The sequence below is a fragment of the Botryllus schlosseri genome, chromosome 8 (genome assembly GCF_051294905.1).
Source record: "Botryllus schlosseri isolate E-star chromosome 8, Bs_hap1, whole genome shotgun sequence".
In the NCBI taxonomy this organism is placed as follows: Eukaryota; Metazoa; Chordata; class Ascidiacea; order Stolidobranchia; family Styelidae; genus Botryllus; species Botryllus schlosseri.
In genome coordinates, this window is record NC_137243.1 from 19,670,249 (window position 1) to 19,742,337 (window position 72,089).

At 40.6% G+C, this 72,089-nt stretch overlaps 2 protein-coding genes and 1 long non-coding RNA gene across 7 annotated transcripts in view; all 3 read right to left on the bottom strand.

Annotated features, from left to right (window-relative positions):
* Positions 1-288: 288 nt before the first annotated feature.
* Positions 289-6,456, bottom strand: LOC145445406 (tRNA (adenine(58)-N(1))-methyltransferase catalytic subunit TRMT61A-like). Its single transcript, XM_080323599.1, has 6 exons — positions 5,869-6,456; positions 5,401-5,817; positions 4,645-4,786; positions 3,709-3,851; positions 1,663-1,783; positions 289-834 (listed from the first exon to the last, which is right to left on the bottom strand). Exons 2-6 carry the CDS (start codon positions 5,803-5,805, stop codon positions 305-307), a joined length of 1,341 nt encoding a protein of 446 aa, XP_080179725.1. The 5' UTR covers positions 5,806-5,817; positions 5,869-6,456; the 3' UTR covers positions 289-304.
* A 133-nt stretch (positions 6,457-6,589) lies between these two features.
* Positions 6,590-55,504, bottom strand: LOC145445405 (E3 ubiquitin-protein ligase HECTD1-like). 4 transcript variants are annotated; one of them, XM_080323595.1, is made up of 52 exons: positions 55,481-55,504; positions 54,597-54,878; positions 52,632-52,866; positions 51,906-52,010; positions 50,137-50,259; positions 49,269-49,390; positions 48,140-48,287; positions 46,641-46,699; positions 46,369-46,586; positions 45,372-45,448; positions 44,676-44,898; positions 43,694-43,823; positions 42,318-42,501; positions 40,969-41,464; positions 39,981-40,165; positions 39,066-39,224; positions 38,844-38,988; positions 36,453-36,586; positions 36,179-36,294; positions 35,214-35,463; positions 34,887-35,026; positions 33,906-34,075; positions 33,553-33,706; positions 32,676-32,883; positions 32,377-32,485; positions 30,422-30,645; positions 29,734-29,835; positions 27,512-27,690; positions 26,303-26,494; positions 24,935-25,036; positions 23,985-24,245; positions 23,211-23,322; positions 20,988-21,176; positions 20,825-20,914; positions 19,963-20,128; positions 19,624-19,779; positions 18,764-18,903; positions 17,992-18,214; positions 17,243-17,504; positions 16,465-16,559; positions 15,855-16,021; positions 15,356-15,483; positions 14,587-14,830; positions 13,652-13,789; positions 12,608-12,766; positions 11,938-12,060; positions 11,763-11,872; positions 10,644-10,793; positions 10,119-10,291; positions 9,713-9,863; positions 7,496-7,640; positions 6,590-7,173 (listed from the first exon to the last, which is right to left on the bottom strand). In XM_080323595.1, exons 2-52 carry the CDS (start codon positions 54,734-54,736, stop codon positions 7,036-7,038), a joined length of 8,349 nt encoding a protein of 2,782 aa, XP_080179721.1. In that variant the 5' UTR covers positions 54,737-54,878; positions 55,481-55,504; the 3' UTR covers positions 6,590-7,035. The 4 variants fall into 4 exon arrangements, with proteins under 4 accessions (XP_080179721.1, XP_080179722.1, XP_080179723.1 ...); XM_080323596.1 differs by having other exon boundaries at positions 24,935-25,030; positions 26,297-26,494; XM_080323597.1 differs by lacking the exon at positions 29,734-29,835.
* Positions 55,505-62,174: 6,670 nt separating this feature from the next.
* The window catches only part of LOC145445032 (uncharacterized), a 361,778-nt gene continuing 351,863 nt past the window's right edge, over positions 62,175-72,089 (bottom strand). Inside the window, exons 1-5 of one of the 2 annotated variants that reach the window (XR_013916859.1) lie at positions 67,963-68,586; positions 67,594-67,726; positions 65,287-65,386; positions 64,445-64,592; positions 62,175-62,509 (exon numbers count right to left, since the gene is read on the bottom strand). This is a non-coding gene — a long non-coding RNA (uncharacterized LOC145445032). Of the gene's footprint in view, positions 62,510-64,444; positions 64,593-65,286; positions 65,387-65,444; positions 65,563-67,593; positions 67,727-67,962; positions 68,587-72,089 lie in introns of those variants that run through there. The other variant, XR_013916860.1, reaches the window with a different exon arrangement.

Genomic DNA, 72,089 nt, shown 5'->3' on the forward strand with positions numbered 1-72,089 from the left:
GGACTCATTACCATCACACTATCTCGCTGGAATCGATAAGTTAGGGCAAATAACGATATATACTCCTTTTTCAGGAAATCGAAAATGTCCTCCTTCATAGCTTCGACACAGGCCACTAAACAGGCACACCCTAGAAACTCCATAAAATGCGAATTTTGTCATTTGTGAAGAGTGTCCTCTTTTTTTGATCCAAAAATATGCTAACCCTACAATGCAAGACCTTAACTATGTCACACCCGTAAACACCACCAATCCTACCCCATGAAGCAAGGCAGAAACACAAAAACAGGACGTACAACTTCGTTTATTGAATGTACGTTGCAAAAGTCAAGTAGCCCGTATGACCATAAATCTCTTTAGGAGCCATACAGCTTTTACTCGAAAACGCATTTTTAGTGAAACTGGGTGGCGTCAGAATAGGTACGCGTGAATTTGACTGTTCCACAGGACTCGCTGACTTGGCACTGTCCTCAGATATAACCTTTGCTTTTTCGTTGGTGTAGCTAGATTCTTTGGTATCAAGTTTACGCTTTTTGGCATGTTGCGTTATGGTGTCACCATTCACTTCAGAAGGGATAGCTACCACTCCTACAGGGAGAGTGTCGCCCAAATCATACGCGCAAGGTAATATCTGTCGGTCCTCACACAAAACTTTTCGCACATCAGGGTCCGATAAACCGATGTTTACGATTGGTAAATTTGTTCTGCGCACTTTGTAGGGTTTGTGTATCAATTCGATCGTTTCGATGTCTTCAAAACAACCGGACTCGTTCAAAACGACACAGGTACGCTGGACCTGCTCGATGCAGGGAGAGAAAGAACACAGCCGTCCGCCTGAAAAGACATAAAAAATCAGTTTCGGATAAAATAGCACGCATTTAGCATGTTTCCGAGCTACTTTCTAAGCAAGGGCAACGTGTAGAAACTCACAAAGTCATTGGTATTCGGTAAAAAAGGACAGCACACCCTCTTTACTTTGAAAGCATTGCGCGTCTCCTACACCCTTACAGTTGGTAAATCGAGTAATGCTACAAGAATAATATATTTGACAGGTTGCCTATAGTTGCCATACTGAATCCAGCAGTTTTCGATTTCAACCTGCATTTAGTTCAATTTTAACTAAGATTTTGCATGTCCTGTATTCAAGGGGTCTATTTATAATTGGTTTTAGCCAGGAGTCACATGGCATACTAGCTTATTCTGCAAACGCAGATATCACACGTTGGCTGCATGTGCACATCTGGCAGGTGCTGTTTGTCATTTTGTGGATAACCGGTCGATTAATGCTTGATGCTAAGTTAGAATTTACGATTTCGATGCTGGAAATTTATAGAGTGGTAAGAGTACTTTGTACCCCATGATTCGTATGCAGTGGTACAACCGATCGATGTTTCAAGTCTTCCAGAGTGGAAAATACTATCGAAACTATAACTGTCTTCGATAGAATAACTTTAAATGACATGTAGCGTATGATTTCAGTGCTCGAAATGAATCAGTCCCTTTACTCGACTCGAATGAGACTGTCAGGTTCTGCTGATAAGTAGCATCTTCAGCGATCACCCTGACACGATGAGCCAATATTCAACAGAAACGACATCAAGCTCAGGGCGCATTTCCAAAACTTGAGAGGATTCGTTTGAACACCAGTAATCACCGACTCACCATTTTTCAAAGCCTTTATGGCGTGCTTGATCGCATCGTAAGGTTTTGGGATGTCGAGAAACACACCGTCCGCTTTGTTTTCAATGGGAAAACCTTCTTCCACAACGTCTCGGTGATACACCTGCCGATATCAGCAATTACGAGCATTGCCAGGACTCTATTAACAACTGATATCGTCGATCCGTGTTTCGGGCGATAACTTCCAATCCAAATGAGGATATTCTCTAAGATTCTGATTTTCTCATATCACATTTTATCAATTCTTCATGTACATAAAGCCAAAAAAACGATGCTCGACAGTAGGGTTGTTCAAAAATACCTTTTCTGTTCAAATTTTACTGGCTGTTCGATAAAATCGTTGAGTTGGCTAAACAAATGCCGTACACTCAATTTGGCTCAATATCAACCTGTTGAAGCGAAGCTACTAGAGCAGTGGTACCCAACCTTTTTCAACTCATCGCCCCCTTGTCAATCTCGACACAAATTTTTGCCCATCCCCCCATATTTACGGAGCCGAAAAAAGAGGACACATAAACGGAAGATTTATGCACCCAACTCTGATCGATGGTGAATTTACTAAAAAAGGCCATTTTCCGAGGTCGTAGGTCCCAAATTTTTTGCTTATGGTACACTAGAAAAATAATAAAACAAACGCAGCACACTTGCAAAAAATGTGCTTTTCAGAAAAAATTTACGTGCTCATTTATAAGAACATATATGCGTCTGAAGCGAAGCTGCATTGGATTGTTGACGACATACCCGTATTTCGTCATCAATTTCAAGCAGTCTCTCTCGACCACAGCTTTTGATATCATCATACTGCTACTCAGATCGCTTTTGTGCCAATCATGATACGTTTTAAAAACGGGATGTTTGGTATATATCAATGAGCTGTTCTTCAATGAGATTGCTCGTTTCATTCCTTCCAAATGGACTGACTACCCATCTAAATTTGTGAGCAACAAATCGTTAGAAGTAAGATTGCAATAAAAGAAGTCTAGGCAGTGTGTTCAGGTTTTGCGGACTAATTTCATGTTGAGGAGAGGCTTTACAACGAGCATGAAACGAATTTTCAAAATTTAGCAGAGCAATTATATAACATGACGATTTACCTACTGAATGGCAATGTCATGATTGGTTCTATTATAATGTCCACATGTACTTATCAGATATGAAGCGGTGATAGTGCATTTTCCGCATGTGCTTGCCTGTGTGCCTTGATTTAAATAAATTACAGAAATATTCACGGCACACCGCGTCTACCTTCAGCTGAGTTAACCTCTTTTCAGGTTATATGCAGAGTAAGCCGTCTTCACGTGCATTTTTTGAACGCATTAATTAAATACATACAACTGGACGTTCTAACATTTTCGCCCCCTTGTTTCTCAAAATTTCCCACGTTAGGAACCACTGTACTGTAGTTAGGAAATTATATATTTATTATGAAAAAAATACCTGTGGCAACCCCATGAAATTGTCAAGTCGTCAACAAAAAAAAAACGACGCATAGAAAATCTGGTTCAATTAGAAGCGAAATTATTGATGATCAAAATCTTGGATATGAAACAATGGTATTTACAGCGACTTCCATAATAAATTATTGAAGAATTTCTCACCTTAAATACTACTTTTTTCAAATCCAAGATTTTGTTCTCCAATAACGGGTTAGAATCAAGCTAAGTATGTTCTTCCTTGTCTGAGAGTTGACAGTAGAATTTGAAAAAATATCATTTATTTTATATTAAATTTAAAATTTTCAAACTGCTACAAGTTGGAATTGAGCCAAATTTGGTGTGTAGCGTTTTATTAGCATACCTAACAATTGATTGATTTGCAAAAGTATACAAGAAAGCAGTTTTAAAAACTATATTTGAACGTAAGATTCCCGTACTCTTAACAGTAAATTGCAGATGCATGTCGGCGACACCGGAAAATGATGGATGACACAAAAAATGGAGCAAATTTGATAACATGCTTTGCTACCATCACACAGGCGTTATTTCGGCAAGTTAATATGATAGTTCAACTATAACATCTCTCTCTTACCGTGACTGAATCCCCAAATCCGTGATCTTTAAACTCTTTACGAGCCGCGTCCGCTCGCTTCTCGTGGAATTCGACGGTGTGCAAATGCCCGGTCGGTACGATGGTTCTTAGAATGGCGTGTGACAAAGACGCGCTGCCGGTACCTGAAGGGAAAAAGCAGTATGGCCGTTTATACGGGAATACTCTCATCATTATTCACGAAAAATTGATCAACTGTTTATGTGTGAATGTGAAATGTCCATTCCTACATCGCGCGTGGACGTTGTACGGCGGAAAATAGCTTCTTTCATGTAGAAATGATCAGCAACTAGGCTTCTCCAAAAAAAACCTCAATACACAAGTTGCAAATTACCCAAATAACGGACTTACAATTGTTTCCCTCGGAGTGAAATTGCAATAGTTCTTAGAAATACATACAGGGTTGCCATTGACAGGGATAAAAAACGAAGAACAGTCACAAACTCTGACTGGCTTAACTGAAAGACTTGTGACATGATGGCTGAAAAAGTAGGTAAACACTCTTGCCCAGCATGGTTACAAATAATTAAAAACAAGGTCATCACTTTTCCTCAGTTCGAATTGACGCCCTGGTTTGCATCGTCCGTGTAACTATTGTGACCTGTGATGACTGACGAGCACAATAAAGAAGACATACCAAGGACACAAATAAAATATAAGGTAAATGTAATTTTATAAGACACCGTCCTTTAAAATAGAGAGAAATCTTTTAAATAATCACGGAATAGCAACCATGAATATAGATCTAGCACCATGTAATATGGTCAAGGATGTCATTATACAAAATAACACTTTCTAGTACGGCTGTGAATCCAAACAAATGCTATCTGCAAACCCTCCAAAATTAACTGCGCAAGTGTGCAATCATCATTATAAGCTTACTGTAAACTGACAGAATAAATTTGTCCACTCACAGACCTGACTCACAAACAATGGACCCTGGCTTTAGGTCCAATTCCAGTGTTATCATCGAGATGTCGGTGGAGTAAAGAATCTGGGTACGATGTGGTAAGCTCATTGTCCACAACTCTGGTGTCGGATGAAGAATATAAACATAGCCCTATACGAAGAGATTCACGTTCAGCCAAAAAAATTGGCGATGGTAAATAATATACTACTGCGATAAAATAATGCACTTTTTGGAGTTTTAGTTCTTTGAACGTTGCAAATGTATTCTCTATATTATATATAACTCTCTACAAGTTCATTGTGACATAGATTGACGATTTGAAGCATTAGCTAGTATGCCACTTGCAAAAATGTATCAAATCGTATTCGATAACCAGACTTACGGGCATGACACATATAGTAAAGTAATCTCACAATAGGAATATATTGCTGTCATAGCAGCATCATAAGACAAAATCTCATGCTTGGAAACTGAAATGGGCAGCAAGAGTGCCTTATACTCTAGGATGGCAGTCTTCTGTGAGACACCGTTGTGCACATCAACTGAAGCAACTAGTTGCCGATGATACAATCCAACATACGCTGTATGCAGACTTGGACAACTAGAAAATTTTCAGCTTTTCCAAATTAGATTAGAATTAGATCACTGGCATTTCGCTCTAATTTAGTGAAATTAGACAACTAGAATTATCTAGTTGTCCAAGTCTACCTGTATGTGTGTAGCTCTGGTGTAATGTCTGTGACATAAACTATTACACCACTCACCTTTGAGCATTCAAACTTGGCACCATAATTACATCCGATGAGCCAATCGTGCTTCATCGCTCCATACTTGGTCTGTGTTATTTTGCTTCGCTCCACAACAACGGGGAATATGGAGTCGAACCCAATGTACACGATCACAGTATCGCCCACCTCAACCTTTGGCTTATAGCTCACAAAGCTCATTGTAATGTAATATGTAACACTGAAAAAGTCGTGTGTTATAATGAGTGTATAACTGTGAGGATAGCTAGAAACCTCTATACAATGCATCAGCCAATATACCACGGTTACTTTGAATAAAAAATAAATTGCATGACATATGTCTGTTGTATGTGAATAGGTAGCAGTGCAGTATATTCTCAAATGCTTGCAAGGTGTACTAGAAATGAAGGTTTTTGAGCCCATGTAAACTACTTTCTAAATTCAGCCAAGGAATCAAGTAGTTTAATAATATACGGGTTTAAAAACACCGATTCATGTCATTATCGATGCCGCATTAGGCACAGAGATGAGAATACTCTACAAGTAATACCATAGATGTTTGTGATACACTGTCACAATGAGTAAGTGATATCACTTCATTGTTAAGACATTGTTCCTTCCCCAATTTTCATCCCGACCATGACTATTGTCTGCTACCATGGGACCCATTTTTCATGACTATTTCACCGATAGAAGCGTATCGAAATCCATGTCAAAACGACTTTATAAAATCGATTATACTAAAGCTATCTTGGCCGACGTAAAGACATAACCAGGAAACAGTTGACTAGTTGGAATAAACCTACCAAATGCTTAGAAAAACTTAATTTTGATAAACCTTGTCAAAACCACAGGCTACTTGAAAGCAGTTTGATACTCACACTGTAATAATTTTATGGTGTTTCATGTGCTCCCATACTGCCAATGATTATTTTCAGTTACCTCAGACAATGTCACATCACCATTAAAGAGGCTAGTTTAAACTTTCACTTCCAGCAGTAGACTGCATGTCACAGCTCTGAAGTAAGGCCCCAGGGAATCGCAAAATAAAGCAGTAATCTCCTACCTAACTTTTAGCTGTCATATCGCTCCTTATCAAGGCGCTTCGCAATCACCGACCAGACTGCCAGCACTCTGACCGAGCTTAGAAACACACGCTGGTTACAGCGACACCCCGATCAAACCACACAACAATGACTCCAATCCATAATCTGCAACTCATTATTTATTGTGCGCATGCAATCTAAAGATAAGAGAGAAATACCACCCCAGGACAAGATAATGCACAAAACTGAATTACAATGATACCACGTATTTTCAGTAAAATGAGAGATAATTCACCAGAGAACGGAATAGAACGTGAACACATTGCGAAGCGAAACACAGTATACAAAAAAAATCAGCGGTCCACAACGCGTACGCCACAATTAGAACTCACCAGATACTAAAAAGATGGCTACCGACGTTAGACACAAGTGACGACTAATCACGGTAACATAACAATACAAACCAAACAGAAAATTACTTTCCATTTTCGCAAGCATGTTGATAATTTCGCCTACAAAGACTCTTTAGAATTCAATCGCTTAACGGGGCGGAATATATAGGTAGACACAGCGAATGCACGGTCGCTAGCGAAAATATCAAGACGCGTCAGTTCAAATGAAAGCCTTTCGCTTTTGTGGCCACGATAAGCCGCTCTCTCATGATATCTTCTGTCGAATAGTCCGGGAGTTTCAAGTAATGGACGCAAGTGTTCACTGACGGGTAGCTTGCGTCCGTAGCGTCGACCTGGAAAAAATGGCACACATTTGAAGAGTCGTAGATGGTAAAGGGAGCATTAAGACGAGCCGGTGCATTAACGGCAATGCGATGAACTGTGAATTGGCTTCATCATAGTACACAACATCAATACTGCAACAAACACATATGAATGTTGTTATTGCCGAATTTATCCCACTCTAAGCTTTTCTGACTGCCTCTCATCAGGAACATCAAGGAATGTTGTTAACCTAATTTGAAATACAATCGATGCAATAGTGACGAGAGACGCTGGGATGTACAGATCTTCCATCGCAGTCATTACGACAATGGTAAAGATAAAAGCGTGTACCTTTCGCACGATAGTCAGTCTCGGGTTAAGATTAGCAAGGCCACCGGGCGGCAGCGACGAGCAGCCTGTCGCAAATTGAAGAAATCCTTTCCTCTCGTCGCCAGTCATGGAGCAGATCACGTTCACAAACTTCTTGAATCCGGGGCTGTGAGATTATTATTACTATTAAATATTATATTATTGAGTAATTTTCGTTCGTTCTAATGCACATGTAAATGTAAGTGTAGCAATCAGAGGTGCTCCGTGATTGTGTCTCATTCTATAGATTATTGATAAAAAACAACAATTAGCCTGAAAGAAGCTTACAGAAATGCCGTTAAGATTTCGGTCAAAGCGTTTGAAAGTAGCTGCTCAAGAATGGGCGTGCCACCGACCATAGAGCAACGAGAAGACTAGTAATCAAATAACCACGGCTATTGATTGGCTAATCGGCTATGCTTCAATGATCACGGCAGCAGCAGCTTGCTGATTAGGTATTCAGGAAGTCTACTACCGGCGGGGATTCTGAGTGCGCATTGTTAGTATTTTGGTAGGTGATGATTTCAGTTTAATTCAGGACATGTTGAGTTACGAAATACATGATGAACAAACAACACCTGCTTCACAAAACCTTTTACAGCATGACTGCTTTATTGTGAAGGAGCGGCTATAGCCTACATGCCGTGTTTTTTACGAGGAAAATCAGAGGTGCTTATGCAAGTGGTGAACTAATTCCCCGTTTAAGAAAGGATCAGTGAATACAAATATAAAGCTTGACTAATTTGTGTGATCTTATTGGACCCAAGTTGTAGTATATAATTTAAGTTTTGAAGGTTCTAGGGATCGACTGAATCGGCCGGTTATGCTTGGCAGTTATACTTACAGCAAATTGAATTCACTTATAAGAGTTGTCAAAGTCCTTACTGATGCTCCAGAAAAGATGTGTAAGGTAAGCACAGGCTATGCTGGATATGATATCCAAACTATGCTGGAGACTATATGCAGCATAGTCTGTGCTTTTCTTCTCACCTCTTTTCAGCGGGATGAATAAGGACTTTGAGATACCATATCCAGCATAGCCTGTACGAGTGTGCGTACATTACCACCTCTTTTCTGCGTTTTCATTAATGACTTAAACAAGGCCTACAAGTGCATTCAATTTGCTGTAAGCATCTGATAAGTGCCAAGCATAACCGGCTGATTCCGCCAATCCCTAGAGCATTCAAAACGTCACCTATATACTACAGCTTCAGCCCAATAAGATCACACAAAGTATAGTGTCATTGTTAAGCTATATATATTTGTATTCACTGATGATGGATGCGTACTGAAACGATGAATTCGCTCAACACTTGCATAAGCGCCTTTGCTTTATCTCGATGAAAACACGGCATGTAGGCTTCAGCCGTTTCCTACACAATAAAGCAGTCATGCTGTAAAAGCTTCTGTGAAGCAGGTGTTGTTTGTTTATCATGTATTTCGTAACTCAACATGTCCTGAATTAATTTCAAATCACCACCTGCCAAAATACTAACAATGCGCACTCAGAATCCCCGCCGGTAGCAGACTTCTTGAACACCTAATCAGCAAGCTGCTGCTGCTGTGATCATTGAAGCATAGACGATTAGCCAATCAAGAGCCGTTGGATTTTGATTACTAGTCTTCTCGCCGTTCTATGGTCGGTGGCACGCCCATTCTTGAGCAGCTACTTTCAAACGCTTTGACCGAAATCTTAACGGCATATCTGTAAGCTTCTTTCAAGCTAATTGTTGTTTTTTATCATTAATCTATAGAATGAGACACAATCACAGAGACTTTTTAGGATTTTCCAAATTTTGGACTACCCTAGTGCTCAGTTACGAAGTAGTTCTAGTTTGTCAAAGTATTCAAGCAGATTTTGCATACTTGCATGACTTACCCAAGATTTCTGACTATTTCTAGGAAACAGTTTTCAGTTTATTTCTACTTGAGCAGCAATAGTGACTAGAATTGAACGAGAATGTCTATTGGAGGCTTAGAGGATTGTGAGTATTATGAGGATAAAATTCAAATGTAATTTTGAATTATGCCCAAAGCTAGTCTGGTTATTTGTTATTTGGAAATTCTATGGCAAATTCCAATCGATGTTCTGAATACAATAGTAGATCCGTATATTATCTAAATACTGATAAAATCTTCAAATCAGGATGTTTTAATTAAAAATTAATGCTCATGTCTACTGGGAATCCGTGTGCTGACCTGTCGCGGGTGAACCCGAGTTTAGGCTCTGTGAAGTCGATAACATCCTCCTTGCTCCATTCAGGTCGCTGATCCCCACATAGCAAGTTCCTCAGTTCAGCAGGGGTGAACACAGACAGAGTCTCCATGGGGAACACTTCGTTAAAGCCGCCTGAAACGGATGTCGAAAAGTTTGAGTAAAGCATACAGACGAAGCCGGAAAATCGCTGTTTGTATAAGAACTGACTATCTCGCTTGACTACCAAATTTGTCTCTGTTCCCATAAACCGTGCGTTTACTTGTCATTTCTGAAGTTGATTAACCGTAAGTAGTTGGCATAATTGATATTTGGTTAACGGCGATGTACACACGGACACAGCTATTCAAGGTAATACTTTCCTATTGACAAAACAAGACAAGCCCTCACCTCTGAAAGCGTCTAGTTGCATCCTGAGCCCAGCGTCGAGACAGAAATCCAAGGTCAGTTTGATGTATTTTCTGGCGTTGGCCAAGGTAAGGAGGACCTCTTCCCCTCCTTCGAATAATGGTTGGAACGAATATTTGTAAAGTTTTGACGATGGTAGATACTGGAACGTCAGCCTGAAATAAAGTCGCAAAATTAGAGGAAAAATCGCAACATGCATCCTCGAAACTAATTTAAAGAGTCAAGTGCATAGTGTCTATGTATTTCTTGCTGACTCCGACACGAGCGCTACAATTCGACTGCTTTTCATCCACAATTTCAAGATATTATAGGCTTCATCAATGGGATGTAAAAAAACACAAAGGACCATCCAAGGATACGAAAAATACATGGTGAACAGAAGCCTCACAAAGACAGGTTCAGTCAGACCTGTTTATCAGAAATACCCTCTCCGATGACCGCACAACTGTATCTAAAATAGCAGCGCCCAACACTCGGAAAAATCTGCTTCACATAGTACAGACTCACCCCAAGTCACTGACATGACAGGAGACTCCGTTCAAGTTCAGTTGCAGGCTGGCGATTTTCGAATCGCGTTCAGCGGCACTGAGCGTGCCATCGTTCAAGATGGAATCTCGTTGGTCGCAGACTTCGATCAAACTCTTCAAGAATCCGTATCTAAATGCGAAGAGTGTTCAAAACCACAAAATACCAACAAGTATTTGCGGCAATGCAGGGTCGATGACTTGTTATGCTCATTTATTACATTTTTTAGCAAACCGGTCTTCAAAAACACCAGTGTTAACAATGCAAAATTTACTATATCTCATACATGAGGTCAGCAAAGGGTTATCAGAGTAAGGCAGTAGGAAATAAGATGGGATATGTCATTAATTTGATGGCTTCTCAAACTTTACTAGTGATGTTGACTATTAGCCGACTTAAACCACAGGTTGACCAATACTGTTGTAGAGAAAAATGCGTTCAACAACATTTTGATTCAACGGCACTAATGTCAGCACCAATATCGGTGACAACAACTATACAGCGTTGTACTGGGTAATTTTAAGTTATATGCCAGATTTTTCAAGAACACAAGGTGTGCGATCACACCAGAGGTGGTCCAGGTCCTGGAAACGTGTTGGAAACCTAGAATTGTCAATTTCCGACAGACAAAATTTTGAGTAATATGCAATTGAAATCACACTTTGAAAGAAAATCAATTACAATAAAGGCCTATTTCAAAAATAAATTAACAATGGTAGTATCAATCAGATTGCATCAAACAAGCACTTTTTCACTAGTTCAAGAAGAGTATATGTAACTTCTCCATATAACCTTACAATGGGAAGTCTGGTACAAGTTACGGTTGCAACCAAGTCACGAGGTTCCGCGTCAAGACGAGTGAATTATATGTCCAAGTCATAGAGTCCAATATTTATTAGTTAAGACTTGGGTGATATCGAATGCATAATATTCATAATATACTCATTTCCTCACTCTTAATATGCCTATTCAAACAGATTAATTCAAGTTTCTGCACCTATTTTTCAAGTATCGGTTTCTACCCTCTACTCTACAGAGTTTCTACTATAATCGTTTTCACGGCATTCAATAACTGGCGATGATATGAACTCGTCTCTGTACCTGTGAGGATCCAAGTCTTTCAAATCATTTAAATCGACTATATCTCCATAGTAACTGGCCACCGCTGTTTTTGGCGCCTTGAGAGAATACTCGTCCTTCTTTCCAACAAGCTGTTACAAATAAAAGCATTCAAATTTAAGTCACATTCGAGTAGCCAACGTAAAAATGATATTACCTCGTTGGTGTTGTCTGTAGCATCGTCAGCTGTCAGCATCTTCTCCGTTTCGGAATTTTTGGAGCCGAAACACATGATTTTCAAAAAGGCTTCGGACAGAGGAAGGTCGACTAATCTGCCGTCCTGCAAAAATGCGCACAGATCAGTTATCGATGCCAAAGCGGACACTTGGACCAAGGTGGGTGTCTGATTTCAAAGACTACTCCAAGTCATTTCGACACCTTCCATCTTTTCATTGTATCACAATCTTGCTTTTGCATTGATCAGATAAAATTTCTAATAATAAACTAAACTACTGAGCTGAGTTGGGTGGCATGGCTTTTTCACATTGTTCGAAACTAAAGACAGCGCAGCACAACTGTATAAAAACAACTGCTTTTTTTCCGGATTCCAGGGATTCAGTGATTGAATAGTTAGGTTGCCCAAAAAAAAGCTGCACACCAAATTTAGCTCAACTCCAACCAGTAGAAGCCGACAGAGAACCAATTGAAATTTTTGAATTTACTATGAAAGAATTTGATTTTTATTCCAAATTTCACTGTCAACCCCATGAATTTGCCAACAAAAACGATGCAATACAACTTTGACGCAATTCCAACCCGCAGAAGCCAAGTCATTTGAGATTTTCCTTCTTAATTCTGCATATACCGCGACACAAACGATCCATTACCTGCAAGCACTTCGCCAAGAAGACGCCCAAAAACTTGAAATACGAAACCACATTTTTAAAGGGCTCTCGATCACCATCTTGCGGAAACGGAGCCGGGAACAGCCCGCACGCTCTCTGCACGTAATGTCCGACGGGCTTCACACCCTCGCCAATATCCACCTGAAACAAAATAGTATCGTGTTCACGCCTGCACAAAATCGAAGTATCGCTTAAAACAGTGGTTCTTTATCGGTCAAGTCTTTTTGTGCAGCAGTATTCTATAGCAGACTTGGACAACTAGATAATTCTAATCATCTAATTAGACAAACTTAGGCCAACCGCCGGTAATCAAATTTTAATCGATTTGGTGAAAGATCCCTTGCTCTAATTCTGATTTAATTTCCATTTTTCTTTAAAATGCTATAGGAGAACTGTTTAATAAGAAACGACTCAAGCTTGCTGCACAGACATTTGCCGTTCTCGTGCTTGATCACAATGAAATATGATATAGACTGAACTTGACTCAGTTTTGAAGTTTTTGCAGACTCGGTAATTCTAATTCTAATCTAAATTGGAAGAAATGTGTATCTATAATTCTAATTCTTGTCTAATTTGGAAAATGTCTGTTGCAATATTACAAATTCTAATCTAATTTTATAAAGCTGAAAATTATGTAGTTGTCCAATGTCCAACACTGTTCTATAGCAATGTTGTGTGTGATATTCACAGTGTTTTTTAGGCGGTAACGGTCATTTGCAGCAGGCCGATATTTTTTAATGATTCTGTGTGATCCGAATTGTGGAATTCGTGGATCAGATGGCGAGTTGGAGCCTAGATCAACCCTAAAACTTAGGAAGGGATTGTGCAGCCAACCATGGCCAGACTCGAACCTGTAACATATTGGTGCTGCAGCTGTAGACCATACCACTACGTTATGTCACCCCTGTATAGGAATGTGTTGGATGTGTAATGCGGTAGTGTTTTAGATACTAGGGATTCCCGAAGGCTCGCAGATTAGTCCAAGGGTCCGCCAATTAAGTAACCACAGGCATAAAAGCAACGTACCTCTCTCTGTACGTCTTCCACAAGCACTTCGTCGACGAGCCACAATCTGAGATCGGATCTTTGCAATTCCGCTGCCACCAACGCGTAAAATTCAAGCGTGGGCCCCAGCCCGGTACCCTCTTCGCCAGCAAATTCGACCTGTAAGTCGCGAAAAACTTGTCGTAAAGAATTTACCGAAACCGCTCCTGTTTTTGAGACTGCGACTTATATTGGGTTTGTCGAATGGTACTACTTGGTCATGCGATTACGTTTTTAGACTATTGAAACTAGTTAACACACTTTGAATTTCGTAAAGACATAGTTTTCGGACAAGTTTGCATCAACCATACTGGTGAAATTGAACCAATAACCGCATGAAATTGTGTTTGCCGGATATGTCTTTGAATAGTACACCATTTGGCAAAAAGTCACCTCAATATTTCAAAAATACACATCCCCTACTAACTGCTAAATGTTTTGCAAGTTGCTTAATCCGGAACCAGGGTTGTTGTAACGACTCGACTCAACTTTCGTAAAATATGGGAAATACCTCGTGTGATACTCAGCGTGATACATTTTTGTATTATCTCGACTTGACTTGAGTCATTGCAAATGACTCGAGAATCAGACGGCGAATACAGGCATTTCGTTGTTGTAATAAGCTACCACATTATTCGTATTTCATCTGTCAGAACTGGTGTTCGTAAAAATAGGGACAGAAACTGTGTAAAATGAAGAGAATTAGGTATTATGAATGCGAGGCAATCAATATTACCAAAACAGTGTTGAAAAAAGGGAGTTGAACAGGATTGAACTAAAAAATGAACAGTGAACACAATGACTCGGATTTGGTGGTCAATTGAAAACGACTCGGACAGAACATACTCGAACAGAGCCCCCAAAAATGCGGATTCGACTTAAATAAATTACATAATTAGAAGACAAATATGATGCACCTCCAACACAGATTTCCTAGTGGCGTGAACCGTCAACACGTTAATAGCCCAGTCCAACAGTTTGGACTCATCTCTAGGCACAGTGACCCGGTCATGTCGCAAACGTCCCAGGAGAAGTTCATGGGCGTCGTCTCGACGGGCTGCAGACGCCGCTGCGACCAGGGCCGTCATTCCCGAATGGGAGTGCTGATGCGCCAGCTGGCCCAGTTGGGTTTCCGTCCTGTTTTGAAGCCACGCGATCGATCTGTGACAGGAAGCGGAGGGTTCTTAACCAGAGGTACGTGTGACACCTAGGACAGAACGCCACAATGCAGGGTGTACACTGTACGGCATGCAGCGTGGAATTGTAATTTAGGCATATTTGTGAAGAAAGTGTGGCCAGCTATTTGGTTAGATGTATAGATCGGGAATCGGCAAACATAGATCTCAAATCTTTAAGGCTTCGTAATCATTTCAATGATGGACATTCTGTTAGAAGTCAGGAAATAGTTGAAAAGCAAAGGTAGGCTTAAGGCTACGCATTCATCAGAATGGTGCCTTAGCAAAGCATGGCTTTTTAGAGATAAAAAATCTATTGGCGCTAGCGTCTTATAAAATTTGCCAAAAAGGTTTTCTATCTGCAAATAGGCCACTTCTGAATCACATGAAAAACTAAATTCCTATTGTTAATATATTAAAGACAGCTTTTCGACTGAAAGATAAGCTACTTCCCAATTAAAATATCGCTAAGAAAATGGAGCTGTTGAAAAAGGCCGCACGGCTATATTACCTCGCGGTTCCGAAAGCGGTGCTCGAGAAATAACGCAGTCTGACATCGTGTGGGAATAGAAACGGGCAACTGAGACACAGCAGATGGCACCAGTCCGGTAACGACCCGCACACCAAGCTCAACGAGTCCTGGAAAATTTAATACACATATGAGATCATAGAAATCAAGCTAGTAGATTCCACGTCTTGAAATTTTTCGTTTACTAAACGATGGGGTTGGGCATATTGTGTATCGAGTGCTGCAATCGAGTATTAGACTTCGGGTCCATAGATTTCCCCAAGATGAGTTGCATACAATCCTAAAACAGGTGTTAGATGGCACTATTTCTCTTCGCAAATCCATATTCTGTAGGCTAGAACTATAATTTATGATATTTTGTTCACAGCATAGCGACACCTAGCAGCCGTGAAAATTTCATGCTGATGGCAGTTAGCCAATTGTGAGACAGCGCTATTCCCCAAAAAAGAAAATACCGAATAAAAAAGTTAAGACGCCTTACTTCAGTCTGTTGCAGTAGCTTCGTGCTGATCTTCTTGCTGACAAAATCTTCTTTTGCGAGACGGTCCGCCGTTTTCGCAGATTCCTTCCCGGCAATGTCGCGAACGCATTTCAAAAGATGCAGGATTTCGCGAAGGTTCTTGCCACGGAACAGAGGGGAAGGCGAGACTGCGACGAAAGACATTATCTGCTCATAGATTCAGTTGCAGGTACACATAATACATTGCTATAAAATATTTTGCCAATTAAAATGTAACATTTCTCAACTAGAGCTTCTAAATAGTTGCTGAAAGAGTTACGAGTACAAATAAGAAGTTTGTGCAAATAAAAGTGTGTTGTATCATCTAAAAAATAATAGTACATTAAGATTAAGCTATCTGTTAGATTATTAGAAATCTGATGCTGGTGACAAGAAAATTTTGTGATACAATTGTTGATATCAATGTTCTTTCCAATTCTCTACTAGTTGCTAACCATAACCCTCGACGAGTGTCAGCTGCGAATATCCGGGTTCATTTCAATATGAATCTACTTTACAATTGGTTATTGAAGTTCTGTACCTCTAAGAAGTTGTTCAAAACCAGGTAGAGAATCCAGGCTTTATCACTCACCAGCTGTATTCTCTTCCACTTGGTCTTTAGCGACATCGCCATTGCCTTCAATTGTTTCGGCCTCAGAATCTGCCTCCACCTCTTTATACACGATTCTGAAATTGCCATTACCATATTACCATATAACACGCAGAAATTAACCAATTACAATCCTTCATAACTCTAACGTAATGTAACACAATGTAATATCTCTCACGATTGCTAAGGAATATCGCGAGACGTAAGCGTTCCAGTGTATAACGAATACCGCACCAGTAAAATTTTGGATCTAATGTAGGCTACCATGATGTCAGTTGGTTGTGTCATTTGGTTGGTGGTGCGCGCTAAATTCAGCTGGTCTACTATCTTGAAATTCACATGAAAAATTCTTAATGTTACATATGTTGGTTACCACAAGCCCAGAAAAAATTATTTCTATCAGCGTGCCGTGAATTTTAGAGAAAAGTATTACGATATATGCATGTTAACATTCCTGGCATGACGGGCATTGTAACCCGGCATGATAGCGATACTAAATTATAATCTCCACTTGTGTTTAGGACTATTAGTTATCACAAAATCAATGCATAGGCCGCATTCTGGGTAGCCTATCCCTGATTCAAGTGTGATCTGCCATGACATGGTACCGAAGGTGAAATTCATTCACTTCGAAGAATTTTCAATATTTGAATTCAAACTTCAAATCATTACGTAATGAGCGCCAAACACTGATTATTATTTCAAACGAACACTCATAGAGAGAGAGAGAGCTTAACTCTGGTCAATTACTACCACTCACGTGTAAGGCTGATCCCAGATCTTCTTCAGCTTGCTCTGATTGTTGGCGCCGGGCAGCATCAGGTTGAGATTCTGCACGCAGTTGAAGATGGTCAACTCGTTCTGGGCCGGGGCCGCTTTCGACACGCAGTCAGCCAGGGGTATCTCGACAGTAGGGCCTTTTTTACCCGCCGGCGATGGGGACCGCAGCAAGAGTTTGATTTTAGACCCCGGCTGAGACGCCGGCTTTGCTTTGTCGCGACGGAGTTCAGATTCAGGCGTTCCTGTAAAATGAAAGTTTATTTATGTGAGATTCGCAAGTGATAGCTAAACTGTTTTAGTCTGCTTGCAATTCCAGTGTAACTATTTTCGTATCGTATAGGTGCTTGTTTGTTGCCAGTGTTAAATTACATATTACCGGGGTCCTTGATTTTGATGAATAAATCCATGAATAAATCTACCCATGCTTTCTCATTAGCTAATAGCAGCCTGTGCAAACATGCCAAATGCTTCTTTTAAATGAAGAAATAAGATAAATATGGTGCAAAATAGAATGTAAATGTTCTACTTCGTGCCTGCCGCAATATTCACTGCACGTCACTTTGGCCCCTTTGGCAAGATAATTGCCCACCCCTAGAATAATATAATATGACAAACATAAAAATCACATTTACTTCAGAAGGAGCCCAACAGTCTACATCGAGTTGTAGGTTTTAACAGGACTTCGTTTTACAGAAGCTTGAATAGAACCACATATAATTTGATAATTACCCGGAGGGGGAATGGTCAAGTCGACCGTCTGCTGCAAATTCACTCGGCCAGGTCTCGGGTCAAACGGCGGTATCAGCGACGTCAATCTCCTCTTGATGATGTAATCGTTCTCCCAAGTTCGCGGGCCGTCTTTTGTAACACCCGCTGCCAATGATGAGCCGTATACCAGATAAGATTCGGCACCGGAAGGCGACGAGTCGCTGTCGTCATCATCGTCACGCATCTGGACAAATAAAATTTTGTGGAGTCAGCGCTTTGTCTCAATTCCAAAACATGTTGCATTTCTTTATCTGGCTACCCCATGAAATTGTTATGTTGTCTAAATAAAACGATGCATAACAAATTTGCCTCTATTCCAGTGGGTGCAAAGTTGTTTAAGTAGAAAATTTTGGATTTGAAAAAAAAGGTATTAACGATAGGAAATACTAGCATTTAAGGCGGACATCATAAAGTGCGCTTATCATGGAGGGTACTGTTAATCGTGGGAACCTACTTCTCTTCATCAGACGACTGGGAAGAGTCCTCGGCACTACGATTAACAGTTTTAATCAAACGATTAGCATTTTCCCTGATAAGCAATCTTTATAATCTCCACCCCAATCTCTACGTGAGTAGGCCTAAAGACCCATATTGTAACTCATCTGATTGCAAATTCGTGATTCCCCGAAAATCAGAAATCACCGAATTACGATCATCAATGATAAGGTATCAAACTAGGCTCGTAATTGCAACTGCCTGGCCAACAAGCCAGCCGAGCGATAAGTCTTCTCACCATCAGATCTTCAAATTCGTCATCGTCATCATTATCGTCGTCATCGTCATCAGACCCGTCGTTTTCTGCAAGCATTCTTTCGTCTTCCAATTCCGCCAGAAGGCTGCCCGGCGATTGGTCGGCGATACAACGTAGAAAATCTAAACAGAAATAATGCGATTCTCAAAAATCTCTGAAGCCTTAGTACTGAGCAAGCTATTTGGCACATCCAGTCTGTATTTGTTACAGCCAATAAATCCCTACCACGTGACGTAGTCAAAGCAGTCAGCATGGTAGCCATTACAAGTAGAAGTAACACCATACAAGGCAGGAATAAATATATTCTCAATATGTGTCAAAACTACTACAAGTAGAGTATTGGTTCTCATCTGAGGGGAGGCGCGACGCCGCCTGAGAGAAATCCTGTTTCTTACGCTCACAATGAGTTCAATTTTTGCTGAAACTTCCCAGTTTCAACAATGTCAATGATCTTAATTATGTCATAATTATGTTGTACCAGCCACACATTGATACTAGATTTTGACTGATACCGAGCCTTGCAACAAACAGAACATGTTTCTGAATAACGAGTAACTGTTGAAGACGTGTAACTGTGCCATTGCTTTTTGATTTAGCTTCTAGTCAGCTACGTTTCAGCTAAGCTAAAGTGTAGACACAAAAATCGCTAAAATATCTATGTGCTATAGGTGTCAACTGGAAATTTTTTCGTGCTTAGTGTCATTCAAATCCAGCTCATAATTTTTGATCAGTGAAAATTTGTACCAAATCTCCAACATGAAACATACAGCATGGGTGCCACTAAGATGCAACGTAACATCATAATGAACAAACCAACACAATGACGAAGCCTGAACACCTACCTGAATCGCTGTCGCTGGACGTTGAAGGCAGGTTGGACGCCAGCGCTTGGCTGATGGCTTGCAAAACCGTGTTCCTAGTTGAGGTAGTCGTGGTGGTGCCAGTCTGCGGCGTCGAGAGATTGGGCTCGCTTTGCGCCGCAGTAAGAGCATTTTGACCTGAATAAAACGAAGAGGAATTAGATGGATGGACTTGATAACTTACATTGCGTTCCCAAGGGAATTTAGTACTGAATATGAGTTGTTTAGAACTCAACTCGGAATAGTCTTCAAGTAATGGACACTCGTATTTACGACACGCCATATACCAGAATAGCAGCGTTACCCGATTACAGCCCATACCTGCTGGCAACTCTGTCTCCAATCCTAAAGCAGCCGTGTCCTCTTCGCTCTGGCTGAGATTGACATTCTCGACAGCTTGAGCCCTTGTGATGCTACGCACGAAGCTGTCCATCATCTTCGACGCGTCTTCAGAAGACAGATTCGGAACGCTGACACTCGCGCTTACCTAGAAAATCACACAGGATATCACTTATAAAGGTAAGGTTGCCAGTAAACTCGGAGCTTTGTGATTTGCATTGGCATGACAGGAAACTACTAATATTAGTATGAAAGTGTTGCATTAATAATGAATTCAAAAAGGAACGTTTCACTGAATATGATCGTTAATCATGATAAATGGCCACTGATGATTTCGGCATTAGTGAGGTAATAACTATTATTATTACAATAGCGATACACCGATATACTATTAATGCAAATAATATTTTCATAAGAGTATACCCCAAAAACCAAATAATATTTTCATAAGAGTATACAACTACAACACTGAAAACACTATTTAGCGACAAAGAATGGATATTGGGGTTAGCTAGACATGGTACTTCTGGAAAACTATCTCTTCATAAAGCTTGATCTTGTGAGGAAGCCCCAAGTCATTTTCTAAGCGTCTAGGTCAATATGCCCATTCATATCAGCTAATGAATCCTCAATGGAATGCTGACGGAATACGGAATCTAGTGTTCCAAGTCTGCTAGGTATGTGTGCTACATTCAGGTTAGGAGTGCGGGTTAATTTAGGGTTGGGTTGGGTTTAGTATTAGGACTAGGGGGGGGGGGGGGGGGGGGGGGGCGTGACTGCCAAATTTACTGTTAAAGGTAAGAAGGTACAGCCTATCTAAATGCAATACGTGATAATAACGTACCGGTTCGCCTGGCGATGGCAACAAGTGGCTGCCCGTGTTGGCGACGGGGGCAGCTTGCTGTGTCCCGGCGGATGGTCGTCCGGTAAAATTCTGAAAAAAATATAGGTTAGCATTTTTCGCGAGCTGCATGCTCAAATGTCAGACAAGCCTTAACGACACCTACCCTCGAATTTTCCTTGGAGACCGCGACAGATTCCAGCGACACGCTCTTGCTGGTCGGGACAGGCTGCCTCGGCAGTGCCGATTGCGGAGGGGTGTCCCCGGCGCTGCTGGTGCCGGAATTTGATGGCGCAGTTGGCACACCTTGCACACGCGAGTTCAGATTGCTCAGGTTGGCGATGACTTGTTCGCCCTGTGAGAAATATCACTTGGTAGGTCGTTTGTCCCTCAAAAGTGATATTCTGGTTTGCAGCTAATTTAGACATTAGGTAGGTTGAGCCCAGAGGTGGTCAAGGTACTCAATGCTGCTACTCAAGTAGAAGTAGATGAAACACCGTAAATGTCTGCTCTGTTACAAGCAAATATAGTGATTTCCGAGACCTGTCAAGACTTCCGCTAAAATTGAAACTTCACAAACATCTGTTGACCAGCTGGTTTTCCCGAGAATTTTTGCTTCACTTTTAAAAATTGAATAGTATATTCATATTGAAATGAACCCGAATATTTTCGGCTGACACTCGTCAGGGGTAATAGTCAGCAACTAGTAGAGAATTCGAAAGAACAGCGTATATCAACAATCGTAACACAAAATATGATGTCACCAGCACGAAAAAATTGTGAAACACAACCTTAATGGGATACGAAACCGATAAGTAATATATCGCTGGATTCAAAATTTGAACGCCTAACCAACAACGCCACGAAGCTAGACAAGATCAAGGCAACTGAGCTTGTATATAATCAAGAAGATGAGACAAACTTTTTGTAAAAATAGCGTAGCGTACACAACGTATACCTAAGTGCGTCTGACCTCAGACTGTGTGTTAATTAGGGATGGTGTGAACCTCTGAAAGGTTCAGGTTCGTGTGAACGCGAACCTTTTTGAAAGGTTCTGTGTGAACACAAACGTGAACCTCATGACGTCACATGACGTCATATTGCTAATTCCAACCCTACATTCCAGTGAGGTGATAGCCTATATTAATGTGCACGATACCTAGCGACGACTCGGGCCACTATGCTGAAGTATATATTGACGTTTCAAACGTCGGCAAATGTATTAACTGGGGTAATCAATTGATATAATAATCCAATAAAATCAACATCTTCTGTCGCTTTGCCTACAATTTGGACAAGGACTTGCAAGGGAATATAAGCGCACGCAGTAACGGTCTATGCCAGACCGGACAATGTATTTGGCGTCTGAGTATAGCGACGTTGATGTTGAGCAGAGTGTAAAACGGCGGGTTTCTAGACTTTCCCTCGATATTAACGCATTAACAAGTTACACAGCAGTTGCCAACTCCTCAATCACACAGATTTTGTTTTTATGATACAATAAACATATCAAGTCAAGATTGACCCCGTACACGTACTTGTTTTCTTACATCAGACAACGATATCAATTTCATCGAATGATTTAAAAAGCATCATTCGCTGACTACATGTAGTGTATTTCACTCTTGATGCTGTGTCATTGCAGGTAAAGCTCACAGAAGAGAGTCACTAAATATTCCCTAACGGAAAGCTGGATATTTCGAGCAAACTTTTGTAACAGAGCAAGTAAAATTTTTGAGATTGTCTGTCAAGGTGCAAGCTGGTTTATTGTTGATTTTTTTTGTGCATGCATAGAGTGGCCCGCAGTTGAAATGCAATAAATTTCAATCAAAGACGTTATAATGAAGTGAAAATTGTAATATATGAAAAAGGTTCACGGTGCAGAACTTTCAAAGGTTCGTTTGTGAACATGAACCTCTAAATATCTGAGGTTCACACACAGAATGCGAACGTGAACCTCACGTTCACACCATCCCTAGTGTTTATGGCAAAACGCTCAAACATGTTTTTACAGTATCGATCACATTAGTTGGACAAAAGCGGTCACTCATTGCTTGTTTGAAAGAAGACATCTCTGTCGCAGTGAACAACAGGTACGCATTCGCACTAAGTATACGTTGTGGGCTCACAAGGAAGTAACCAAAACTTGTCTGTTTTTACAGCAAGGTTATACCGATATATTATTCAATTGATTACTGACAAGACCTGCCGATTGATCAAGGTCAGCACTGCTGTATGCCAGAAAAGCTCTATACCCCACTGAAAACGACTTCATGATCCATAGGTTGAAAACCTCTGTGCTGGTACAGGCCACTCCAAGCTTCTCGCGCGTTGCTCCAGCGTGTTAAATGCTGTGCTCTTTGCACACATGTCAAATCAGAACACTAACCTGTTGCACCAGCATTTGTAGAACGTCGAGCTCGGCGAACCAATCGGATGAGCTGGAATCGGACGGCACAGAGGAAGTGCCTCCTTCTTTCGAAGAGTCTTGACTTGCAGGCCTGAGTAAAAGGGCAACTATATCGTTCTAGTTGGCCAATTAGAGCGAAATGTTTGGTTGCTTTAATCCCAATTTAATTTCGGACATGTTCCTATGTACTAATTTTAATTTCAATCAATTTCTAATGTTCCTGATTCTAATCCTAATGTAATTTGTAAAAAACTGCGTACTGATCAGTGTTGAAAAATGGGTAACTTCAGTCAGAGACAACATTGGAGAAAACGTGGGGGGAATTGGGGGGCTCAGCTGGGGCTAATCAATCTCCATTTTCAGGCACGCGAGTCAAAAATTTTCGAACACTGAATTTATTAGACTCTTGTGACGAAGAATCATTTTTTCAAGAGGTAACGTTCATTCACACCACAGCATCCAAAGCATGTGACAAATTGCCATAAATGATTAAAACAATGGAATTCCTTGGTAGTGATCAATCTGGGACGTGATATGTGAAAAGATGAGTGTGAATTGTGATAAAATACGGCCTTTGGTGAATACGGCTCTCTGTATATAAGTAATTAAGTATTAATGTATACAGTTTAGGGGTGGTTAAGTTACGATAAGCGCTGGGGCCCCCCAAGATATCAAATTCAACATGCCGATTTCACTAGACACATCTGATGTACTGTGATACAAACGCCAGAAATGAAACGACATGTCACTAACCTCGCGTCATCCTTTGCCTTGGTCCCATCTTTGTCAGTTCTCACTGGCGGACACTCGGGCACGTTATCGGGCAGGTCCACACACCGCCACAGACGTTCCGACGGCAGGTCGGACAGCATGTGGTTGAGTTCGTAGGACGCGGACCGCCGAGGCACCAGCACCTCTCGGTCTAGGGGGTTGTTATTCGCCGACACGGCCTGCAAGAAGCGCCGGGCACGCCGCTTCCTGGCGCTGCCGTCTGACGGTTTCCTGTGGCCCAGCCTGTCACAACACATCAGCAGATTCACCAGACTGATCACTAAAATGCTTAGCATGCAGCCAAAAGTTATGCTCTGTGTCAATGTTTCAGATGAGTGATATGACCAACGGCAGGTTACAAGGATTCCATGGAGGCCAAAATGATCGAATTTACTGTTAGAGACGCTAGTCATCACTCTGGCAACTGTCCAAGGTGACAGGGTCTTCAGTATTGTTAGATCCATTTATGGGAACTATATGAGTTTGCTTCTCGGTGTAAATGCGGTACTGGACTGGAAGTAATAGTTTCTTACTAGGCCAGGGTAAAATTGTAAATAAATGCTTAAGATCAATTTCAGAGAATGCTGGCAGTAATGGGTTGTAGTAAAGGGCAGTAATGACTATTCCATAGCGCTTTGTGACCATAATAAGATCATTAGCTGACAGAGATGTCGTTTCATGAATATTAGTCGCCTTGAGCAACATGTTTTTCAATGGTGAACACTTGATGTGGATATAGTATATATTTGTTATTCAAATTTTACTCTTCACGACTAAACCCGTGTGAGGTGTGAGTACAATTGATATTCGACTTTGATTCGATTACTCAAATCATTGTGTCCGGCCCACTAATAAGAAATAAAACAAAGTCAACATTCGCATCTATGTTACGACAATATTAAAGCCCAGTGGCCTCATGACAGCACTATTACCTGCACGTTCTACCACTCATCGTTTCAAAATCGTCTTCATTCAAATCGTCCGCTTCGTCAGCCACAGACTTCCTCTCGTCGCTGGTTTCACTTTTCCTCGAGCTGCACAAGAATTCAGATCGAACATGACCTTTTAATTCATGTTCATCTGCAAAAACTTCGGGGAAAGGAAAGCTAGCTTCGAAGGGAGCGCATACACGTCCCGAAAGCAGTGGTTCTCAACCACCGGTGCGGGTCCAAGAATTTGGTCGCTCGTCGATTAAGTAATGAAATAAAAGGTTGAGAACCACTGGCCTAGAGAGTACTTCCAGCTGAGAGCATATCTACGTTCCCTCATTCCAACCAGGTACTGGCATTCCAGTCCAATATTTTCAGAATTCAGAAATCTACTGACATATAGTCAAAATACAATCACAAATCTGCGATCGGGCGCCATAAGTTTTAAAAAAAGAATGAAAAAATTAAAATAGTCATGCAGAAAACAAATCGACAAATCTCGTCTCGAGATTTGAAAGATACAAATTGCTGAACTCGTAGGCCGAGGTGAACATGGATATGGATTTAAGCTTTTCTGAAGCTTAATTTAGACATAGATATGGAATTTCTAATGTACCGGTAATTCCCAATTTATGACTTTTGGATGGAATTTCAATAATTACCAGATATGAACCGGGATTTGGATATGAAGCAAAACGAGTTCCAGATTTGACACGTGTATTTGATCGAAAATGCAAAACAGAATTCATTTGAAAGCAGCCATTACGCTCGTCTGTGCATTAGGTTCAACATAAATTCTCCGAAGTCAAAATTTACTCTCGAGCAAAGGTACTTTGAAAGAGTAGAAGTGCCTTGTAACTGATCACAAGGTGAGAGAAAAGGAGGGAGAAGTAAAACAAAGGGGGGGGGGTATTTTGAAAACTGACAATCTTCTAAATTCTAGTAGATTAATCGGGTTAAATCTATGTGCAAATGCCAATGCAAAAAGGATCATATAATCTTGCTCTCTATACCCATAAACATTTGATGCCAGGTATGGTACCGGTATATAATTATATATATTAAGATAGCTTAGCCCATATGCTATTCAGTACTGATATGTGAATAACGACTTGGTGCCCGGAAATAGGAATTATGATGATTTAGGTCGTTAAGACAGTGTGCAACAAAGGCGTGAAGATACAATATGAACAATATGGAAATGCATTCAGTATATAGGATAAGCAGATCACTCTCTATGAGAGAACAGTAAGGGATTTTAAAAGGGGCCAGGGGGGGGGTTCTCCGATTCTATCCTGTCTACACCACTGCTGCGTAAAACCAGGGTGGGCCCTGTCCACTGCTAACATCCGACACGCGCTTCACACTTGCCTATAATCATGATCAACGTCTTCCTCGCTGTGATCGTCGCTGCCCAAGACAGACGACGTCGTGCTAAGACTGCGACGGGGAGTGTCATGGTCATCGGCCTTGCCAGTAGATGCTCGGTCTTTGCGAGCCTGGAAGTTTCCTGTCTCCATCGTTCTCATGAATTCCGCAAAGAAGCCTCTGGGTGCGGTCGCTCTGATGTACAACGTATATAGACACGGTTTAAACATGGACTGGGGGTTTGCAGAGCTATGGGGCTGGGAAATGTCGTGGTGTTCAAATTTGGACGGGAATTTGTTCGACAAAAGCCCATATTCACTGCATCCTACATGCACCGTCACCATGTCACACTAGTGGCAGTAGGCCTAACTATCTACACTACAAGGGAAATAACGCAATATGCAGGACACCTTATTTCGCAGATTACCTTAACCGACAGTCTCTGACATTATGCTAAGATATGCCAGGGATGAACAAGCGATTATAAGACAAAATCAAAATAGACAGCAAGAATAAGCAGGCAAGTTCACAACCCATCGCATGTAATTAAAATTTCTAATTGATAAGTGGACGTTAAATAAGGTGTAAAATTTACCAAGATATCTATTTTGAGGTATTGTTTGATTAACTTTGAATATTAAAATATCAATACAACTACCAGTAGTTCTAATCAAGTTTCGAGCAAAAAATCGAATTCAATATTACATGAGGATTATTATATTATGATGATGGGATCTGCAGAATTGACACAAGGAATTAACGAATGAGAGCGATCCTTTGAAAATAATGCATGAAAACAAGTAAAAATATAAAATTTGGAGAAATTAGGAAACCACACTCAAAATAATCCGAAACTTGCCATGAAACAGAAAAAATACCATGCTCATGATATATCCTTATGTATTATACCCTGAAGTTTGTTAAATAATGAATAATATTGCAATTGTTACAATGCATATTTCACGGTCCGTAATTCTGATTGTTACATCAACCTTGTCAGTTGTCACATTGGTATTATTTTTGAAGCTATTTGAATCTCTCTAGTGTGTGAATAACAATTGATATGAGACACTTGAAAAGTATTTGGGTTTACATGTGAGTAATCTTGCAATAGATTTTGTGACGAAAGCAAAAATACAATGTGTCAACATTATCACCAATGCTAGCAATAATAGAGTCTTGAACACATCAGCAATGTAAGAACACACTCACCTTCCAGGCAATTTCGAACTCGACGGCGGTGGGTTACGTGGTTTTAAAGCAGCCGAGACCCTGGGGGTCTTTTTCGCTCTGTTGGCGGCGTGGTTGGCCATCATCACGGACAGCACAGACCTTCTGCTGAGTTCGTCCTGCCTGTTCTTGGCGGCGCTTCCCGTCATCAGCGATCGGAACTGAACAAACGTACGAGACACTGATTCGTACGGAACAACTCACTGGTTGAGAGTCGACAGCTGGACACTGCATCTTTTGTGGTAGCAGTCCAGCACAGTGCATTTTATCGCCCCCCCCATATTTTGGGACCAAAAAAGAGGACATATAAACGAAAAATTTATAAAGTTAACTCTGTTCGCCGTTGAATTGACTAAAAAAAAGTGGATCTTCCCTGAAAATCCCGGAATCTGAGGACAGTATGTGGCGCGTTGACTTTTTTTAATCAACTTTAGCGGCAGGTCCGGAATACCACGTTTTTCAGGTGTAACACGGTTACAGGGTAATTAATTATATCTGACTGAACGTTCTCACATTTTTGGCCCCTGCTCGTCAAAATTGCCCACTGGAGGACGATATCGACCACGTTGGGAACCCCTGATCTGGATGCTCAAAGGAAAATGTGCATAATCTACATTTGAATTAGTTTCACGATTACAATATAACCTTAAAATTAGAGGATTCAATCAGTAAATTTATATGGTTCATCAATTAATCAGCATACAATAATAAAAAAAATATGCGAAGATGTCAAATTGATTGAGATGGATACTAGGCTACCATACAGGCCTACTATATGATACTATACTCTACTATCACTATCTAATCTGATTCTAAATAAAGATAGCTAGTTAACAGGTTTCAAGTAGGATCACAAGACATGGCTACTAGCAAATCGGCATCACAATTCCAATGTGACATAATATTGCGCTGTAGCAAAGATATTTCAGGAATGAGGGGACATCAGCTCTGGTCGAGCGGACGACATGTATGGTTAACATGGGGACAGAGATTTAAGGATAGTCTATGAAAGTGGCTCGTCACAAAATTCTGCGGATTTTTCCGGGAACACAACTCTGTAAACCAGCTAGAAAACAAGAGTCAATTCGGAAAACGATTACAGAAAAATGATTTTTCGATCTGCGGCAACAATGACCCTCAAGTGGCCAAGCGCCGTAGTCGGGTATTGAATATATTCTGGTACGGTATTCCAAGCTGTTGCTATATTTTGTAAATTGAAAATTAATTGGCAGTTGGTGATATAGGATGCAGTGCTCCAAATATCAGAATCAGTTTGCGAACAAGACATAGATTACAAACAAAATGCTACGTGCACTACTGTAACTACGATGGAATGTGTTGTGATTGCTTACTAAATTTCCAGTTGATTAGGCAGTGAAATCTAACAGGAATTGTGTGATCAGCATGCCAAAGTCTGTGGGAGAAATCCTAGATAGACAGTCACACGACCTGTGGAGTGTGGACCGGGAAGGACATTGAATCTTCGACCACATTTATATGGAGTTGACCAAGACCACCAATAACATGATGGCTCACACCTCTCAAGATAGATGCCCTTCATGGGTTTAATCACTAAGGTAGATATAACACTGTCATGGCAATCGGAATTGCATGATATGAAATAATTTATTACCTGTGCGAATTTCTAATTATAATGCACTAAATATGTACTTGGACTAACAGGAAATATTGACGGCTAGATGCCCGGTAAGATTATGGCAATGCAATGCATAGTCCATTATTTATTCAGATACTAGCTGATGAGTGACAAAAATGCCACACAACATAGGGACAGAGACCAGGCCGGCGGCAGATTTGAGTACTATCTGTATATGACAACACTCACATATCAAAATCAAAATAGCTCAATGCAGCATCTTCCTCACCACAATTAAATAATGCCAACTACTTGTAGGTATTAGAAAATTTTGATTACGAGTCACTGGATTGTGATTATCCACACTTCAAATTCTGTATGTGATGTCAACAATACCAAAACTCTCCTAATTATTATCAAACAAAGTGAAATTTTTTCATATGTCTTGCAATCGTCCGCTAAGCATGCATCACAGCAATCAAAGTTAAACCCGCTACCAGTACACATGAGCTGTGATTTCACAGTTCTAAGCAGCCAGAGCCTCGGGTGTGCAAATCTTGCCGTGAAACGCTACAGAATTACCGGTGCACACGCGCTACGCACAAACCTTGTTAGAGGCATTGCGGGAGTTGTCGTTGAAAGAGGGCCCTGACAGGTTCGGGCCAAAGGTAGCGACGTAGCCGCCCGATGATTTCTTGTGGAAAAACAACTAGAAAAGTTCCAAGAAATCAAATTTCAGCGAAACGACAGCTAGACTTCGTGCAGACTGTGTATTTCGTAAGATCAAAACGTTGACTCAATTCAAAACCACCATAACAACCACACATATCACACGGTATTCACCGCACTGATTTTGTTCTATGTGTACCATGCCTACACGCAACAAATACATAGATGCTCAAAGTTGACACCGTCTCAAACTAGACCAATTATAATTATTGCTCTCAACTTCATATCAAGCACACAGTTTCGATTATTCGATAAAATAAATATATTGTCGCTGTGGAATCCAAGTAGCTTTATGTCCGTTTGTCAAAGTTTGAGAACCATTTTCCGAATTTTGTGAAAAAGAAGTTTTATAGTATTTTCATTCATTCGGCAATATCATGACCAATGACCATGGATGTGTTTGTACTATTCTTTGACACTTAACCCTGGCCAAGATATTAAAGACTGAAAACAAATGAAAACTTTATATAAACTAATTTTCTATCAAAATGTATAAAATGGACATAACCTGCTCTGACTACACGACCGGCGACGACACGCCATAATCCAAAACAGCGCAAACTTACGTTGTGTCGATTGGAGGCGAGCTTGTTGCTGCGGTTCAGAACCTGGAAGCGTCTCGAAACTGGCGGGGTGGTTACTTCCGGCGATTGCGCCCCGTCGCTCTTTGTTGAAGAGGAAGAGGAAGACATCGCTTCGGAGGGGGTGGCGAGGGTCAGGTCGTATTTCGATTCGGCCCCCATTCGGTAGGAATTAGAGCCACCCTTGTCCCAAGCCACATCGACCCAGCCTGCCGCAGAAAGATTTGAAAACATTAAAATCAATTCACAGTGATGTTACAAGATTGCAGCGAAGATATCATGTGCACCAGGCCTATTTAGATGCGATTATCCAGGCCTGTTCTACGCGATAAATCAGGCCAGCGGCGATAGTACGCTCGTACAGCAATCAATGACCTAGTTTCGCATAATTATGAAAAACAATCTCAGCGTGCCGTTTGGCACAGTCGAGATTCTCGCTCATTGGCAACACGCTTGCTTCTTGCTAATTATCAGGACGCAACACTGCTAATACGAATTACTGATTTGCAGCTGAATATTGGGGTTTCTAGTTTCAAACGGAAGGGGTTTCCACCCATAAAACCACCAGAAAAAGCCCAGCCCCGGATCGGACATAAGGCAGGCCATATGACATGAATCCTTATTACTCCACCTCTGCCGGTGGGTAACATTTGGCCTGTAGACCACAAGTTCGAGACCCATTTGCTGCCATTTGAAACGCCAATGCTTGAATATCATCTCACCCAGGCGCGTAGCCAGCCGAAAAATAAGGGGGGGGTTTGAAATAAAAGGGGGGGGTTTCGATTTTTTCCGAATTTAGTAACGTAGCATTGACTCATTAGGGTTAAGTACATGCGATGCGTAAATAACGATTATACAACATCCCCGTGTTGGCGATTATAGGCGTACGATAAGCTTTTCGACGAGTCCGGAAGTGCTGTTAATTAGCGACTCCATGATCTGTCGTGAACAATGAAATACGCACGCGTCGAACATTTGAATACTCGCGCTTATCAACGTGCTGAACAATAAAATTCACGCGCTTGTCAAAGCGTCCAACAATTAAATACGCCCGCTCGTCAAAGCGTCCAACAATTAAATACGCCCGCTCATCAATGCGTCTTGCGTAGCCTCGGTGACGATTTAGGCAAGTAAAAATGTACGAGTTTTTATGGAATATGTGCTATAATGACGCCGATTTCAGGTGGTTCAAACCTTTACTTCTTATAACTCAAAGCCTACTGGACTATAGCTGAAGACTAGTGGAAATCAATTACGCATGTACGCACGCGTCGAACATGATTGCGGACATTCGATGTCATTCAGTTACGAGATGTAACTCTTTAATCACAATCGCTAATCAGCATATACTTAATAGCATTTTATCCAAGCCATCGAGAAATAGGAGCCGAAGCATGGTAGGCCCAAGACGCGGTAGTTAGGCTAGCGATATCTTTAGTACGAGGCCTATTCCAGATGCGATTGTGTAGGCCTACGAAGATATCGTGCACACCAAGCCAATGCAGATGTGATTGTGAAGGCCAGTGACGATATCGTGCGCCGCGGGCCTATTGCAGATGTGATTATTCAAGCCAGCGGAATTAGGCTTGTTGGAGACGCGGTAAATCAGGCTAGTAATGATTGCCGAACGCGCGACAATGAATGACCTGATTTCGCCAATCATCTCAGCGGGAGATCGTGTCGCGTTACACTGTGCAGTGCAATGCGCACAGACGAATCTCGCTAATTAGCAACACGTCTTTCGTTAATTGGCCGCGCCTTTCGTTAATTCGCCGCGCACAATACTGATAATATGACTTATTGAATTGCAAACGAGTATTAGCGTCAGAGCGGTCATTTAAAAAGAACAAGGTTTCACGTTAAAGGAGGGGGTTTCGCGTTTCTAAAGGAGGGGGTTTCGACCCCCGAAACCCCCCCCCTGGCTACGCGCCTGATCTCACCGTTACTTATGCCCCCAGTTACGGTGCCTTCTGCGTTGCCGTCCTGGTCCCTCCATTTCCAGTCGGGGCCACGAATCACCCGAGCCCCGGTGACCATTTGCTTTTGCGCCTGTCAATACGGAAATAGTCAAGGAAAGGTAAATTTATTTTCAGTTCATAAGGCACTCAAGAAGACAAGTTTCCGACATCACTTCTGCTTCAGTGCCAAGAATGACAACAAATACGAGTTAAAAAGGTTTGGGAACCACCCAGCAAATTAGAACAATTAAAAAACTCCAGTAAAACACCACAATCCGTACCATGTTTTTCAAATGTTTCCTCAACTTCCGATAACTCGCACCAGGCCTGTCGTCGGTGACTCCAGTTACTGTCCCGTATATTTCAAACCCAGACACGGACAGGTAATGCGTGTGCTTGCTGGCCGTCCTGCCGCTTTGCTGAATCCTGAAATGCCTCCAGCCCTGCTTCTCGCCGCCGTGAGATTTGATCTTCCAAGTCGCTGTTGACCTGCGTCGGAATATCACGATTCGGATATTTTGGGGCGCATTTGTACTGTTGGTGAGAGTGCGCGTTTGGATCAGCGTGAAGATATCTTGAAACTGCTACTTTTTCCATTCACCAACAAAATTCACTAAGCAATGTTACGACCTCCGGTATAGGTGAAATGAAGCACATTGTGGAATATAAATTAAACTGCAACACACAATATGTTCATATTGCCAAAATTATTCCACTCGAAGATTTTCGCTGTGGCGACAAAATTAATTCTATGCCTCAAATTAGGTTAACTGGTTTGGTTTGCTACAGATGGGGGAAAAAGTGATGAGCGGGCATTGATTTAACAAGTGAATTAATCAAGTCAAAAACATTTCCGAACGCCATTTTGAAACCAGAACCACAAAATCGACTGTTCAAATGTTGCCGAAGGGGGCCCGTGGATCAATCATTATCGAATTTTGTGATCTTTTGGGATAACAGTGTAAAAAGCACAGTTTTTTCTTGGAATAGCCCAAGCAGACTGGTTCTGATCGCATATTTGGGAAGCCAATAATGCCTCGGTTTTGTAAAAACGACGAGTGATTGGCTTCTATTCCATAAAACAATACCTTCTATTGAAATTCGTTGTTATTGTTATTATTATTATTAAATTCCCGGAATGAGTTGCGCGACACTCACCCTGGTTCGTTGAGAGACGTGTCATTGCTATGGTTGTGCAGTGTGACCCACGTCTGGCCGTCTTTGGACGCTTGGAAGAGCCAATTTCTCAACGCAGACTTTTCGTATCCGCGGGAGTGTCTGAGAGTGTAAGCCGATGGGATGATCCACATTCCTAAAGTATCAACAAGAAATCAAGGGATTATACTACTACTATAAATACTATACTATTATACACACACACCGCAGCATATATCAGGTTGAATACCATCGGCCTGCGCCTTACAGTCAAGAAAACATTACTGCATCTACTTTTATATAGTATCGTAAGCAACAACCACACTATTTCTTATCTCCAGTAGAGAAATACCAACCGAAATCGATGGCGATCCAGCCTTTTTTGCTGTCGCTAGTGTGACAGTTCAGCGGTGTCGCATCTCGGCTGAGAACATCTTCCAAACGCCCATAGGGAAAGCTCCTGCCTTCCGAGGTGGTGACGTACACCAAATTGTGCACGGCCGGGTTAATCCATTCGTACGCAGTCCTGGAAATAATGGCAATGTCAGAGTGATTCAAATCAGAAATTAAGAGTATATTTTGTGGCTTTTTCAAACCTGGGCTACGCAACAAACTTTAAAGTACATCAATTAAACGCAACAGTATTATACTTTATACGATGAAATTATTTTATGATAATATGCAACACCATATAATTTCACAAGTCAGCCATATCGATTTTTTTTCGTTCAGAACAATTTTTGCCATTATTTTCATGACACAAAGACTTAATCTTTATATATTTCTATCTGTGCGGCAAAAAGACTTTTGTTGTTACTGACAAGGGTCACTTTTTCTATTGCTTATTCTTGTAATAATAAAAATTGCATCAAAAACATCGATATCTTGACACTCATCTTTGATTATTTCAATGCAACGACCCTCTCAAGTAATTTTTATCATCTTAATAACAGGGGACGTATGCAAAAAAAGTTTGGGAAGCCTCGGTCGAAGTGTGCTGCCTCCTGTTATTGATACAGACGTCTAGTTCATGAGTTTGAGAAAAGTTTCGTTTTGGTTGATAGTGTACCCCAAAAAACATTGCCCTTAATAGCTCATTGGAGTTTAATTTAATACATTTCATTTACCTTGTTGAGACTAGCTACCAAGTCCTGATAAATCTAAAGCCCATGATTCGCTCTAGGTGGAAAGCAAGCACGTTACATCCACGGAAGGATATCAAACTTATATGCTGAACGAATGAAATACATTCATATTTTAAGGGGAAGGATCAAAGTAAATCTTAGATCATGCATCCATTTCATAAGGCTAAAGGCAATCGTGCATTATAACTTTACCTTCCGTTGGTGCCAATCCAGTATACGATTCCGTTTTCATCAAAATCCGTTTCGTGACGAAACACAATCTGATCCTCTTGCTTCGCTCGCTTCAAATAATTGTATAGCGAGCTGTCGTAGTCGTACCACTGCTTGGAAACCTGTAAAGAAATTAAATCAAATTATGTTGGTATGAATTTCCTTTTTCGTTGATAAAATACCTCTATAAAAGATTCGGGATCAGACCACTCAGTTTCTCTAGCGACAAGATGAAAATTCAAGAAGTCATCAAATACCAAGCTAGTAACATTCTTCAGTGGCCTAACAACGAGCCCCACGCGTACCCACCATTTTTAAAAGAAACTTCTCCAAATCTTCCACCGTCGCCAGCGGTTCCATTTTGAAATTCTTCCCCGTGTAATTGATCAGTCCCGACTTGTCGGCGGCCTTATTGTCCTCCGAATCAGTGGCGTTATTTTCCGCAGCAACATCGCTGCCGTCGGCAGACGCTTTCTCCAACTTGAATCTCAGCTTGCGATTGACACATTGCAAGCCGCTGGTGAAGCTCCCGGGCGTTTCATAGATGTAAAGCGGCAACCTGCAAGCGGAAGAAAACGGAATACGGATTTTATCGGCTTAATTTCTTTTTCTACCGGGCAGCCTTGAACAAATTGAGCGCCTTATCTTCATCACGGGGTGTGCTATTTTCAAGACCGCGCCATGTTCACGCAGCTTTCATGTTGAAAAGTGAATCGTGGAAAATATTGTACCAAGTTTTCGCCCAGTTTCTTAGGGAAAACTAAATACATTTTACGCTTTTTACTTGGAAAAGCATAAAGTAGTTTTATCATGCGTTTCCGTCACTTTTCTGCGTGAAATTATCATAAAAACCACGCAATATGGTGTCTGCAGTAGCAACTGACTGCTTTACCCCCTCTCCTGGTAACATCTGGTACAAAAGACAAATTGACAGCATTCCAATTACGAGCATACCTTCTAACTCGCCAATTCATGTTCCTATACAATAATCAAAGCTGGACTATTCGTCAAACAAGAGTTCCGAGATCAATTATGCCATCTCCTAAAGTCAGATGGATCCTAAAACGATTGAAATTACATCGATAGACTAAAAAATTGGCTGTCAACACAATTCCCATAGTTAAGAAGGCATGCGCCGTGATTTCGTTAATTCATCGTTAAAATGTCACTAAGCCAACAACAACACAGTCCATTGCATAAAGTGTGTTGGTTACGACTGTGGCAACAACTTGACCGCGACATAAGAGCAGTAAACCTAGCTATTTGGCACTTACCGTTCCGTGGATTCCAACACAGATACCAGCTTTTTCACGAGGATTTTGCCTGAAGAATTCGGCCCGCAGAGCAGTTGGTCGCGAAATAACTCGATCCGCATTGAAGAATTCTCGTCCTGAATAAACAAAATTGGGACTGGCTATTCATCGCTTCCACCGACAATTCAGGTAAACATCCCATTCAAATCTATGGACAATATACAACAAAACAAAAACAGTTCGCATCGGACAAACTGTACCACATCAAGTAGCAAATCCGCAAATGCCAGCGTACCTTTGCGGTGAGACAAGACAGCAAAGCTTGGATAAGCCCGCTGCTGTACGTTTCGTAAGGCGATATTGTTGCATCATCAGTGAGTAGACAGGCCAATTTGTCCAAGCTTTGTGAAAGCTTCATCTTCCAGTCGGCTGAAACGTAATTTTCGTTTCAATAACTAATACATGAATCAGCATGAGAGTACGCGTGTATTTCAATGTATAATTATATACCAAGCCAAGTGACAAAACAAGGAGTTTGTGTACCATCTAAACATAAAACATTTGAGCTTGAGCACTCTCTTCACCCAGACTATTCGAAATTTCATGCCAGTGACGTCATATTTTGTGGTACGATGGTTGATATACAATGTTCTTTCCAATTCTCAACTAGTTGCTGATGATTACCCCTGACGAGCGTCAGCCGAAAATATTCGGGTTCATTTCCATATGAATATACTATTCAATTGTAAATTGAAGTTCTATACCTCCAAGAAGCTCTTCAATTATATACTTATCATGCTGCCTTGGGGCAAAAATTATTGGTATACTTTGACACAGGGGATGAACTCTTCAAATGATGATTTTGTCATTTCAATTATAACAAAAAGAGCCATGGAGACATGTTAGATTTCATAACGACAATTAAACACCGCCATCATACAATATCAACAGTGCATAATCACTGCACAGACCCAAGCTGTGTCATTTCAAGCTCCAAATAAAAGTGGAAAAACTCTTGGACAGTATCATATCTGTTATGAGCCATTTACGCTACAAAAGACATTGTCACTGGTATCATTTAGAGCAGAGGTCTCAAACACGCGGCCCGCGGGCCGCATGCGGCCCGTGAGACCGTTTTGTGCGGCCCCCGACGGCATTTTGGATTTCGAAGTATTCGACAATATTTATCTACCAATTTTGTTGAATTAGAGAACCTAAAATTCGCTCCAAAATTACTCCAGAAACCTGAAACTACTCATCAATCGTCACTATTACATGACTTTCAAAAGTTACGAACCAGTAGAAGGTTAGGCCTACCTATTACATGACATCACTTGTTTATGATGATTAAACATGGCCCGTTGATGATTTCTACTGAAAATTGTGATTTGGACTTGGACGCGACCTTTTGTAGAATTACTCGGACTCGATGGGTGATAGAATAAAAATGACTCTAGCTATGTCGCGTCAAATGATACAATCATAGAAGGACTTTTGTGACGCGGAATGCCATGACTTGGTACAACCACGGACACAACAAACTATCAAACTGGTATGGAAAATGGTGAAATATCAAAAGGTCGTAGCTTACGTTTCGTAGCGTATTATTTAGCTATCTATGGAGGTCGGTATGGCAACAATTGGCATTATGTTGACCTTTTGTGTCATCTTGGGTATCCTTATCCTTGTTATTATCGTCAATTAAATGTGACGAGTATAAAGTAGTCGTAACCAACGATTCACAGCTGTAACACAAATGGATTCTTCGGCGATTGGACATTTCCATTGCTATGGCACAGTAATCATTAGATTCAAGTTGTTATTGATCTGTTCAAATATTCCAAGGTAAATCTAACACTAATTTAATATGCCTTTGGTAATGACATGACCAATAGCCTAACTATCAGGAGTAGGCTATTCCCGGAACCCGGATTTGGCTGTACTGCTCCAATGCTCGGATATCAGATCAATCTTTGTAAAATTCTAAAATTCTACCTATAATTGCGGCACGTCAAATGTCCGCTAGCTTTTACGATGTCGCGATATTTGTTCCCTCGCATGGGGTCTACAACTAATTATTTTGACAAACTATGCCATGTCCAGCAATATTTTTATTCAAATATATAAAAATGTGATCTTTTTCGTGCCAGGTGTGAATTCACAATAGTAATTCACATGCTTACGAGACGTGTGGAATGTCAGTCTGCAAGGTCCCCTCAAATAAGGCCTACTTGGAAATAGATTGAATTTCCCTATTATTGGTGCTGCGGTTCGCGGCGCCATCAGAAAGTAGGTAATTGGCCCGCGAGCACATTCGAGTTTGAGACCTCTGATTTAGAGTCTTTATGAGGTACACAACTTGACAATATATGCATCGCTGACACCTGACAGTGTTCGAATCCTGAAGCTAGGCCTACAGAGTTTGTAATAAGATATGTATAGCTGAAATCATTCAATCCCAACATTACAAAAATTGGTTACAACACGGCAAATAACTATAATTTGAGAGCAGATAGTTTCTGTATAACTTCGAAATCAGCTGCTAGACGGTGTTATTTTATCAATTACCCGACATAACAGGACCTGAATGTCCAATCAATTACTTGCTCCAACACTCTGTGTTGAGCATCTAATATTTGCATGGCAATATAAGGAAATCGCGCCCCACAATCAACCAATTACTCACCACAACCAGGAGTATTTGCTTCTGTGATTTGTTTAGCAAGCTCTTTCAGGTGCGTTACTACACCTCGAGGCGTCTCCGTGACAGTTTTGAAGTGTTGATTGTACAACTCCTTTGCTATATTACGAATTTTAACCTTTGGGTCCACCTTGAAAACAAGCGAATTTGAAAAATTTTTTTGGAACCATTTCAAATACAGTGGTCAAAAAGAAGCAGCAAACAAACCTCTTTGGGTTTCAAAGTCCCTTTGCCGTCAACCGGGGGTCTTGTCACAACTCCAGGCACAAAATTTTCCACATTGCCCGGGGGTGGTTCAAATTTGTGTATGGTTCCACGATTGGACTCAAACTCGAAGCCGTTCGAACTGCTCTTAAGCGTTGTCGCCTGGAAATCAATACCTCTTTAGATAAGCGACGAAAATCGGTGTTAGGCTGTGAATTACAAATCAATAAAAAGAGCCCGTACAATCAGTGCAATACAGCAGTCAGCTTTACACAATACTGCGCATTGAGATGTGTGGAGGAACCCCATAAAGCGGTCAATCGTAGTTTGCTAAGAGACGTAGCTTAGCTTCACATAGAGATTGAAATAAGGTGCTCACTAGGGCTGTTAAAGATGAACGTTTTTTCCAAATCTTGCTCGCTAGGCAATGAAATCGTCAGGTTGCCAGAAAAAAGGACACCAAATTTGAACCCCTTCATAATCGGTATTACAGTTTTAAAATTCTGAATTCATTATAAAACATTATTTTTCAACTTTTCAAATTTTACTGGCTGCCCCACAAAATTGATAGATACCCTGTCTACAAAAACGATGCAAAACAAATTCGACTCAATTGATTGCAGTTATACATCTTGGATTTGAAAAATTAGCATCGATGGTAGGTTATCCCAGGATTATCAACGAAAAGCTCAAATAACTTTGCTTCTACCGGTTGGTATTGAGGCAAATTTGTTTTGCATCGTTTTTGTAGACAACTCATCAATTCCATGGGGTAAACAATACAGGAAAAACTTCTGATTCATAAAAATCAGGCACACCGATATCGTTGGGAGACGGCAAAGTGTAAAAAACCAAGCCACCAATATCTTCTACCAATTATCTTTGTTAAAAATATCCAGCGCGCAAAAGGGTTCTAACCTGATGTCCGTCATTATTGGTTATTGTCATTACGCCTTCCTTATCGCTCGTGAGCGCCCAGTTGCCGACAGTGATTTTCGGACGGCCCGGTTTCGACAATATGGGTTGCATGACGTTTCTTCCTTGGGCCGCTATCGCTTCGGCGTAGGATCTTTGCAATTTATCCAGAAACTCAATTTTGCTGTCTGGAATAAGGAAGAACTGGTGTTCGTAATTGATTCGAAGGGTAAACTTAGCATTGTTGAGCATAAAACAGGCGGCTTGAATAACAAATCCTATCGATTGGGACAAGAGTAATTTCTTTCTACTTACTTGGAAATCACTATTTCTACTTGTACCAAGTAGACATTTACAAAGTGACTTCTACTCTAGTCACAATTTTATCGTGACTCGACTTGACTCGAGTCATTTTTTCAAATCCGTAAAACGACTCGACTCTAGTGAATTTGTGTATTGACTCGACTTGTACCAAGTCCTTGTGCATGACTCGAGATTAGGACGGCCAAGACAGACATTTCATTGTAACCTCAAAGAATAGTAAAGACACCACATTATTGCTATTTCGTCTATCAGTCCTGGAAAATAGGGCCAGAAACTGTTAGGAGTGAGGAAAATTACGATATCGCGTATGCGAGCCATTCCATATTACCACGAGCAGAGTCGAAAAAAGTGGGTTGAACCAGATTAAACTCAAAATTGAACAGTGAACGACTTGGACCCAACCCTCTACTCAGTGACTTGGACTTGACTCGGTGGTGAATTGAAAATGGCTTGACTTGACTCGAGTCAAAACTAAAAAAGTGAGATTGACTTGTGACTCGGAACCTTGCGACTCGGTTACAACCCTGCCTAGAATTCTTCCTTCCACACTTACATTGAAGTCACTACTTCTACTTATAATAGGTTGAGTAGACTTACAACATTACTCGAGTATCAACAATTACTTCAACCACCATGTAATAAAGGCTTCCAACAAGCCAGCACTTACCAGTGCTTTCAGAGCCTCCCTCCGGACTCCCACTGGAATACATGGTCGACAGCGTCCCGTTGAGAATATACCTAAACCAACCATTGCTGCCGTTAGATAGCTCAAGCGCCACCGCGTCGCTCCATAGGTACATCCCGTCGCGTCCACGTACAACAGTCCACCGGTCCGACCACGTGTAGAGACACCTTTGCAGAATCTCAGAAGCCTCCGGCAAGTATTTCACTTCAGGTTTGTTCGTTTCGGATTTAGAATCAGTTTCGTCTGCTACTGCGATGGTAGAAGTTTCTTTTTTGTCCAGTTCGTTTTGGCCCCCCGCGGCTCCCTCGTTGGTTTCGTCCTCGTCATCGAGATCCGTCCTGTGTTTGCCAACACCGGCGATGTTTTCGATCTTGTTGACGACCCAATCGCGCGACAAGCAGACGACAAAGTCTTCGCGGCTTTTCTCCATCAGGCTTTTGACGATTTGCAGGCTTGAAAAGTGGCTTTCGTCGTCATCCTGAAAAAATAACGGCTTTGATAAATATCGAACAAATAGAGTTCGAATTCAACAAATTTTTGAACGTAACCAATTAGGGTTGAGAACAAAAATTTGACTTTTCGAAAACCGGGCAAGTATTATTAGCAACGATTCGAGTTCAAGTGACAAAACCAGGAGTTTTTTGTCAACGGCGAATAAGTTTTCGATACAAATTTCCAGCGGTGGGAGCCTTGATGCGTTAATTGGTTATAGCCGCAGCATAATATATTCCTATTGAAATAAACTTAAAGATTTTCGACCGACAGACACTCGATTGTTGATGTACAACGTTCTTTCCGATTCTCTACTAGTTGCTGACGATTACCCCTGACGAGTGTCAGCCGAAAATATTCGGGTTCATTTCAATAGGAATATGTTATTCAATTGCAGAATGAAGTTCTGCACCTCCAAGAGTCTAGTGGTATCATGGCATCAAAAATAACTACAAATTTATACCCTGTAGTCACCAAGAATTTCAATAAGTTCTTCCAACAGAGTAAGACTCAATTGGTTGTTTCACAGCATTCAAAATTAACAGGGAATTCAGCACGTTGTGAATTCGGCTGGTTGATTTTGGCATTACAAATGTAATCAATATTATTATCATCGAAGTGCTGCATTAACGGTGTTAATAAAGTCATAACCGAATGTTTCACTGAATATGATGTAAGGCACGTGATGAATTCGGCACTTGGTAGGGTATGTTGTATTAGGGATTAGGTAAGTATTAGGGGCCGCCAAGTGCCGAATCACTGGTAATCCTAACCATATTCTAAAATACCGCAAGTTACCCACACAAAGACAGTCTCAACTAAGAAAACATCGGCCATACCTCTTGATCCAACGCGGCCGACACGACGTCCGAAAAGCCCTCCTGCACTCCGGAGATTTTCGACACCATCTTCAAATGTTCCGGGGCGGCGTACTGCGTGATTTTCCTGACTAGCGACAGCGCGATCTTACGCACGTTAGTCGAGACGGCGCGCTGATACGTCGAGATGAAGATCGGAAGAAGCCTGCGAAAACGCATGCGTTGAGATCGGGGGAAAGATCAAGTAGCGGGCACCGTTGTTATATAAAAGGGTTTTAAAACTGCGGTCTGTGAAGAGCCAAGGTCGAGACTACAAAACTACATCATCCTTTATTTATAAGATCTGTCCATATTTTTGACTTGATTGACCGTGGCAAGGGTCGTTGACCAGATACTAGGCACCGGTTCATTGTTAAACTTGTCCACATTATGCCAAAAAGGCGACATAGGCACACGTGATGACATTTTTTAATCAGATTCTCAAGCAGAATAATTTTAGGTTACTCTCTAAGGTTGAAGAGGCCCTGATACAGAATATGTATAACATAGAAGTCAGAATTCTATTTTGCAGCCAGACTCATTTTTTTGCATCAGATATGGATTCAGGGCTGCTGCCGAGTGTGCGGGGTGTGGACATTAAATTCCCTTAAAACATTTTAAAAGAGTGTTTATCAAATGGGGGTTCGTAGCCTGGTTTCAAGGGGTCTGGGAAAAGCCTAAAACAACAACTATAAAACTACATTGTCCTTCTTTATAAGAGCTGTCCTCATTTTTGAAGGATATCCTTATTTCGTTGCTGTATGAGAAATCAAGTGTTTACAAAATTTCCATGTTTTCTGCCATATCTTGGCCATGGTTAATTGGTCAGCCTATGTTTCAATGCTAACTATAATAGTATATATCTTGGTAATTAATTTGGTAATAATAAATAGATCAAAGACAGGAATATCTTGAAACATGATAGGAAATGAAATATATTGGTAATACCGTGGTATCGTTATCACATATAGTACGGTATCTCGAAGCGTTGTACAGGAAATGATCAACCCAACAGGACATGTTATGTGATATAATATGTGTATGGTGAAATAAGTATACATATATTTGTTGTAATGGTAACTTGTAGAATCTTACTCCAGAAGGTCACTGTGACAATTCCCAAAAGAAAACGCTACAAAAACTTAATCCTGTCAAAATGTGTAAAATGGACATAAGCTACTCCGATGCCACAGCTCACAATGCTCTTATAGCTACACGGACAAAATAAACACTGATAATTGACCTAGGTAACCAGGCAGTTAAAACCAAAATCAAAATACCTTGCACAATTACTATTAAGAATGAAGACTCGTAGAGACGTAGGCCTGAATTTCAAAGCATCACGAGTCACGACATACTTGCTGGTGTATACAGGCGCCATTTCCGGGTCCCCCTTGTCCTTTTCAGAGGGTGCCTCTTTCGGCTCTGGGAACTTTTTCTTTTCCGGCTTCGGTTTACCTTTGCTCTCTTCCGGCGCTGTGTACTTTTCTGCGAAACCAATACAGAACCGGTGTACAGATCAAGCGTTTTTAGCGTGAAATTTCCTTGGATTTCTGCGTCTGTAGCGTCATGTTTTACTCAAGCTGAGCACGATGATTCTAGTGCTCGAATCCAAGAGTAGTGAGAATAGATGTTTTTCAAGTAATGTAAATATGCGCCCTTCAAACTTTTATATTGTATTTTATCAACAAAACTATAGATTCGATACAACCCCAAAACCTCGCTAGGTCGTGACTCAACATACAGGTGTTCAAAAATGACTTTTTTTCTCAAATTGTACTGGCTACTAGATAACATAGTCAGGTCACCTGGATAAAGGCTGCACACTTAATTTGGTTCAATTCCGACCAGTAGCCGCATTGCAACAAAACAACAAGGTTTTCATCTATTACATACAAATAAATAATGAGATTTTCAAAATTTATTCAGATATCCCAAATTTTCGACTGCAATAACTCTGCTTCCACTGGTTGGGCGGAACAGAAAATTTTGAAATAATTTTTCATTCAGTTTTTATATAATAAATTCAAATCTCTCTTCTCTCGCAGCAACGCGCTACTGGTTGGAATTGAACCAAATTTGGTGTGCTGAGTGTTTTTCAGCTAACCTAACAATTTTATCAAGTAGCCAGTGAAATTAGGAGTAAGTCATTTTTATCACCCCCACTGGGCATGTTCATTGTTCATGGACGTTTCTTTGAGTTGGTGATTGTCATAGGGTGCGATGAAATCATCATGGTCAAGAAATATTAATAATATTTTTGATTGCAAAAAATAGATCTATTTTTCAACTTTCCCGGCCATTATTGCGTTACTATATTTACATAAATTTTTAAAATACCTGGATTTTCCAGTATCTTGACAACCTCTCTGTGGCCTTCGTCATTACGCTCTTTGGCCTTGTCTAGAGGCGTCTTGCCTTCCTCGTCTCGAAGGGCGGCGTTCGCACCGTGTCGCAATAAGGTCTTCACTACGTTGGGACGGCCGAAGCAGGCGGCGTAATGCAAGGACGACGACCTCTGACCTTTATTGACGTCGGCGCCGTGCCCGCACAAAAACTCGACCTGCGAATTCCAAACTGGTAACGACGGGAGATTACGCGAAAAATGAACTATCCCAAAAGCTTTCAAACTAAACAGATGAAGGAGATACAAAGTAGATTGAGTTCAGTGATCTATTTGCATCGGTTATTCAATTGTAGGTTAAAAATTGCTTCCTGATAGGAACCATGATAGCTTTTGCAACAGGGCAAACTTTGAAAACAACCACAGAAAGACAACCAGCGAGTGCAACTAAAGCAAACATGCAACAAGTGCAATACTATCATCGTCAACGATAGCTCTGTGCAAACAAAAGATCAACCACATATCCTATGCGGTATTTGATGACAGCAATCGCACCAGGTTACATAACGGGAAACAAAGGCGGGAAATGGACCTTTTGCAGCGCGGTGAAACACCGGCATCTATCAACAAAGCTATCGACACAGTAGCCAGAAATCAAATAATGCAAGCATTAGACATGGAATGGCACTCACCATTTCTTGAGTCCCAAACGCAGATGCCCAATTCAACAAAGTCTGTCCTACGTCGTCCATGAAATTCACTTCAAACGCTAACATAAAAAAAAATTTAACACAATCACAAGCCACAAAGTAACGGGCACAATCTGCAAGAACTGACTCGTATTCCATTGTAAAATGACAGAACTTGAAATATAGTTGTTTATTCATGAAATTTTATTCCACAAGTCATATCAACTAGAACTGGGTCAAAGAGTATGCCACAATTGAGTCAAGACCGAGTCGCATAGGCAAGAGTGTAAGTCATTTTATGACCTGATGTGTATCCACAACATCTCACTCTATTTGTCGTGATTACATATAGGCTAAGATCTTTTTCTCTGCCCGTTGCCAATTATTATCATTCTAGCATGCGCGTCCTTCCAGCTTTACACAATCGAGACCCAAACGTGAACATGTGTAAAGAAAGAAGCCAAACAGTTCGATAATATCCCATTCATTTAAGTGCGAAGAATGTTCAGCCGATCAATCATAGTCGAAAGGAAGCGTTACAGTGGAAGGAAGTGCATGGAGTTACGATTGTGGTACAATTGGTTACTTAGTGTTGCGCGTATCACAACAGCGGGTTGCAGTTGTGTCCTTCATGAACCTAACCATGTCGGCACACCAAGTTTGGTCGTTTTCTCCAACATCGATATGTAATTAACAAATGGTTGTTGTTACCGTATGAAGCTACGGAGGATTGGGCCTTTTTTAGACACCCAGTTTACTAATTTGGGTTAGGCTACTGAGAGTGCTTGAGTGTCCTTTATTTTATATTCATGTTAATGGGCTGATGGTAATCCTGACTACAGTCCTACTGGTATCTTAACTCCAACTTTACCGTGGCCATATCGCTGCTATTACCCATACAAGACAGTAAGTTTAGGGATTCCAAAGGAAAAAAATCCCAACAGTTATTATATGACCCAAACCATGGAGACAATCATGAATCTGGGTCAAAATTGCATACCTCCTGTATCAATGGCGTCGATCAGTGTATCTGTGTCCTTGCTTCTGATGCAGTCGATAAGCTGCCGATGAGATCTTTCGCCGCCCAGCACTTCCAACCTGTTGAACGCCAAGTTCCGTCCTGCGCCCAACGCCATGACGTGCTTCGGTATTGCGTCACGGCCTTCGAACAGGATAATCAGCACCAGATCGGCCAGACGCATTGTATCGATGCAGCATCTGCAAACATAGGGGTTAGCCCATCATGCACGTCGGGATTACACGTGAAATCACCTTTCGTCTCCTTTCATGGCTTCGTCGATGGCCTGCGCCAAATCCAAGCGGATTATTTCCTGGTGTAAAAAAAACGAGGTATCAAAATGACGGAAAAACCATAATCTTGTACTCCAATAACTTTGCTTCTACCGGTCGGAATTGAGCCAAATTTGCTATGCAGCATTTGCCCAGACCAGCGGTTCTCAACCGGGGGTCCGCGAAGCCTCCAATGACTTGCAAGATGGTTGATTACCTAATTTGTATTTTCTATATTAAAGAAATCACGAGGAAGATTCGCTTCATAACCGCTAAGAATCAGGACTCGCGTAAACAGAATGGCCGTCTGAAAAGAAATATTCTGCTGTGAAAACTCATTTTAATTTCTAAGATGCCGAATTTTAAAATTGTCTACTGATACAAACATATTCCCCGGTTTTGTTTCCAAAAATTCATTTCTTCTGGTCTATACATAACCGCTATTCCAGAATAACTTGAAGATGAGCTGCGAGACAGACGAGGCTCGGCGTTATATGCTCTTTAAAAATCTGTTTATCAATTTTGGTGCCATATATGTTGGAATCATATGAAAAGGTGTCGTCAAATTTGGTGTACAGCGTTTTAAGCCAACCTAACAATTTTTTCAAGTAGCCAGTAAAGCTTGAAGGGCAAAGTTATTATTGAACAAGGATAGTATATAAGATATTCAGATAATGCTATGAAGATCATACATAACTTCATGCCCTTCCTAGTTTGAACACTCAGCCAGGGATATCTAGAGTTTTAGATCACTGACTCAGCTAATCCGGTTCCGCTTGACAAATTTCTATGTTTATTTTCTCTCCATCAGTTGATGAAATAATATCTTCTCTCTCACTCTCTATATATATATTTCTCTTTATCTCTCTCTCTCACTTTATCTCTGAACAGATTCCTTTCTCTGACACTGCTGCTCAGGGGCCTCTCACATCTGTGTTGGTCGTTCTGTTTGCGTAGTGTGTTTGCCATGGTTTTGGTTGCATAGTTGAATGAGCGCTTGAACGGGTTTGTCCGTAATTCTTGGAAATCAGCATCAAACGGTGGACTACTGAATATGGATTTCAAAAGGCTAGCACTCGACTCATAATCAAGTCCATAATGGTTGATTTTTGCCAAGCGTCACTTACTGTTAGCCGAGATTTATTCAGGATTTTTCTTCACCAGATAAAATATACAGGCTTTACATCCACGAGATCAGCATAACGCTAAAGTCCGACTAGGTACCACCAGAATTAATCCTCTCTCGCGCGCTATTGAAATACAAGCAACTATTTGGTCTAAAATAAATAACGGAAATCCACTACACATAAGAGGAAGCTTGTCCAATCCATGTATTATCAGCATTCACGTACGCACTTAACTCCAACAAATTGATGCTATCATGACTACACGCCAGGTGCCCAGACCTAGATTTATGGACATATTATTGTATCAAAAATCCATCAGAAAAATCAAGGTAATTATCACAGTATCCAACTTACATGAGTTATGGAAGGCGACCCACGACACAAGGTAATCAAAAGATTGATGATAGTCGTCAGTCCAAAGCTGTTTTTCTGATCTGGGGTCGACCCCGGCGTGGTCCCGGTAGCACCTTTACCGCTGACGGGCACTCTCGATAAACCACAGCTGGAAGAAAATAATAAAGTTTCTGTATGATAGCCTACCCAAAGGCCTGCATACACTGGTACCAGAGAGTTGAGAATGCATTTGGAAAACACAGTATGCCCTACTAATTCATTTGGCCGTATTTCACACGATTTTGGCATTTGATATTTCTAGGAATTTTTGAGATTAGGTTTTCGCTTTACGTGTGGCTTTCGGATGAATTTAGGTATGAGAGTCACCATGAAATTGCCTTTTGAATATATGAAAGTTGAAATCCTAACAAGGATTTGGATTTGATACACAATTGAATAATATATTTGAATTGAAATAAAGCTGAATATTTTCGGCTGATACTCGTCAGGGGTAATAGTCAGCAAGTAGTAGGCAATTGGAAAGAACATAGTATATCAACAACTGTATCAGCAAATATGTCTTCACGGGCATGAAATTGCGATTAATCAAGGCGAAGAGATCGCTCAACCTCAATGTACCATCCTTAGATGATACACGAACTCAGTCTTTTGACACTTACAAGTGTCAAAATTGCATTACGTTGGTATATTTTTATAAAAGTCCACTCCAAGGCTAACAAATAAAAGTGTAACAGCCTCTGCCAAGGAGCTAAATCTGTTGTCTGGATAATATTCGCAATTACAGAATTATCTATCAAATGTTTGTCGACGGCAAAATTCATGGCCGTTGCCTGATCTGATTCAAGGATGACCTTTTCTCCGAGCGTGATGTGCGTGTTCTAAGAAATCTAGGGACATGCTATCTTATGCGGCCCTGAAAACGTGTAGTTCGTCCCACGGAGCCACAATCACAGTGACATTTGTATTCACAGGGCTTGAAGATACTAGATTTGGTTATCTCAAATACCAGTGTACACTGTGTAAGTGTACACTACAACATTACTATTGTTGCAATGCTAATAAGGCAACAAGGCACAGTCAAGGTAAGACATGGATAAGCTCCTCGCGAACGAAATGGAGAACACCTTACTTTGCTAATCGTTTCACCAGCTCTTTCGTCAGGCCGTGCGCATCTAGCGGCGCGGGATCTATACTTTTGCGAGTAAAGCGTTCCGCCAGTGTCGAAAAACACCGCAAGGATCCATCGGAAACCTAAATTTAAAGCAACAAAAAATGCAACTACATGCAGATAGATATTGCGAACTCATACCGAACATAGCACAGAATCGAAACCAGGGAACATTATTTTTATGTAGTGCAATCCCGGTGTAATACATCATAACAATACTGGCATACAAGGGCAACTAAACCATTTTAGTTACAGAGAAATGCCTGTAATCTAATTCTAATTTAATTTGTGAAATGTTTCTGGTTTGCTGAAAATGCTACAGAACGGCATAGTGTGAAACTCGCCGAGCTTGGTGTACAGACATTGCATTCTCTTACGAGAACAAATTCTAACTTGATATGAACTGAGCTTCTTTCTACTTTGAAATTTCGATTCAATTTCCAAGTTTTTGCGAATTCAGTATTTCTAATCTAATCAAATTAGGAGAAGCTTGAATTTTTTCGTTGTTGTCTGACCCCAACTGCCCAAAGCATGATTACAAATTGCATCTAAGAATGGAGTAGGATAAGTAGGCTACAAAAAGACTAGATTATTATGATTAAAATCACTCGAGTCCTCGATATAGAATTGAAGAAATTGATTTTCTGAGTCCACATCGATATAGGCCTACTTCCTGTACTGTTCCCAGTAAAATAAAAACTATGTAATAGTAGCATACGCCTGTCGCGCATGCATTACTGTCAGATACATCAATACATTTGTTTGTCAAGTCATATGACTCAAGCTACAAAATAGCAGGCAAACAGTGGTATGACAAAACTATACCAACCGAAGGATCTTCACTGTGCAGTAATGACGATAACGACCGAACACTGTCTGGCAACGTCTCGCTGGACGGCTCCACTTTACCACAAAGTCTCGTCACGACCGACATTGCAGAGTGGAGTGTATCCTGAAGAAGTACAATTTCGTTACAGACATTGCCGAAGAAAAAAATTCGACAGGGCATTTACGCGTCAAACACTGAACAACAGGCCTATGTTCAAGCACGAATTGAAGTACGGTATGCACAGATCTTGTTATTCGCATTCACATACCCTATCACAGACTTTCTACTGCTATCACAGCTAACGCTTCAACAACTGCAGAATTTTTATTTCCTTGCTTCAAAAATCGAAAATTATTTAACTCAAGAATTGTAATTTAGGTACGGCCCGGGGATAGCTCAAGAGGGGAAGTAATAGTTTAGTGATATATCTCCTGAATTACACGCAACATTCAACATTCAAGTCAACAATTACAATTCCTTGGCAAGATTACAAGCATCAATCAAAAACCATTTATAAGATTAGAAATAATGAAAACCCATTTGAACCACACTAGTATCTATCCAACTAGGGATGGCATGTTTGGTATGCAAACCTCGATTATTCAGAGGTTCTCATTTGCAATGAAAACTTTGTAGGTTCTATCCTGTGAACGTTTTTGTGAAATACCTGTGTCTTAACATCTTAGCACCTAATCTTGGCGTATATTATCAAAATTCCATGGATTTCAACCTCATAATTCGCTGTATGGCAGGAAGAAAGCAAATTCAACACAGTCATTGTTGTCATCAATTACACTGATTTATGTGAATGTTGCTTGACCATAAAATGACCATTTTGACCAATCACGACCTTGCACTTGTGAATAAAACTACTAAATTAGGGCTATGTATCCGTGTGTGGTCGCAGAGTTATCTGTGTCTGATGGGACGAAAATGGCAGGCATATATTTGGGTCAGTGGTCGAAAATAGTTCCTGGGCTTTGAAGATTCTCATCCCTACAATACTGTGTGCAAACTAGGGTCCTTACTGGCACAAAGTGACTTTGGATCCATTAGAAATTAATCAGCAAATTGATAGAACATCTCGTTTAAGCCATGCATTTACATGCCGGGTCTTTATGTCAAGTATGTACTCTGATTAATGACTACTACTTAGGCAATATCTTATGCTATAGACAGGGTGGACAAAAATTGAGGAATTGAAAAACTAAATATGGATTTCCAAAAACAGGGGGCGGGTTGTAAGATATGCCAACCATAACCGCATGCACATTGCCCTCGCATACATATGTCTGGAATTAACATTATGACGTCATGTGATGTCATAGATTCTTGTTTATATGTGGTCAGAGAGAACCTTTTTACAAAAGTTTGTGTTCCCATGAGGCACAACCTTACAGAGGTTCACACATTCTCGAATCTCAATCTAAGGGACAATAACAAGCACTTCAGTCATTCTATTTGAAAAAGGTATTATCAGGGTCAATTATACAGTACATAGCTGACTTAACAGGCCAGCTGTGTTGGAGCATATGATGATGCAATAACGATTAGGTGAGATGAAAATATGGCTCAAATGAACACATATATTCAACTTTCCATTGCTATATTGCAAATAGCTTAAAAATAGCCAACACAACAACACAGAAAAACATCACAATACTTTTAAGCAGGGTTATTTCCACTTCAGTTAAAGTTAGGAAGAACTGGTAATATTAACTAGCGTGAAGGGGCTAATCCGTATGTGCAAATAATACAACAAAAGGCACCTTGTGGATGATAGAATCACACTGACAAATGAATGTCAAAGTTGAGGTAAGTCCGCCTGCATCATAAACGGCACCAGGCTCTCGGGTGCAAATGAACTCCAATACCTGTAGAGCAAGTCAAACAATTACATTGTGACATGTCATAAGAACTGAAAACGGTAGACTTGTCATGGGCGCGATAAATTTGACGCAGTAATACTTTCATCAACACGGTAGTTTGTTATCAATAAACTCATTCAATCTACCTGTTCACAGTCACTAGCAATAAGCACTAGGTTGTTATGTTCTGTAGGCCTACCTTGTACATTCCCATACGCAAATAGTGGCAGAATTCCCATCAAAGGTTAAACCATGGCCCGACAAAATTAAATAATAGGCTATACAGGGTAGACAGGGAAGGCAACTTAGGTTTCAATAGAACTACGAATTATGCACGACCATGAATTGCTTGTCAGTAAAATCATACAAATAATGCAAAACCTGATCTAGAGTCATTCATGACATCAATGATTATGTTCCTTTTCAGATAATGACACAGAAATTCAGATAAGATGACTAAATGTGATGTAGGGACGTGGTAGAAGATTCCCTTGGCCTGTTTATTACTCATGTATCCCAACATGGAAAAATGCTCCAACCCAGATTACTAAGGAGTGAGCAGATCATTAAACCTCTACTGGAGAGATCCATTGAAAAGAAAATATTAGCATGAGCTGCATGACCCACCTTGATACATTGTTCTGACAAATCTCTACTAGTCCTGTCTTGAGGATCAACCATAACAAGTCGATTGCAGATAGCCTTGACTGCGCCATCGACAGCGACAATTCGTCTGGTACACTCGGCAGACACATCAAGGTAATATGTGACTGCCCGCGCGGTGACTTCAAGGACATTTTCAGGAGCAGTTTCATCCAGAAAGATCTTGCAGAGAGCAGGAAGAAAGCTCCTGGGCGGGCACCTGCAGAAAATAAGGCCATTCTGTATTTTCACTCAAGGAACCGGCATATTATACAACATAACAGATAGTAATTAATGTATGTTGAGCAATATCTCCCTCATGTGGCTTAAACGATTAAAACCTAATTTTAGGTAAAAATCTATGCTCAAGGCAAAACTTAACATTTGAGTGAGGCTTTAGCAGAATGAAGTTACAAGTTTATTTCCTAAGCTGACCCAAAGTCAAAAGTCCTAATCGGTTTCAGTGATAATGGGCAAGTTTAAAAATCAGAAAACACACCAGCACTCAGCGATGTTAGATCTGAGAGAAAATTTATTATGCAATGTTGCACCATTTCGCGTCATACTTATCACATGTGTTGATATTAGCAATCAGATATCAATGACTATCCCTCTAAAATCGATCATAGAGCATTATTTGCTGTAAATTGCCAACAGAAGTAATCAATTGGATAGACCTACTGGTCTCGAAATCTATTTCAGCACAAAATTATAATGAGAAAGTCATCTCTGCACTGATATGATTATTCCATCTCTGGCCAGACAACTTTTTGATGGCCAATGGCGAGTCATGAAAGGATTACCTCATTCGTTTGACAGCATGACTCATGGAAATTGTCAAACTATCAGTAAGACTGAGGCATTAGATTAAAGCAAGGCCAGGAATATATGCTCCAATAGTATTGAAGACACAATCCAAAAATAAAATTCCATGTACAATGTACATCAAGTAACCAAAATTACAGGTCTTATTCCAACAAGACTGAAACTAGAAGTAATTGATGAATGTGTACAAGAGACATGCCCAACATCAGTAATCATACAAATTGGAAAGTGAACTACAAGGATAAGAGTCCTCCTGACTGTTTTAATAATGTATTCATTATTATCAAAGAATTAGGCCACTGTATCTAGTCAATAGGTCATTAGGGCATGTACAGGAATTTAAGGCCAGCGCTTGCATGGAACACAGCTATAGTGCCTACATAATTTTCGCATATCCAGACGAACAGAAACAAACAATTCGATCTGATCAAAATATTTCCAAATACAGCTACTTCTAAGATAAATGTTTAGATGTGTAATATACAAGCTCTTTTTTCTACACCATGTCAATTAAATTGTTCAGATTTCTATATCAGAAAACATTCGGTCAATCCAGAATACTGACTAAAATACACTACAATACCATTTCTTTACACACCACAAAATTTTTACCCTGTTCACCCGACAAAACTATTGAGCTATACATTTACTATCTGGGAGCTTTGAATGCAAGGATATACAAATTTAAGATTGAAAGAAAATTGGGGCCATCTATAAAGGAATCAATGAGTAGGATCATATAATCTGACTAGTGTCAAAAATCGGATTAATAGCTAAGAAACAACACTAAATTTTAGTGAAAGGGACCAGTAAAACAAGCAAGGTTCTTCAGTGGACTGGTGGTCATAATCTATAACAGACTGATTGCAAATTAAGCAACAGTGGGATTATTGAAGCGTGTTTTAAATTAGTTTGACACATAATATGCTTCTGGGCATTATCTATGCAACATATCAGTACCCTAATTTACACTAATTGCAGAAATGGATTACGTTTCCGAGTCAAGATAGCACAAAATTAGATAAAAAAGACAACAAAGTAGCTCAGAGAATGAAAAAACGTGGGACGGTATTCATACACAAGCCTGACGCGAGTAGACATCCAACTGACACACAGGGTACTTACATTTCAAAGCATCTATCCACATTATCCGACATGAGCAATAGCATGCATAGCTGTTCTAACGCAATGAGCTGCATGTCCCTCTCCTCCCCAACACCCATCTGAAGCCATTCCAGCAACGTGTCAGGATCCACATCAGCCATTATTTGAAACGAATCCGGTGCCGGCTGGCAGCAGATTGAATGTTTATTTATAATAGACACTTGAAGGTCTTTCTTAGTACGGCACACCAAGAGGTCTTTTAATTCACTATCCTAGTCTCATTATAACACCAAGAATTTGTATCTGAATAGAGATAGTTACGATTAAACAGATATAAGCAGCAGGGAACGTTTGTTTTCGTCTGCATGTAGGTGCTTGGACTGTGTAGATGTGAAGGAATAGGATTGTTATAGTGTCAATACAGTTTATTCTTTTACCACACACGTGGGATTAGAAAATGTTATCCATTCGATGGGAATATCAAAGCCGGAAAGTTTTTTCACTCCTATTTGTTAATTAGATATTCGAGGCTGACATAGGCCTACCATGAATCGGGCGAACTAAAATTACATCACACATTCGCATCAGTTTATTCAATCTTGCGTAAATGCTTCCCAGGTTGACGCACAAAATACGTCTTGTGGTAATACATGAATTGGTAAAATATATATATATATAATCATTATATTAAATAAGCTTGCTTGCATATATCTGTAATGCGCAAGTCCGTCGCTGTATTCCGGTATTGCTTTTTTCAGGAAATTCTCTCGTCTGGAGCTAAGACCGAGACAAAACAACTCTTTAATCTCTATCTAGTTCTCAAATTCGAGAACGAAGCAACAAAGATTTTGCTCGCGTATCCATATACACAATCACTACACATTTATTGCATGCCAACAAAATACCCTAGAACTGTGTATTGATAGATTGTCAGATGCAACTTCCATCGAGTGAGCAATGAAGTGCGTACTGGTGAAGATAAGGTTCCCCTCTATTACATAAAGATGATAACCACACATATTACTGCGATGAATAAGGAATATTTTGGCAGGTAAAGCAGTATATATCACTGGGATGAAACGGCATAAAATCAATTGCTATGTCATGTCAGCGTATAGCAGCGGCCGGGAACCTATGGCTCGCGAGCCATATATGGCTCTTTTGGGTATAAGATATGGCTCTTTGCCAAATAAATATTTTTTGTTCCTGAATTGATCAATATTGCAGCAACTTGTTAGTAAATTTTCATCACGACCACAATAATTATTCTCGTGAGCGTATAAACATTAGGGTGGAGTGAAAAATGGAAAATTTTGAATTTCAAAACGGACACTTGATATGTGGTGCCAAATTTCCAAAAAATATTTTCTATAATAATTTTGGGCTCGTGCACCCTCTAGTGGTCGTGCAATTTCACCGAACGTGCCAAAAATAGCCAATTTCGCTATATATGGATGACTGCTTACGCTAGAAAGCTGATTTTTGGGCTTAAAAGATGCAGAAGCAACAAGTTTCTATCTTACCTCCATAGAACTTTGTCTTAAAAATGAACAGAAAAAAAGTTCGAAGCAAATTATTGATTTTTAGACTGTTTTTCAGGAAAATGAGACACTGAAGCAGTGGGTACGAGGTCAAAAGCGTGTAGTGATTGAACTTATGACCGTCAACTCCATATTGAAAGCAGATAAATTGCAAATCCATATTGAAAACTTAAAATCATCAATTCTATATTGAATAAAGTTAGATTTCAAAGATGGTTTTGCTACCAAAGTATTAGTCTGCACAAACTTTGAAATCTTGTTTCGAATTAAAGGATTTCATCTGCCTTCGAGACTTCAGTTTTTGTCTGATTAAGCCATCTCTAGCTACGTTTATATCCGACACATGAGCATATGCTACGGTCAACGTGTTAATTTCACTTTCCACTGCCTGACTGTGCCAAGGATGATTGAGCCTTAATGGTGATGGCCTTAGATTTTCCAGCTCGAGATATAACAAATTTTTCATTGCTGGTGGCTGTTCCACATCTATTAGATTCAAGTTGACAATTTGGTGGTATGATTTGGCCTTGATGTTTATGATTGGGATTTTAAACAATCTGATCCTAGTGTCAAGGTTGTTTTTAGGTTTTGGTTGATTAACATATTCTCTTTCAAAGTAGCCAATTGGAGTCTGGTATTCTGTTCGATCTGCTTATAGTTGTAATCTTGTTAACTGCAAGTCTTCTGAGGCCTTCATCATCATCAGCGAGCATTCCCAGAAAACAACATTTTCTGGATGTGCAAAATATGCGTTTCGTTGTACCATTACTCATTTACATGTTGATATGATACCATTCGAGCCTACACCAATGGTGGAGGAGTATATAAACTATATTCGAATTCAATTTCAATAAAACAAGAGGTTTGGCTAAGGTATAAGAACAGAAAACAGAAATGAATATTATGCTATTAAAATACCTCAATTAAGAGCAAGGTTACGAAATCATGTATCAGAAAGCTTTGTAACATAGGAAACTATGTTGTAGAAGTTTATAGCATGATCAACAATGGAAATGTGCATTTTATTTCAAACAATGACCGAAAATAAACCTCCATGCAGAAGTTTGAGGTTCTATGTGCGACAGAGTCATCTATCAAGCAATCTGAAATATCTTGTTCAATTCTGCATGGAGGTTCATTTTCGGTCATGGTTTGAAATAAAAATGCACAATTCCATTGTTGATGGTTGAAGGCCTCAGAAGACTTGCAGTGAACAAGATTACAACTATGAGCAGATCAAACAGAATACCAGACTCCGATTGGCGACTTTGAAGGAGGATATGATAATAAAACGAAACCTAAAAACAACGTTGGCACTAGAATCAGATTGTTTGAAGTCCCAATTATAAACATCAAGGCCGAGTCATGCTACTAAATTGTCAACTTGAATCTAAAAGATGTGGAACAGCCACCAGCAATGAAAAACTTGAGCTGGAAAATCTAAGGTGATCACCATTAAGGCTCAATCATCCTTGGCACAGTGGAAAGAGACGTTAAAATGGTGACTGAAGCATCTGCCTATGTGTTGGGATTTAAACGTAGAGATGGCCTCCTCAGACAAAAACTGAACTCTCGAAAGCAGATGAGATTCTTTAATACAAAACAAGACTTCAAAGTTTGTGCAGACTGATACTCTGGTAGTGAAACGATCTTCGAAATATATCTTTTTTCAATATAGAATTGATGTTTTTCTGTTATCAATATGGATTTGCAATTTATGTGCTTTCAATATGGAGTTGTCAGTCATAGGTTCAATCACTACACGCTTTTGGCATCCTACACACTGCTTTAGTCCCTAATTTTACCAAAAAACAGCCAAAAATCAATAATTTCTCTTGTAACTTTTTTTCTGTTCATTTTCAAGACAAAGTTCTGTGGAAGTGAGATAGAAACTTGTTGCTTCCGCATCTTTTAAGCCCAAAATCAGCTTTCTAGCATAAGCGGTCATCCATATATAGCGAAATTAGCTATTTTTGGATCGATCGGTGAAATTGCACGACCACTAGAGGGTGCACGAGCCCAAAATTATTATAGAAATTATTTTTTTTCGATTTGGCACCATATATCAAGTGTCCGTTTTGAAATTCAAAATTTTCCATTTTTCACTCCACCCTAATAAACATGTCATTGAGAGGTAAAGACAATGCCGTCTTCAGGGTTAGGGGCTCGGACAGCCCTTTTCAAAATCCCCAAATTGAAGTTACTGTCGCGCCGGCGACCAATATCACTCGCGAATTCGATGTACCCGACTCGAAATCTAGGATTGCACGATACGTTGATTGATCAAAGAGAATAGCAGACATGGTGATGCCCATAAATGACAACGTAGTTATCAAATATATATACGCACCGTTTTCCTGATCTACGGCGCGAGATGAACTGCCGTGGAATTGACATTCACAATTACAAACAACGCCATAGCTATCCCACGTTCTTGATTGGTATGTCACTTTGTGACACCAGCGATAAAATATAGGCATGTCGCGCAACGTTATATGTTCTCGCCAAACACTTTCAGAATTGAAAAGTAGATCAGTATTTAGATTTTCGGAATCAGTGCAACAGGTACATTCAGTTCACATCAGTTATTATAAATTCCAAGCTATTTACGATGAATTGAGGTATCAATGGCGAAGTTTGGCCCGTCTGTGCCTTACCTATCGCAACGGGCTGTATTTTCGAATAATAAATATGCAAGTCGCCTAATTTTGGGAGGAAAATGTTCAAAATTCAGTCATTCATTAGCCAAGAGTGATGTACGGTACATCGGTACCAATAATAATTTAAGGAATCCCATGGCTGGCAGCCTGAGCATGAAATTCAACAGAACCTGCCTTAGCCAATATAGCAATGCTATTGCACTGGTTCTGAAAATATGTACTAAAATAAGCTAGGGTTCTGGAATCAGATCGGCCAAAATCACCGTCAAAAAGTCAGAAACTCGGAAATCACGATCAGTAGGCCTACCAAAGGTAATCGGCCATTGTGCTGCAGTGATCAGTCTGTTCAGGAAAATGCTGATTCTGGAATTTGAGGGGAATTATTGGGGGTTCCAGTGCCCCGACCCAATTGTATTATTCATAATTTCGGAATCATGAATCAACGCAACAGTAGCCTATATATATATAGCTTACGATTTAGATCGGTTTTATTCTACTTTACGCTTGAGTGGCAAACTACACGATTACCAGGTACTTTTCCAGATCACAATCCTTACCGTGAGCCCATATCTCATTCACAAGTTCTAAAACGAGTCAACCCTGTAGGCTTAACCATATCGCCATCGTTGCGGAACCCTAACATCGGTAAACGACTATTGCCGAAATAGTATGTTCCATTCAATTGTATCATGGCTATATAGAGATATAGAAATAACAGCTATGTAGTCTACGGCTGACAAATATACAGAAAGCTCATACCGCCAACGGCGCCAAGTATACGCAACGAAAGTACAGTGCGTTCGCAACCGCAACATAGAGCAGTGAAAAGCGGTGATCACTGAGCTTCTGCGATGACACAGCGAACAAAGCAGTGGGACGAGATTCATTGAAGCGTTACCAGAATCTGATAAGCCACTGAGGCTTCAATCAACAATTTTATTATTATTTTCATCATTTCAAAACACCACAAAACTGTGATACAATGAAAAGATAGGAAGGTGCCCAAACAACTTGGAGTAGCCTTTAAGATCAGACACCCACCTTGGCCTAGGCCAGGGGCTCTCAAAGGGTGGGCCACAGAGCATTTTGAGGTGGGCCACAGAGCTATTTAGAAAATTTCTGGATTAATGGAAGTTTAGTTATATTTCATATGTTATTCGCTAAAAATATATTCGTATTATCTAATTATGCGTAGGCAACATAAAGTTTTTCATCCGACTCTGATTAGATGTAGTGGCACGTATGAAGTCAGCATGTACAAATCAGTGTTGGGATCAAGTCACTACCTTCGAGTCACGAGTCATTTCGAGTCATTGCACATTTTGACACGAGCCAAGTCAAGTCAATAGATTTTTAAGGGTGACTCGAGTCAAGTCAAGTCACTCGATTTTTGAAGGTGACTCGAGTCAAGTCGAGTCAAGTCAAGTCAAGTCACGAGTCAAGTCACATTTCAAGTCAAGTTGTCTTTTCGAAGTATGTATGAGGTATGATTACGTCATTGCAATTTGCTAGCTGTCTGAAATACAGTTTGAGTGGTCATTGATTCCAAACCGATGACCGAATATAGAGCTAAATATGCACGCAAGAAGACGCTGTGTAGCACTCACATATACGTAGAACTGTTAAACTACGTAATTTCATAGCCACAGTTTGTAGTTACCAGCCGGAATAGAGAATGGAGAAACGAATTGATAAGCTGCAATACATTACCCATTCGCAAATAGATATGATACAATTCGAGCCTGCGTCAAGGGTTGAGGACCAAACGATATTCGAATTCTATTCCAATAAAATAATAGGTTTAGTTAAGGTAAGAACAGAGAACGGAAATATACATTTTGCTATTTTGTTACTTTACTACTAGAATTACGCCAACGTAAGCTGTAAGCTTCGATCACCTCGTTTGCGGTCAATTTATTTGCGAGAGAACAAACGAGGATCAGTGAAACGCACGGTCATTGAATGATTGGTCGCTCTCACGGTTTGTACCAGCGTTTCGCGAACAATCCGAACATATGCAACATACAGTGATTTTTATCGACACCGACTACTTGATGACTTGAAATTGACTCGTGCATTTTGCTCCGAGTCACGAGTCAATCCACATTTCTGATACGCCTAGTCAAGTCAAGTCAAGTCATTTTAGCAAAGTGACTCGAGTCAAGTCAAGTCAATCGAAAAAGGTGACTCGAGTCTGACTCGAGTCAAGTCATGACTCGAGTCATCCCAACACTGGTACAAATCGAAAACGTTAGGGAGAAATGGTGGCTTTTTCTACTGGCCATGACAACCTACGGCTGACAGCAACTAAAATAATTTCAAGCGTATCATAACTGGAAGATAGTGCTGAAGTGACCAAGTATCCCAGCAGGGTCATGAAGTATGCCGTTGAAAGGGGTATGCAATGAACTCGCAATCAAGTGCAGTTGATGTATAGATTCACTGTACTTTGGCAGGCCGTATTAATGTAAGCTAAAATGGACATAATTGCAAATTATTAGCAACTTCTGGCGGAGGTATACCGCACCACCGCAACGAATATTAATGGATTGAGGACTTTTCGGAGCGCATTAATCTTTGAAGTCGGTTTAAAGTGTCCGGCCTGGAAATCATTGTACATAATGAAAGAGTCACAAGAATTGATTGTATCATTGGATTGAATATTCTGACATCGCAACTTCAGTTGTTTTGGTACAAGACATACAAAGTACATCAGGCATATTGAAAAATCTTCCTTCAAGTCTCTGTAGTACCCCATTATAACCAATGAATTGTTGGATACTGGCCCAGAATGATTATAATATTCCCCACAATAGTATCACTAAAGTCCCAATCACACCGTGCGGGGATCTGATCATTGTGTTTCGCGACGCCAACGGAGCAGCGGACGAAAATAATCTACTTTAGCCTATGATCTACAAGCGCCGTAACTGCCACACCCACACCCCCATTGGGGGGGCTCGAAGGTGGCCAAGATTATTTCGTTGGTCGTTTGTTGGAGGAAATTTATTCAATTTCAATTTTTTTTTTCATATTCTGGGAGATCGGGGTTTAAATATCATCAGTTACTGAAAAATGCGCATATTTTAGAGAAATAGGCATATCGGCGCTGTCCATACCCAGCAAACATTTGATGGTCCACATATAGCCCACGGACGTACGATCAAAAGTCCCTGACCTATCCCCTACACTGTTCACTCGGACTGGAGGTGTTGAATCCCCCCGACGTTCACTCACTGGTCAGTGACCGTCTGGTAAATCATTCCCGGGCCAGTGGAGGGAGAAAGTTGGAACGAATTTATCTGGCACTGGCAAGACATACCTGGGCAGTGCGCTTCTGCCTCAGCTACCCCTACCATCACCAGGATCTAACTAGACGCACCAACTTACAAGATTGATTTTTCGTTTCCGAAACTTATATTAGCATAAAAATATCAACATAAAAAAAAAACTGAAAACAGCAGAAAGCTAACTGTAACACCACACAGTCATTGACAATATCATTAATCAATCAAAATAAAGAAAGTTGGTCGATGAGAGTGAAAACGAGGCAATACCCGCTGCACACTACACATATGCACACTTGCAGACAACAATTCCTCTCGCTGGTAACATCTTCAACTTCATACAGGTAGACGAGTCGGATTGATGATGATGAACGCCTTTACCAAGTATCTTTGCCATCTCGAGTGCAACGTTGAGACAAGATATTCAGTTTCTTTGCATTTTCTTTCTGAAATATTTACCGAGAAATTAATTCCAGCAAACATGAAATAATCCTTCAAAATGCTAGCATATTCGGAATACCTTGATGCAAACATTACAGATTACTTAATATGACATGATGTGCATATGGCAAAGACCATGAATATAACAGAATCTGTGACTTTGTTAGAACTGTGGATAGAAATCACTCAATACAAAGCATTCAAGACACGAAAAGTGTCACAACTAGAAGCGAATGAGTTGTAATAAACTACTTGCCGGTCTTTCTACTGCAGCGGGAGAACCCTAGGGAAGGGTCTCATTGCAAACACTCGAACAGCAAACGGCTGTATACCAGGGAATAGCTGCCAACTACTTTACTTGACTAGCATTAAAATAACAACGACAATTATAGTTACACCATATTGTCCAAATCTGATTCGCAGACGGAATTGGATTAGAATTAAAATAAGGGCACAGAAACATTTCGAAAGTTAGATTAGAATTAGATCAGCCGCATTTCGCTCCAATTAATCTGTAATTGGACAACTGGAATCATCTAGTTCTAGTCGGTCAAGTCTGCCTCAAGAGACTATTACATTATGCTACTTGACTAGCAGGTGCGTATCCCGGCGGTTCGAAGGTTCAGCCCCCCCCCCCATCATTATTTCAAGTGTTGTCAATGGTGGCAATCGACTGTGCACAACGGCAGGTGCAGCAAGCAGGCAGAGACTCGACACTTTGATTGTGGCCTTATTGCTGATGGGATGTTCAAGCCTGTGGTGACGTCGTGTGCAAATTTATCAATGACCAGATTTCACATTCAAATGAATAACAGTATCAGTGGGAGGTCTCGTGCCGCTGCGCAGTCGATTCTCACGAATTGGCAGCACGCAACACTTGAAATGGGGGGGGGGTTTCGTTTCTACCCCCCTAATAAGGACAAAATTTTAGCAAAATGGTGGTACCGGTAATCCAGGGCTGGCCAACCTTTTCAGCCAAAGGGCCACATTCGATTGACGAACTTTTGCGCGGGCCACTATCCGCGCGAAGCGCGAAAATTTTTGGAAGTTCATAGGTCAATAATATTGTCACTTGACTATATTGCGGGCCTGCTGTGTATCCCTGAGCTAAGTTTGCGAGGACTGGGCTATTCAGCGCATGGACATATCGATATCGAAAGCTGCGACCAACATGCGTCAATCATTTCGTGCCTAGGTCTAGTGGACGGTCTTACTGCGAGCGCAAACGCAAGGTCGCATATGTTGAACGACACTTTGTCTCATGATCGCTAATATAGTTCGACTCAATCTGATACTTGGTCATTGGGTGTTCTTCAATTTTCACAAAAATGCAACAATATTAAGAACAAGAAATCGAGTGACAACATATTGCGCTAAGCTTGTAGAAAATTTTTACCTTTGATAAATCTATCGCAAATTATTCTGCTTTATTGTAGTGTACGAAGATATACCAATATATGAATGGTTGATGGATCTGTCAATGCGTCGAAACTGATAGTTTAGTCATCACATCTCAAGTGTTGCGGCCAGACTAATCAAATTTTTGGTTGGCCTTGCAAGTTCACAATCTGTGCAATCCGTTTTTGATGATATTAGAAATTTCGGAAATTACCTCGCGGGCCACTCAAAACCTTCTCGCGGGCCACGGGTTGGCCGGCCCTGCGGTAATCTAATCCTCACCTAATTAAGGGGAAGTGTTTATGCTCTTATTATAAAAGTTGGGGAAATTGTGTAGCTATAATTCTAATGCTTATCAACTGGAGTAGTATTCCGCATTGGCGGCATTGACAAAATAGATACACCAAGAACCAGTGCATCATAGCAGGGTTCCACACTACCCATAATCTCAGCCCACCAATGAATATTACAGCAAGCCCCTAAATTAGAGATTGTGTTGAACAATTTAGAGACAGCTTGACATATTCACATGTTCAACTTACGATGATTTGGTATAGACTCAGTTTACACAGAGCTCTTTTCTTTTCCTTTCTGGCTTTCGGAGAGTATTCGCTCCAAACTCAATCAGTTGCAACTCTTCGGTACAATTTTCCTTGTGAATGCGACAACAACGGGAGTCATTGGTTTTGCCTGGAAAGATATGACAAGTTTTAACATTACGACAATGTCATAAAACCCATGTGGAAAGGCTTAGGGCCTACTGTATCAGAAAAAACCAAGCGTATTGTAGCGCAGCAAGCACTTGCAAAATTATTACTGAGACAAACAGAGAGATGATGAACACCGAACGATCACAAGATACCCTATTCCATGTGTAGTAGAATTGTCTTACGTAATACTACACATGGAATAGGGTAAGACAATTCTTTATTATATACTATTCATTTACTCAGGCGTGTAGCCTGGGGGGTCAGGGGTCGAAACCAATGTGTGCACAATGTAACGCGACGTCATAACACCCCGCAATTCGTCGCCTCTGGCTGTACTGTACAGTACAATATACATCATTCAATAGAACACCGGCATCTCAATTCGCATGAAACGACGACACATGTTTTCTAGATGTTCGGCCACAATAATTTTTTCAAATGTGCGAATAGAATTAGAACTACCCAATTTAAAAAAATCCTTAATGGGTAGTTTGTACAGTCTGAATTATGGTGATATACTTTATGAATAAACTACTTTTCACACTAAAATTAACGACCACGAAAACGAAATAAACCAACACACAGGTAAAACACGGGTAAATATATGAGTATGGTTACGCAATATAACCATTATCCTCTATGCGTATGCATCAGACAATCAATATTGCATCTACCTTGGTCTGTCGATTTTTGTTTTTACATGTGCATGGCGCAACACAGATGCAATGTCGTAGCCCTTTTCCCAAACAGTTGTATGAATATTGCAACAAGCACCTAAATAGAAAGATAGCATTAAACAAAACATAATAGACAACAAACTAGTTCAACCTACAATATATGATCATGTATAAACTCAGTGCACAGCTCTCTTCCCAGTTCAGCCCTTCAATGAGAATTCGCACCAAACTTTATCGGTTGAAACTCTATAGGCTAGAGCAGTGGTTCTCAACCTTTTTAAGCTCGAGGACCAGTAAAATTTCAAAAAATAATCGGCGGACCGGTGGACTTTCAAAAATTGAAATTAACCTAGGTGTAAAGTATACCATCGTTTTCTTGCAAGTATATGGTGCTAGAGAGTTATATTTTAGGGTTTTGATCGTATATCTTCAAGATGGCTTATTATGTGGTTTTACGAGAGTGAGTTTGATAAGTCGAGGTAAAATTGCCTTGCCCAGAGCAACGTGCTACAGCAGAGAGTCGATCACAGTCGTGCCGGAGGCCGCGGATCCGACCACGCTAACTCAAATAATATTCTTCTCTTCTACAATATCGAGAGAACAAGTGTTTCTGAGTCGAGCCAAGCACCTTGTCGTGCTACCTTGCTCATTGCCCACTACCACCAGACGTAGGCTACTCTGGCCAATACGAATGCAATGCGCCGCACGACAACGGACAACAGCTATACCTGGCCATCCACAAAACTAAGGCCGAAAAAGCACCTCGTCAGCCCAACCCCAACCCACGTCGGTCTTGGGCCTCTCACAGGGTAATAAATCCAAGACCCCACAGTTGTATGGATGTTTCACCAGTATGTGTGAGCACACTCCTTTTACTGAGTGTAGGTAAAAATGTTAACAAAATTGAAGCTACCTAATCGCGCCTAGTGCGAAAATGACTGAATCGGTCAATAATATTGATAATTACATGCATATCGCTATAAATTTTATATTCTTTCACGATTCCAAATTGGTATTTCTTCACTGGCAAATAATTTTTCTCTATGGTATGGCATTTGTCATGCGGGGTATAGATTGCCAGGAAAGCGAGATTAGTCGCCAGTCATTTAGGCGCCTATGTACAATTAAACATATATATCAGGGTTACCATACGTCCTCTTTTAAGAGGATTTGTCCTCTTTTTTGAAAGTGTCCTCGGAGGACGCCCAAATGTCCTCTTTTTTAAGAAGTTTGGCTAAATATATGGCCAAATAGGCAGTGAAGTAACGCTCCGCCGGGTATTCCAGGAGCTGGGCCGGCAAGTTGACCATTTTTTTAGTGAACCACCTGATAATGTGAAAGAAAAACCTGTCTTTTGGGCACTGAGCGAGAACGTTGACCTGTTTTTCAGTCAACCGACTACGATATGGGAAAATTTACCATTTTCAGGATTTTCCTCCGGTTTTGCAAGTCTGAAAATTTTGAAAAAGTGTCCTCTTTTCAGATTTCTAAAATATGGTAACCCTAATATATATATCGAAGTTTTCGAACAACAAAGGTCAGTCCTTTTCGGTCAAGGTTTTCCCTTTGCCGAATTTTTGGCACACTTTCACGGAGTCCCATATTAGCCCAAACTTTATTATGTGTTGGCGCGTTGTAGCGCGGTAATGGCTGACTGTGAAATACGTATAAATGCTAAATCATGCGCGTTTCTTGGGGAAGGACACCCAATAATCAAGACATTTGGTGACACCAAATCGCGCAAAGCACGAACAAATTGAAAAAAGTATTAAAAAAGTACTCTATAATTTATGTTCATTCACATAATAATTTTAGGCCCCTTCAAGCTCGGCTCTGCTCTAATTGGAGATTTGGGGTACGACATTTACGTAGGATTACCATATTTTGGGATCGGGAAAGGAGAACACTTTCACCAAATGAGAAAAGTTAGTTGATCGAGACTGAAAACAGCTGGTTTCGCTATTTTTGCTGCAAAATTTGGTGAGTTGACTAAAAAAAGGTCATCACTTTCGTATTACCGTCATTGCTATTTAGCGTCATTTATGCCCGTTTTGACTGGAATCTGTCCATTATCCTAGCTGTAAAAAGGACTGAAACGAAAACGAATGATCGCGGTTTAGCGAGGCAGTTTTTACTTGTCGCTCGCATGTCTTCAAATGACACTGCTTGAACTTCAAGTCAAATCAAATATGTTACCTCATGAAGTTCTGAACCAGTTTAAAATTTGATGTGTTAAATATTTTATCAATGGACAAGTCTTCATGATATTGCATCATGAAATTGAGGTATAAAATTGGAATATACCTGGCGGACCGGCAGGAAAGTCGTCGCGGACCGGCACCGGTCCGCGGACCGGCGGTTGAGAACCACTGGGCTAGAGCATTCTTCTTACATAGTCATTCATGGTGGACTCCCTGAGGGGATTCATTGCTGATACCTGAAAAATAATTAAAAGTTGACACATCTTCATGAATGTGCCATAAAACTCTATAGGCTATAACGACGTTTACCTACATCAGAATACCAAGGATATTTTTTTATGAAAAGCAAGTTATAAGAAATTATTACTAGGACGATCAAGGAAACGATAAATAGCAAACGCCCACAAGATATTTATTCTACTTATATCACACAAGACAGAAGTCTGAATTATATCCTAATCATTTTCCATACCTCTCGAACGAAGCTTTCCAGTTCTACAACACCCTCAAATGGTTGCGGAATGATACCGTATCTTCAATAAGCATTACTCCAGTTCTGTTCCGTGGTTTTCATTGGATATTTGGGGCTGGTTGGCAGACTGTATAGTTTCTGCATCAGCAACTTTACGTTCCTCTTACAATCGTTTTTCATGTCTTTTATTGCGATATACAGCGAGTGGTGATGGATCCGATATTCAACCAGGAACAGCAATCTTGGCCGAAATGCTCCCGCCATTATCCACTCTTGCTTTAGCTAGAGATCATTTTCTCTTCACCCAATCTACTTGATATATTTTTACGTGAATTTCTCTTGTAGATATAACTGTAATAGGGCTGGCTAGAATTGAATATCAGTACTTTAATAATACAATTCCGAATCCATGCATTAATATCTGCAATATTAGCGAGCACGATTATGAGTAGGTATGTTCAACTCGATCAAATCCTGTCAAAATGCTACCATCATATCCATTCCTAGTTCTAAACCACAGAACAGTAGCTCTTACCTCATGTTGATCGAGAAATCAAGTTTGATAGCAATAATAGGACGTACTATATATAACAGTATGAAATGAACTCTAAACAACACCGAACATGCGTCATTGCTATAATATGAGGATTCAATAACCAACCAAGCGCATTCTCGCTGTGGGCATAAGCCACTTCTGACTAGATAGATAGATAATTATATTTGTGTGTAGCGCTTTACGCTATATACACAGTACGACTATAACACTAACCGTATCATTGACTCACTACGCTAACTAGAGCCAGTAGTTATAAGCAACCAACGAGGTAAGTGACGCAAAGCAGATTCCCTAATGCTTCTCTCGCCGCTGACAGCAAGTTCGAACTTGCCAGACGAAAATTTGAGTCACGTGACTGTGTGCACTGAGACAATGCGCATGTAGGGAAAAACGCTAATGATCTCATCCACGAAGGCCACAACGAGACGATCGTTAACAATGTTCAGTGATGTTCAACGCAGGAACTTCGGTAAAACACCTTATATGACGGTACAGTACGGTATAGTTTATGACATGCTCGAAATAAAAGTTCGAAAGAACCATCAACTCCTCAATACCAGCATATAATTCCGATCAAGCCTAATATATAATCCCGATCAAGTCATAAACGAAATACAGATTCATTGTGCGCAGACGCCATTTCTGCCGACCGGTTGAGCCCATTTTAGCGAAAAACGCTATAAACGTATCTGACGACGTGAAGCACGCGAAAGGTTCGTCACATATCTTTCGGAATTGCGAATGTTCACCGCAGGAACAAACAGTAACGCGACAGCTGAAAAGGCATAGAAATCGTAACGCCTAAAAGCTTGAAATGAAGGCCCGACATGGAATATATTGACCATTCAATGCCAACATGCATAATGCGGTTATACGCCACCACGTCGCTGAAGAATCAAGTCAAGTGACGATTTTCTTTCAAACTATATTCTTGAAATATTTTGAAAGGATGAAATATGTGCACTTATCAGCACAGGAACTTGAGATGTTGGCTTTTTAGCTGAAACAACGTGTAAATATCCGCACACTGTCAGAATGTAATATCCATCGGACATTCGACTTGGAATTTCAGTGGACTCTCCTAAATGTTGGTTCGGAGGTATGTTCTTGGATATCCGAGAAGGACAGTACCAAATCTGGATAGCCTAGTATATGCCCCCGCATGTCCAAGCGGACACTCAGACACTCGGACACTTCTCGGACCCAACTCGGATAGCCCACGACAATTGGGTGTTTGCTGGGTAACCACGCATTAAACAGGATTATGACTCTAAGATATCAGGTGGGCCACAGCACATTTTTAAACCGGAAAATGGGCCACGGCCAAAAAAGGGCTGAGAACCCCTGGCCTAGGCGAAGTAAAGAAGAGGCATGCACAATGCACTATTAGTGAATATTAGTCCATCCTCAACATTACCGGACCATGACTGACCTATAGATCTCGCCTTCCATGACATGCCACCCCATTTCTTGCTACTTGCCTTTTTCTATACTATCCTTTTACTTTTCATTCAGTGTACATGCCTCCTCTTCACATCGCCTAGGCCAAGGTGGGTGTCTGATTCAGTAGACTGCTCCAAGTCGCTTCGACACTTTCCTATCTTTTCATTGTAGTATATCGCATTTTGTGGTGTATTGAACCGATAAAATTGCTAATAAACCAATGATGCATTGCACATGAATGAAAAGTAATGCAGAGAATATAAGACGCAAGCAAGAGCAAGTGGCTTATCAAACTGACTGTCGCGAATCGCGATACCGTGATGGTCGTATAGGAAATTTAAGGGTTTGCATCAATTATTCCAATTTTACCCGATAATGTTAGAATTGTACTACTCACATTCATTTCTGGTTCGAACTGTCTGTCCTTACGAAGTAGTTCGATCTGAAAAAGAAATTTGGACTCAAAAGCTGACAAATTTTTTCATGAAAAAACTTAATTTTAACGAAATCTAGCCCTATGAAGAATTCCAGTAGTTGCGGGGGAGGTAGCGTAGTGGTAACGATAAGCGCCCACCAATCTGTCGGATCCAGTTCGATTCCCGTCGGAGGTTTCTCTGGGCTCCTCTTCCCCCGCCGTTGCCGTTCTTACGGCGACAAAAAAGCCCAGAAAAAGACCCAACGAAATAAAGTACTCACAAGGAATGAAAAAAAAACTAATAGAAAGGGTCACGGCTTCAAAAGGATAAATATCGAAAAGAACTGTGACATCGGGCATTCTAGGCTAGGGTTGGCATACGTCCGGAATTTCCCGGACATGTCCGGAATTTCACTGAAAAATCTGCGTCCGGGAGGAATTTCTAAAATATGCCTAAATGTCCGGAATTTTGAAGGCTTGAATCAGGCTCAAAAGTTTTTCGTAAATCAACATAAACAATATTATTTTAAAGCAGATTTATGCTATTCAAAATTGTTCTTCGCGCCGCGCGCGAGTTAATGCAACGTATAATGATATTAGTACATGGGCACCAGGCACCACCCTCGCCAAAAATGCAATCAAAATAAATATAAATAACCATCATTTACTGAAATAAGTCTGATTGTAATCGCAATTATAAGCTAACGGTATATTCCTAGAGTTGCTTAAGGCCGATTGGATGCTTCAATCACAGACAGTGGCTCCAAATCTTGGGGTCGTCCGCCTTTATCTGGGGATCGCGATGATGTTGGACATAATCAGCTTCCTAGGCCGTGAGTAAGTTTGGGCAAGCTGAATTTTTTTAGTAATCAGCTTATCAAGTTTTGAGCTTTGCCACGGAACATTTTCAAGTGGGAAATGAGGTTGCGACCATAAAAGGTTGGAAATCACCGGATTAGCAACCTGCTGGTGCATTTTATAGTAGCCTAATATATCGAAGAATCAATATTATTGACAGAATTCATGCTTAAAATTTAACAGCCAAATGCATATAGTATAAGTGCCCAACAAGTTACATCGACTATCCTATGGTGGGCCCAAGATCAGAGCTTTTTTGGGCGGAAGGGGGAGAAAAATGTTGTCTCGGACCTGATTGAAACACATAAACAGATAGCCGCACCGACCTAACTGTATAGCAGCGCTGTCAAACACAATCCTGACAGGCCAGACACGGCCCGCCAGATGATTTCATCCGGCCCGTGGAGGAATCTATTACAAACCCTAGCAAGTAGCAATCACCATAGCTCACATTACGGATGGCCCAATTCATGACCTATATGTTCCACTTCATTCCTGTATAGTGTATACAGTCGAAAGGCAATGCTTTGCTCGTGTGACGTCATATTGACGTTCAATGTGTTTCACCTCATTTTAGAATCCGCTAGTGGGCGCTAAAGAGTGTCCGGAATTTGCTTCACAAAAATATCTACTCTATGCAACATATCAGTATCCTAATTTACGCTAATTGCAGAAATGGATTACGTTTCCGAGTCAAGATACTCTAGGCCAGGGGTGGGCAAACTTTTGAGCTCGCGGGCCGCATTCAACATCTAAATCCATGCGCGGGCCGCACTATATAAAATTGAGATTATAAACCAAAACGCAATGTTGGTATTTGATTATATAGTGAGGAAATGGAGATGCTTATTTAGA

What these genes read in the sequence shown, in the direction of transcription:
- LOC145445405 (XM_080323595.1), bottom strand. Translation starts at nt 54,736, where the DNA reads ATGGCTGATGTGGATCCTGACACGTTGCTGGAATGGCTTCAGATGGGT. An exon ending in AGAAGTTTCTTTTAAAAATG is followed by an intron (nt 35,027 to 35,213) that starts GTGGGTACGCGT and finishes ATTTCTTTACAG; the next exon opens with GTTTCCAAGCAGTGGTACGA. An exon ending in TGTCATGTCAGTGACTTGGG is followed by an intron (nt 10,292 to 10,643) that starts GTGAGTCTGTAC and finishes ACTTTATTTCAG; the next exon opens with GCTGACGTTCCAGTATCTAC.
- LOC145445406 (XM_080323599.1), bottom strand. Translation starts at nt 5,805, where the DNA reads ATGGGCTCAAAAACCTTCATTTCTAGTACACCTTGCAAGCATTTGAGA. An exon ending in CCAAGTTTGAATGCTCAAAG is followed by an intron (nt 4,787 to 5,400) that starts GTGAGTGGTGTA and finishes CTCTTCGTATAG; the next exon opens with GGCTATGTTTATATTCTTCA. An exon ending in CATAAAGGCTTTGAAAAATG is followed by an intron (nt 835 to 1,662) that starts GTGAGTCGGTGA and finishes ATGTCTTTTCAG; the next exon opens with GCGGACGGCTGTGTTCTTTC.